At 51.7% G+C, this 71,179-nt stretch overlaps 1 protein-coding gene across 4 annotated transcripts; it reads right to left on the bottom strand.

The window, feature by feature from the left end:
• Positions 1–24,992: 24,992 nt before the first annotated feature.
• On the bottom strand, positions 24,993–52,922 carry LOC114816923 (CMT1A duplicated region transcript 4 protein homolog). Of its 4 annotated transcripts, none has more exons than XM_029079653.2 (4): positions 52,733–52,922; positions 50,427–50,524; positions 30,802–31,065; positions 24,993–25,333 (listed from the first exon to the last, which is right to left on the bottom strand). In XM_029079653.2, exons 1-4 carry the CDS (start codon positions 52,747–52,749, stop codon positions 25,197–25,199), a joined length of 516 nt encoding a protein of 171 aa, XP_028935486.1. In that variant the 5' UTR covers positions 52,750–52,922; the 3' UTR covers positions 24,993–25,196. The 4 variants fall into 4 exon arrangements, 2 of the variants coding, with proteins under 2 accessions (XP_028935486.1, XP_028935485.1); XR_003764732.2 differs by lacking the exon at positions 24,993–25,333 and adding an exon at positions 42,996–43,170 and having other exon boundaries at positions 30,591–31,065; XR_003764733.2 differs by lacking the exons at positions 24,993–25,333; positions 30,802–31,065 and adding exons at positions 40,124–40,541; positions 42,996–43,170.
• Between the last annotated feature and the right edge of the window lie 18,257 nt (positions 52,923–71,179).

The raw sequence follows: 71,179 nt of genomic DNA, 5'->3' as shown, positions 1-71,179 counted from the left end.
AACTTACATTCTAATGGAAGAGACCGACATAAAAGTATTTACAGTCACCAGAATCAATAATTGACTGCACAAATGAGGGTACACTATACTCTCCCAAATGCCCTACACAAGGTAAGCTCTCAATAAATGATTGTCTGTCTCCCCCAGTTAGACCGTAAGCCCGTCAAAGGGCAGGGACTGTATCTGTTACCGATTTGTACATTCCAAGCGCTTAGTACAGTGCTCTGCACATAGTAAGTGCTCAGTAACTACTATTGAAATAAATAAATACTATTGAATGATCGATTACATATATCCCCAAAGGCTGAGGATGCAAACAACAACAATAATAATGGTATCCGTTAAGCACTTATTATGTGCCAAGCACTGTTTCAAGCACTGGCACAGAGTCCCTGTCACACACGGGGCTCACCGTCTTAATCCTCATTTTACAGATGAGATCACTGTGGCACAGAGAAGTGAAGTGACCCACCCAGGTTCACACAGCAGACAAGTGGCGGAGCCGGGATTAGAAGCCAGGTCCTTCACGCTCCCGGGCCTGGGCTCTATCCACAACACCCCGCTGAGCGCTAGAGGTGGCCAGGGGAGTAGGGATTTAATCGGGGAAGATTTGTTGGAGGAAGTGGGATTTTAAGAGGGCTTCTAACGGGGGGAAAGCTGTGACTGAGAGACCCGGGTGGAGGAAAAGCTTGAGCAAAGGTGGGAGGCAGGAGAATAGAGAGCGAGGTGTAGTTAGAAGGAAAACTTGGGAGAAACAGGTGAGTGAGCTGGGTTATGGACTGGAATTGGAAAATAGTGTGATGGAGACAGGGTAAGGGGATAAAGGGGTGGGAAGGGAACGGTCCTCCCTGCGAGCGCTCAATAAATACTATGAATGAATGATTGGCTGTAACTTTCGGCGGGGTTTACATCTGGGCCCCCATCTGCGATCAGTCAGTGTCACAGCTCTGCGTCTTCAGTGGTGTCGTCATTCAAACCTGAAGGTACAGATCAATCAATACCTGATAATCGGCCAAAAAATAATGGCATTTATCAAGGCCTCCTGTGTGCGGAGCACTGTACTAAGCGCTGGGGAGACTACAATGCAACACAGCTGGCAGACATGTCCCCTAGCATTTATAAAGAGCTTACTGTGTGCAGAGTACTGAATTAAGCACTTGTGTCTAACGGAGTTAGAAGACACAGCCCCTTGATTGTTGCCTGAGAATGTCTCGAGGAGGAGGTAACTTTTTAGAGGCTTTGAAGTAGTAGTAAAGTAACAGTAACAGTAATAATCGCGGTATCTGTTAAATGCGAACTACGCGCTGAACACCGTCCTGAACTCTGGGGTAGATACAAGGTAATCGGGCCCTACGTAGGGTTCACATTCTAATTAGGAGGGAGAACACGTTGTGAATCCCCGTTCTGCAGATGAAGGAACTGAAGCACAGAAAAGTTAATAATAATAATGTTGGTATTTGTTAAGCGCCTACTAGGTGCAGAGCACTGTTCTAAGCGCTGGGGTTGATATAGGGTAATCAGGTGGTCCCACGTGAGGCTCACAGTTAATCCCCATTTTACAGACGGGGTCACCGAGGCACAGAGAAGTGACTCGCCCACAGTCACACAGCTGACAAGTGGCAGAGCCGGGAGTCGAACCCAGGTTCTCGAACCCCGAGGCTCACTGGCTTTCCGTTGGGCCGTACCGCTTCTCCTTTTCTATTCTTTCTCCTAGACCACATTGCTTCTCCTCTTCCACTCGTTCCGCTTCGCCACGACAGCATTTATTACACGGGGCGTGAGGTGGAGCGCGATTTAGCCGAACTAAGGGACCTAGTCTAAAAGTGCGACGCAGAGATGGATGCCCTATGGGGGCTGTTTAGGGAGAGCAAAGTCAACCAAGCCCCCCACCAAAAAACCCACCATTTCAGCCATCTTGGAAGGTGTCAAAGATGGAGGGTGTCTTTCTTTCCTTCTGAATATCGAGGTGGTTGGGCTGAGCTTAGAGGCTGGAGTTTCTCTTACTGCCTGGCTTAGCCTTGCCAGGCTCCTGCTGGATTGGAGTTCGCCTGATGACAAAGAGCTACTCTTCACTTTCCCTTTCTTTTAAGCAGCGCGGCTCAGTGGAAAGAGCATGGGCTTTGGGGTCAGAGGTCACGGGTTCGAATCCCCGCTCTGCCACACTTGTCAGCTGTGTGACTGTGGGCGGGTCACTTCACGTCTCTGTGCCTCAGCTCCTTCATCTGTAAAATGGGGATTAAGGCCGTGAGCCCCACGTGGGACAACCTGATTCCCCTGTGTCTACCCCAGCGCTTAGAACAGTGCTCGGCACATAGTAAGCGCTTAACAGATACCAACATTATTATTATTATTATTATTGTATCACCCTGATTCTATTTATTTGCTACTGTTTTAATGAGATGTTCTTCCCCTTGATTCTATTTACTGCCATCGTTCTTGTCTGTCCGTCTCCCCCGATTAGACTGTAAGCCCATCAAGGCCAGGGACCGTTCTCTATCTGTTACCGATTTGTACATTCCAAGCGCTCAGTACAGTGCTCTGCACATAGTAAGCGCTCAATAAATAGTATTGAATGAATTTTAGAGATGAGGTAACTGAGATACCGAGGAATGCCTTTACAAACCCGGTCCTCTCCCAGACTTCTCTATCACCGTGGATGGCACGACCATCCTTCCCGTCTCTCGGGCCCGCGATCTCGGTGTCATCCTCGACTCGTCTCTCTCGTTCACCCCACGCGTCCTATCCGTTACCGAGACCTGCCGGTTTCACCTCTACGATATCGCCGAGATCCGCCCTTTCCTCTCCACCCAGACGGCTACCTTACCGTTACGGGCTCTCGTCATATCCCGGCTATGACCTCCCTTCGTCCTCTCTCGCCCCGCTCTGGTCTATTCTTCACTCCGCTGCCCGGCTCATCTTCCCGCAGAAACCATCTGGGCACGTCACTCCCCTTCTTAAACGACTCCGGTGGTTGCCTATCGACCTCCGCTCCAAACAAAAACTCCTCACTCTAGGCTTCGAGGCTCTCCGTCACCTTGCCCCTCCCTGCCTCTCCTCCCTTCTCTCTTTCTACCTCCCACCCCGCACGCTCCGTTCCTCCGCCGCCCGCCTCCTCGCCGTCCCTCGGTCTCCCCTATCCCTCCGTCGACCCCCGGGTCGTGTCCTCCCGCGGTCCCGGAACGCCCTCCCTCCTCACCTCCGCCAAACCGATTCTCTTCCCCTCTTCAAAACCCTACTTAAAACTCACCTCCTCCGAGAGGCCTTCCCGGACTGAGCTCCTCTTCTCCCTCTACTCCCTCTGCCATCCCCCCTTTACCTCTCCGCAGCTTAACCCTCTTTTTCCCCTTTTCCCTCTGCTCCTCCACCTCCCCCTTCCCATCCCCACGGCACCGTACTCGTCCGCTCGACTGTATATATTTTCGTCACCCTACTTATTTTGTTAATGAATTGTACATCGCCTCGATTCTATTTAGTCGCCATTGTTTTTACGAGACGTTCTTCCCCTCGACTCCATTTACTGCCATGGTTCTCGTCTGTCCGTCTCCCCCGATCGGACCGTGAGCCCGTCGAACGGCGGGGACCGTCTCTATCTGTGGCCGACTTGTTCATCCCAAGCGCTTAGTACAGTGCTCTGCACATAGTAAGCGCTCAATAAATACTACTGAATGAAGATCAGCGTGGCTCAGTGGAAAGAGCCCGGGCTCGGGAGTCAGAGGTCATGGGTTCGAATCCCGGCTCTGCCGCTTGTCAGCAGTGTGACCGTGGGCGAGTCACTTCACTTCTCTGTGCCTCAGTTACCTCATCTGAAAAATGGGAATTAACTGTGAGCCCCACGTGGGACAACCTGATTACGCCGGATCTCCCCCGGCGCTTAGAACGGCGCTCTGCACATAGTAAGCGCTTAACAAATACCAGCATTATTATCCCGGAGTTGCATCTCAACAGGCGGATTGGCAGATGGTCCCAGCAGCCAGAGGCTGTCTGTGGCAACCAAGCAGAGGAAGCATCCAGGGGGGCCAGCTCACAAAGGCCACCGGTCAAGCCGTACAAATCATGGCCACGCTTGTCGCGTATCCCATTCGAAGGCCTTTAGTTCGGAACGTGATGAGCGGGATGACCTCTCCCTTTCGGGCTCGGGTGGTGAGCTGGTTTGCCGTTACCTTCCGTCTCGCCCCTCAGAGAACCTTCCATCCTCAGGCCGCCCTGCATTCGGGCCCGGTCTAATAAGGAGAGCGGGGTGTCAGCCCGGATCACGGAGGCCGGCGTCCCTCCTCTCCCCAGATGCACCCCCCAGGGGCCTCGCTCGGGGTCGGCTTACAGGCCCCGGAGACAGAATCACCCCAGGGACGCCGCGTACTCCGGGGCCGTGAATGAGCCGCTGTGGAAAAACATGCGGTGATCTCACGCCTCGCCCGGTCGGGGCCACGCCGCGGACCGCCTGCCCGGAATGCCTTTCCTCGCGGAACGGCTGACACTTGGAGAGGGTCCTCGTGCCCCCGGAGACCCGGCGACTCCCGGAGACCGGGAGAACCCTCCCTGACAGGGTGGACCGTGAGCCTCGAGGAGGACGGGGCCTGGATCCGACCTGATGATAATAATAACGTCGGTATTTGCTAAGCGCTTACTAGGTGCAGAGCACTGTTGGAAGCGCTGGGGTAGACAGGGTCGTCAGGTTGTCCCACATGAGGCTCACAGTTTTAATCCCCATTTTACAGATGCGGTGACTGAGGCACAGAGAAGCGAAGTGACTTGCCCACCGTCACACAGCTGCCAAGTGGCAGAGCGGGGATCAACTTGCGTCTCCCCCAGTGCTTAGTACGGTGCCTGGCACATAGTAAGAGCTTAACACAGAGCACGGTTCGTAATATTACTGGACGTACCGAGGTAATTTACTGACTCCTTCTGCCCATTGTCCTCACGGTAACACTGGATTGGAGGAGGGACGGGGAACGGACCGTGTCCGACCCGGTAAACCTGTATCTACCCCTGCGCTTAGTACAGTGCTTGGCACATAGTGAGCGCTTACCAAGTACCACAGTTATCATTAGCTCTGCGATACCTGCAGTCTTTCCCATCCGGCTTGCGTGTACCCACGGTTGAATTGCAGGCTGGCCTGGGTAATAGGTGTTTTGAGAAGCAGCGTGGCTCAGTGGCAAGAGCCCGGGCTTCGGACTCAGAGGCCAGGGGTTCGAATCCCGGCTCTGCCACTCGTCAGCTGGCTGTGGGCGAGTCACTTCACTTCTCTGTGCCTCAGTGACCTCATCTGTAAAATGGGGATTAAAACCCTGAGCCCCACGAGGGACAACCTGATCACCTTGTATCCCCCCCCCCAGCGCTTAGAACAGTGCTCTGCACATAGAAAGCGCTCAACAAATACCAACATTATTTTGGCCAGATGGGGTGGAAACAGAGGGCGTCTGGGGGGCAAAATGAGGGAAGTCAAGCCCCGGGACCCCCACTAGACCGGAAGCTCATTGCGGGCAGGGAATGTGTCTGTTAACTGTTCTGCTGTACTCTCCCAAGTGTTTAGTACAGTGCTCTGCACGCGCTTAGTGTTCAATAAATACAACCGACTGACTGGCTGACCAAATTACTCCCTACAGAACTTATCTGGCCGCTTACCGGCTGGGAAAACACTCAGCCCCCAGTGTAGACTGAGGCTGTGGGGCAGGAAATGAGGAGATTGATGGTTTCTTGGAACAGAGCAACTGGAGTTTAGGGAGACACAAGGCAATTAGACAGGCAGCAATTTAGCCCCAACGGCTAGATGAGCTCATATTCTGTTAGGGAAAGTGACGAAGTGGGAAGAATCTCACGAGTTACCTGAAAGATGAGAATGATTTTTAATAACAGGTCTAAAAACCCGCTGTCTTCCCTTGGGCTGACAGCCCGGAGCCAAATTTAGTTTGGGATTGGCTGCAGCGTTCTACTGGCAGCAACGCTCTCGCTCGCAAACAGGTCCAATACGAGGTTGGGATGGGGGAGAGAGCCCGGGCCTGGGAGTCAGAAGTTCAGGGTTCTAATCTCGGTTCTGCCACTTGGTCTGCTGTGTGACCCTGGGCAGGTTACTTCATCTCTGGTCCTCAGTTACCTCAGCTGGGGAAGCTTGGGTATTTCCCCCCTCGACCCTCTCGCTGGGTCCCCGTGAGGAGAGAGAGGCCAAGGGGAGAGTGTAATAATGAGAACTATTACTCATTATTAGAGAATTAGAGTACTCATTATTACTAGAGAAGCAGCGTGGCTCAGCGGCAAGAGCCCGGGCTTTGGAGTCAGAGGTCATGAGTTCTAATCCCGGCTCTGCCACTTGTCAGCTGTGTGACTGTGGGCAAGTCACTTCACTTCTCTGGGCCTCAGTTACCGCATCTGTAAAACGGGGATGAAGACTGTGAGCCCCACGTGGGACAAGCCGATTCCCCTGTGTCTACCCCAGGGCTTAGAACAGTGCTCTGCACATAGTAAGCGCTTAACAAATACCAACATTATTATTATTATTATTACTAGTGGTATCCGTGAAGTGCTTACTATAATAATAATTGCGACATTTGCTAAACACTTACTGTATGTCAAACACTGTACTAAGCGTTAGGGTAGATACAAGATAATCAGGTTCTACATGGGACTCACAGTCTAATAAAAATTGTGGTCTATGTTAGGTGCTTACTATGTGCCAGGAACTGTACTAAGCACTGGGGTGGATACAAGCAAATCGGGTTGGATGCAGTCCCTGTCTGGCATGAGGCTCAGAGTCTTAATCCCCATTTTACAGGTGGGATAACTGAGGCACAGAGAAATGATTTTGCAGATGAGGAGACTGAAGCACAAAGAAATGAAGTGAAGTGACTTTCCCATGGTCACCGAACAGACGAGCGGTGGAGCCAGCATTAGAACCTGCATCCTCCGGCTCCCTATCCTGGGTTCTTTCCACTAGACCACGTTGCTTCCCCGTGCTGAGCACTGTACTAAGTGTTGGGTTAGATACAAGATATTGAGATCGGACACGGTCGCAGTTCCACGTGGGACTTACCGTTTGAGTGGGAGAAAGAACTGGCATTTCATCCCCATTTGAGAGAGGAGGATTAAGGGGGTAAAGGATTAAAAATCTCCCGTTATACTAGGATACCATAGGCTTCAACTGAGCATGCCTCAGTCTTGATGAGGTGATCTAAAGGAGTAAGAGCGGAGGGTAGACAGCTCTAATTCTGGGACATCTGGATATTTTTCTCTCATCGCCTGGAACAACCTTCAGGGAGGGCCCAGCTAAACCAGGCTGTGCCAAGCCCAGCTGACCAGATATCAACTGCCACTTTAGAGCTGATCCGTAACCCACCAGAAAAATCTTTCACTCGGGGTCTTCTTGGCAGGGTTGCGACTGAAGACCTTTCCGGGATTCGAGGAATGAACCCGGCTGCCCCGCCCCCCAACTCTATGGCCAAAAAAAAATCAGCGGGAAACTAAGGGAAAGATCAATCGATCATCTTTTCCAATCCCTGGATGGGTCAGAGAGCATAAAGGGGAAGCTACAGATCATTATTGAAAGTTCAGTGGGCCCCAAAACAGGGAGATGGTGGGGTCCCAGTGAAGAATCTTGGTTCCTCAAAGCTGCAAGAATTTGGTTTGCACTGAAGGGAGAAGGCTCAGGAAAAGGGGAAGCTGAGAGAGAATAGAATGGAATAGACTGAGATGGAAAACAGAGGCAGGCTGAGGAATGAGAGAGGGAAAGAAAGGGGGGGGGGGAACGGAGAGGAGGAAGAGAGGAGGGTAAGGGTGAAGAAGAGAGAGAGGTAAAGAAAGAGGGAGGGAGAAGGAAGAGAAAAAGGGAGATGAAAAGAGTGAGAACGAGGGAGAGAGGAAGGGACAGAGAGGGCTTGCGAGAGCAATGGTGCCAACCTCAGGGCACGCTGAGGAGGAGGGATGGCACAGCAGCACCAGCAAGGGTGGAGGTGAGAGGATGAGGAGCCACGCCATGTGGGGTTTTAATACCTGTTCTCTCCCCTCCTTAATTGTGAGCCCCAAACCTACCTAGAGATCCTTCATCACATTTCAGAGCCAAAGTGAACCTAATAGAAAAGCAGCGTGGCGTGAGCACGGAAAAGAGCACGGGCCTGCAAGTCAGAGGACCCGGGTTTTAATCGCAGCTCTGCCACTTACCTGCTGGGTTACCTAGGGCAAGTCACTTTATTACCCCTGCTTCAGTTCCCTCATCTACAAAATGAGGATTTAATACCCCTTCTCTCTCCTACTTGGACTCTTTGCCCATTGTGGAGCAAGGACTGTGCCTGATCTTGCTTATCTTGTATCTACCTCAGCATTTAGTACAGTGCTTGGCACTGCTCTGGATTGTAAAATCACTAGACTGTCAACTCCTTCGAAGCAGGAATCGTGTCTACCAACTCTACTTTGCCGTACTCTCCGAAGCGCTTAATACAGTGGTCTACACGCAGGAAGTGCTCAGTTGACTGGTTGGACATAGTAAGGGCTTAGCAAAAACAAGAGGAAATGTGTTTATTGTTGTACTGTCCTCTCCCAAGTGCTTAGTACAGCGCTCTGCAGACAGTAAGCGCTCAATAAATACAATCGAATGAAGGAAATAGCACACAGCTCGTCGTGGGCGGGGAATGGTGCCCGCTGGTGGGCAGGGATCGTCTCCGTTGCCGAATTGTACATTCCAAACAGTACAGTGCTCTGTAATGATAATGTTGGTGTTTGTTAAGCGCTCGCTAGGTGCAGAGCACTGTCCTAAGCGCTGCGGAAGATCCAGGTGAATGAGGTTGTCCCGTGTGAGGCTCAGTCTTCACCCCTACTTTCCAGATGAGGGAACTGAGGCACAGAGAAGTGAAGTGACTTGCCCACAGTCACACAGCTGACAAGGGGCCGAGGTGGGATTCGAACCCATGACCTCTGACTCCCAAGCCCGGGCTCTCGCCACTGAGCCACGCTGCTTCTCTGCGCAGTAAGTGCTCAGTGAATACCACTGGATGAATGAATACCAACTCTGCCGTACTGTACTCTCCCGAGCACTTAGAATAGCGCTCTGCACGCAGTAAGCACTCCAGAAATGCTACAGTTTAATGATTCATTACTGTTGTTATTATCATTATCCTCTGGCAGCTATCAGACACCGCCCCTGAAGCTCACTAAGGAAATCCCCCAACCAACCAGTCTGCCGGCGAGTCCGGTGAGTTACGAGGAACGGGGACGGGATATTTCCATCTGAACGACCCTAAGCCCAGCTTTCTCAACCGTTTCTGGGTGGGGTCTGCCGTGCCTACACTAGCGACCCGAAGAACAGCGTGCCTGGTGTGAGGCCCGGTGGGGGAAGGAGCAAAGGCAGGACCCCCGAGCGTACACGGAAAGATCTGGGGAGGTGGGGGAAACTCCAGCCGAAGCTGCCAAAGAATCCACGCGAGAGCCACGTGGTCCCCGGGCGCATAAGGAGCTTTTGTTCCGGCGGCAATTAGCACATTCCATCGAAGCCAGCGGGCACAGTCCTGAACAGAAGGACCTCCACACGGGGACCTCCGTCCAAACACGCCTGTGGACAATTCAGGCCAGTGGGTGTCCCGACCCACCCAGCCCAGCGAGCGGCCTGGGCACGATGACCCTCTTCGCTGAGGGTCCAACTATGTTAGGAATGCCCGGGGCGCTTCAAGGAGCGGGAGGGCGGTGGCCATCTGGGAGAGACGGCCCCTGCCGTCAAAGACGGTCTCCCTGTTCCGGCGATGGCGTGGAGGCTAGGGTCCGGATAGGGGAAGGAGGCCGGAGTCGGCGTTTCAAGATCCCTCCCGACCTGCTCACGGACGAAGCCACTGTCCGACGGCTCTTCCTCTCCGTCGCGTGGAAAATAGCACCCGGGAGATTTTCAGAGGAGTCACCAGCCCGGTCCAGTTCTGCTCGACCCTAGAGCGATCGTATCAAGGCAGAGTGAGGGGGCTCTCTCAAAAACGTCTCCGCCCGCGGGGATTCCTTCACGGCTGGAGGATGGGCCGAGGGGACCGGGCTGGTGAGCGGGGGTGATCGTGTGTCTTTAGGGTGTCGCGTGCGGGGTGAAAATCTCCGTCCGTTTGTATTGACGACTGCACTTAGGGAATCCCCAACACTGCTTAAGCGCTCACTAGGTATCGAGGATGAACTAAGCAGTGGGATAGATAGGAGATGATCGGGTTAAACACAATTCCTACTGTTCCTGGTACCCCCAAACAATGGGGAGGGAGAAGGGGAATTGAATCCCCATTTGACATATGAGGAAAGCGAGGCCCAGAGGCTTGAAGTGACTTGTCCAAGGTCCCAGGGCAGGCAAGCGACAGTCAGAACTGGAACCAAAGCGGCAGAATTGAAAAGCAGCGTGGCCTAGTGGATGGAGCACGGGCCGGGGCGTTGAAGGACCGGGGTTCTAGTCTCGGCTCCGCCGCTTGCCGCCGTGTGACCCTGGGCTAGTCACTTAATATCTCTGTGCCTCGGCTTCTGTAAAATGGAGATTAAAGACTGTGAGCCTCATGTGCCGATCGACTTGTATCAGACCCAGCGGTTACTATGGCGCCCGGCACAGAGTAAGCACTTAACAAATACTTGAAAACAAAACAAAAAAAAAAGCCCTGTTTGCCAGGGCTGTGCTCTTTCCACCAGGCTTCTGGGACCCAGCCTTGAGCTCGGGGGGGAGGCCGTGGGATTGGAGCCTCCAGTCCCAGACGGCAGAATTCCCCGTCTGGCACTGAGCGTTGCCCCCAACGCAGAGGGAAGTGGGTGGGACCTCTCACCCCCAGCGGGCACCAGTCCAGAGAACGGCTGGCGGCATCTGCCGGGTCATCCTCTCCCGCAGCCAGGTGTCAACCGCGAAACTCAGGGAAGAGTCTCCTCCGCGGGCTCAGCCTCAACGCCCCACATTCCCCAGCCTAGCAAAGACCCCACCGTGTCCTCCGCAGCTGGCCCGGCAGCTAGGGGATGAAATCCTCCGGACAGGAACCGGGTCACTGAGTCGCCCTGGGGTCCCCCGGGCCTCGGGCCCAAAATGGGATTTGGCGAGAGAGAAAGTGAGGCGTGAGGAATTCCGCCGCGACTCTCTGCCGCTCTCTCCGGAGGACAGAGAAGGAACGGAGACTTAAACCCCGCTGGTTTTGAATACAGATTTCATTCTGCCAGCCCCGGAACACCGGTGAGGTCATTCATCCCCTCCCTCCCCGCTTCCCCAGCCCTCCGCCCCGTGAGGATGGTCTGAAGAGAGAAGGAAAAGACCGTCCCAGGCCTTCTGCCTCCTTCTTCCACCCCCTTCAGCCCATCCTCTCCCCTCATCCACTTCCTCTGGCTTCCTACACCCCAATCCCCACCCCTCATCTTCCATCTCCATCCCCTGCCCCCCATCTCCGCCTCCCATCTCTCCCCAACTCCTTTCTCCTTCCACTTCCCATTCCCCACCTCCCACCCAGCTCAGGCAGTAAAAGAGCAGGAACGAGCACCGTGCAGAGAGGTGTTGATTTCGGCCTCGCCGTGGGTGGATGGGAGGCTGGGAGGCCGAGAGGACGAGGGAGGCCGAGAGGCTGGGACAATAGGAGGATGAGAGACTGGGAGGCGGGAGGCTGAGAAGCTGGGAGAGTGGGAAGATGGGAAGCTGGAAAGTTGGGAAAATGGGAGGGGAGGATAGGAGCCTGGAAGACCGGAGGACAGGAGGCTGGGTCCGCAAGGACTCGGAATAATAATAATATTGGTATTTGTTAAGTGCTTACTACGTGCAGAGCGCCGTTCTAAGCGCTGGGGGAAATACAGGGGCATCAGGTCGTCCCCCGTGAGGCTCACAATTAATCCCTATTTTACGGAGGAGGTAACTGAGGCCCAGAGAAGTGAAGTGACCCGCCCGCAGTCACACAGCTGACAAGTGGCAGAGCTGGGAATCGAACCCATGACCTCTGACTCCCAAGTCCAGGCTCTTTCCACTGAGCCACGCTGCTTCCCTGCAGAGGCACTCCCGATTTCCTGTGGCCAGGGAACACGTCACGACGCTATTGTCTACTTCCCGAGCGTTTAGCATAGTGCACTGCACCTAGTAGATGCTCAGTAAATGTTACTACTTCCACGCCGCACCTCTATTATCATATATGTATTATTTTTAGCATTATTATTAGTAATAATAACAGTGGTATTTGTTAAGTGCTCACTATGTGCCAAGTAATAATAATAATAATAATAATGTTGGCATTTGTTAAGCGCTCGCTCTGTGCGGAGCACTGTTCTAAGCGCTGGGGGAGATACGGGGTAATCAGGTCGTCCCAAGTGAGGCTCACCGTCTTAATCCCCATTTTCCAGATGAGGGAACTGAGGCCCAGAGAAGTGAAGCGACTCGCCCACGGTCCCACAGCTGACAAGTGGCAGAGCCGGGATTCGAACCCATGACCTCTGACTCCCAAGCCCGGGCTCTTTCCACTGAGCCACGCTGCTTCTCTTAGTATTGTACTGAGTGCTGGGGTAGGTGCAATGCAAGCAGATTGGACACAGTCTCTGTTCCACATTCATTCGATCGTATTTACTGAGCGTGCGCTGTGTGCGGAGCACTGTGCTAAGCGTTCGGAAAATACAGTCCAGCAACAGAGACAATCCCACACCGGACTCACAGTCTAGAAGGGGGGAGACGGACCTCCGAACAAGTAAACGGGCAGATTACTTGGATTCAGAGTCCAAGTAGGAGGGAGAACAGGTAGTAAATCCCCGTTTTACAGGTGAGGAAATGGAGGCAGGCGGAAGTTAAGCGACTGGCCCGACATCACACAGCGGGCTTGCGGCAGATGCGGGCCCGTCGTCGGGCAGGGATCGTCTCTATCTGTTGCCTAGCTGTGCGTTCGAAGCGCTTGGTACAGCACTCCGCACATAGTAAGCGCTCAATAAATACGATCGAATGAATCCGGGATTAGAACCCAGGTCCTCGGATTCCCAAACCTGGACTCTTTCCACCAGGCCACGCGGTTTCTACTGGTATCCCTTCCAACAGTACCGTATCGCTGGAAGCAGCGCGGCTCAGTGGCAAGAGCCCGGGCTTGGGGGTCCGAAGTTGTGGGTTCTAATCCCTCCTTCGCCACCTGTCGGCGGTGCGACTTTGGGCAAGTCACTCGACTCCTCTGGGCCTCAGTCACCTCATCAGTCAAACGGGGATGAAGACCGTGAGCCCCTCGTGGGACGACCCGATTACCTTGGATCTCCCCCAGGGCTGAGAACAGCGCCTAGCACATAGTGAGCGATTAACATAGAGAGTTATCATCATCCCTTGTCTCGTTCTACCGCCCCCCCCCGCCCGCTCCGCTCCTCCGCCGCCCACCTCCTCGCCGTCCCCCGTTCTCGCCCGTCCCGCCGTCGGCCCCCGGGTCACGTCCTCCGGCGGTCCCGGAACGCCCTATCTGTTACCCATTTGTCCATTCCAAGCGCTTAGTCCAGTGCGTCCGCACATAGTAAGCGCTCAATAAATACTACTGAAGGAATCGCTGCTGTTATTCTCTCACCGCCGCCGCTATTACTAATAGTACCACCGATACCATTCTTCAACCACCATCACTGATGCCTGTCTTCTCGTTTCGTTGTCTGTCTCCCCCTTCTAGACTGTGAGTTCTGGAGAGGCCGGAGCAACTGCGTGTCCCGACGTGACTCTGGCTCGGAAAAAATTGGCTTTTCCTTCTCCTCCCCCTCCCTGCTCGTGGCTCCGGACTGTGTCGGTGGCCAGGCCCAGGTAGAGGTTGCTTCCCTGGCCCGGGTTCAAGGGGGAGATGGTTGTGACGGGAAGGGTCGATGAGAGACAGAGATTTCGCTTCCTCCCACCTGGGGAGTTCCCAGCTGTTGCAGGTTCCGGGCAACTGCTTTTACAACGTCGGGGAAAATTTTTCTCCGAACCAGGGATGATAGTTAGAAAAATAATTATGGCATCTGTTGATTTATCGCTATTGTTCTGCCCGTCTCCCCCGACTGGACCGCGAGCCCGTCAAGGGACCGTCTCCGTCTGCTACCGATTTGTCCATTCCAAGCGCTTAGTACAGTGCTCTGCGCATAGTAAGCGCTCAATAAATACTATCGAATGAATGAATGAATGAATATGTGCCAGGCACCGTACCAGTTGAGGCATTTGTTAAATAATGATGATGATGGTATTTGTTAAGCGCTTACTATGTGCCAAGCACTGTACTAAGCGCTGCGTGGCTCAGTGGAAAGAGCACGGGCTTGGGAGTCAGAAGTCATGGGTTCGAATCGCGGCTCCGCCACTCGTCAGCGGTGTGACTGGGGGCAGGTCGCTTGACTTCTCTGTGCCTCGGTTACCTCATCTGTAAAATGGGGATTAAGACTGTGAGCCTCCCGCGGGACCACCTGATGACCCTATATCTACCCCAGTGCTTAGAACAGTGCTCTGCACATAGTAAGCGCTTAACAGATACCAACGTTATCATTATTACAAACAGATCAAGTTGGACTCAGTCCCTGTCCCACGAGGGGCTCACGGTCTCAATCCCCATTTTAAGGGGACCGGGGCTCAAGAGAAGTGAAGTGACTTGCCCAAGGAAACACAGCAGACAAGTGGCGGAGCCGGGATTAGAACTCATGACTTTCTGACTTCCAGACCCATACTCTATCCGCCTCGTCATGCCGCTTCCCCCCAGTTAAATGTTCACTAGTCGCTAAACACTGTGCTAAACACCGGGGTTGATACAAGACAATTGTGTGCGACGCGGTCCCTGTCCCACAAGAGGCCCAGTACTTAGTACAGTATCGTATGGCCAGAATACAGTTAGTGTCGTGGTCTCTGTTAAGCTCTTACTACGTACCAGGCACTGTACTAAGCGCCGTGAGAGATACAAGGTAATCAGGTGGGACACTGTCCCCGTCTCACATAGGGCTCCCAGTCTCAAGCCCCATACGTGGAAACTGAGGCACCGGGAAGACAAGTGACCCGTCCGAGGTCACGCGACGGACCAACGGAGGAGCCGGGATTAGAACCTACATCCCTCTGACTCCCAGCCCGGTACTCTATCCGCTACGCCAGGCTGCCCTCCCGCGAGGCCGAACGCGCACCGTAAAAACAAATCCAGTATCTCGAGGGTCGGATGTGGAGCCGAGGATCCATCCAGAGCTGACTTTCGGAGCCGCCCGTTTGGTCTCCCCGCTGATATCCCCAGGAATCTCCGATTCTCGGGCCTCCGTTCCAGCCGTCTGGGATCGGCTGTCCGGGAAACCGGGCCCACCCACTCTGGCACGCGGCACCGTGACCCTCGGAGAACGCGCGCGGGCCAGTGGGCCGAAAGCACCCGGGACCCGTCCAGGGCAAAGAAAACATTCGCCTCTCCTCCCTAGGGTCGGCGGGTTCGAGAGAAGAGCTCTCCGCCCAGTTCTGAGCAGATTCGCCCGCTCCGGCCTCGGCGGCCCAAATGGAAGGGGAAAGGAGAAACTGAGAAACTGGCGGGAGGGGAAACCCGTCTCTCACTTGACTGGTTTTCATCCGCGTGAAGCTTCGAGCCCCCGGAGCCGGCTCCGGTTGCTGAAAGGATGTTCCGTCCTCTAGCCAGCAGCCCTAAAGACGGACGAGAGGAGAACACGCGAAGTCCGTGTCCGTCTCCCCCTCTAGACTGGAAGCTCGTTGCGGGCAGGGAATGTTCCCGTTCATCGTTTTACTGTACTCTCCCGACCACTCAGTACAGTGCCGCGCACACGGTAGGCACTCGATAAATACGACCGGATGAATAAATGAATGAATGAAGGCCTGACTTGCCCGGAACAGACCCGAGGTGGATGACTTTCAGGGGAAAGAGGCCGGGCTTGGGAGTCGGAGCTCACGAGTTCGAATCCCGACTCTGCCGCTTGTCAGCTGCGTGACCGTGGGCAAGTCACTTCACTTCTCTGGGCCTCATTTACCTCGTCTGTCAAATGGGGATGAAGACGGTGAGCCCCACGTGGGACGACCTGATCGCCCCGCATCTACCCAGCGCTTCGAACAGCGCTCTGCACATAGTAAGCGCTTAACAAATATCAACGTTATCCTTGAGTGGAGGGCAACGACTACAGCCTCCGGTGTCCCCCAGGAGCAGGGGAGAGGTCCGGAAGTGTGGAACCTGAGGGGAGATGACAAATTCTTCCCTCGGCGTTTCTGCTCCCGAGAGGGCCCGGGCCCCAGGAGCCTCCGAGCTGAATGATGATGATGGCATCTGTTGAGCGCTTCCCATGTGCAGAGCGCCGTTCTAAGCGCTGGGGGGATACAAGGTGATCGGGTTGTCCCACGTGGGGCTCACAGTTTTAATCCCCATTTTACAGATGAGGTAACTGAGGCCCAGAGAAGTGAAGTGACTTGCCCAAAGTCACACAGCTGACAGGCGGCAGAGCCGGGATTCGAACCCGTGATCTCTGACTCCCAAGCCCGGGCTCTTTCCACTGAGCCACGCTGCTTCTCTGCTGCTGAGGACATCCCCCGCCAACCCCCGCCCCCTCCCACGAAGGCCATCCCAGGCCCCCCCTCCCAACCTGCTCCCAAAGTGTCCTAAGGAAGAACACTTGGGGAAGCAGCGTGGCTCAGTGGGAAGAACCCGGGCTTGGGAGGCAGAGGTCATGGGTTCGAATCCCCCCTCTGCCATTTGTCAGCTGTGTGACTGTGGGCAAGTCACTTCACTTCTCTGGGCCTCAGTTCCCTCATCTGGAAAATGGGGACGAAGACTGTGAGCCTCACGTGGGACAACCTGATGACCCTGTATCTCCCCCAGCGCTTAGAACAGTGCTCTGCACATAGTAAGCGCTTAACAAATACCAACATTATTATTGAGAAGCAGCGTGGCTCAGTGGAAAGAGGCCGGGCTTAGGAGTCAGGGGTCATGGGTTCGAATCCCAGCTCTGCCACTTGTCAGCTGTGTGACCGTGGGGAAGTCACTTCACTTCTCGGTGCCTCAGTTACCTCATCTGGAAAATGGGGATGAAGACTGTGAGCCCCACGTGGGACCACCTGATTACCCCGTATCTCCCCCAGCGCTTAGAACAGTGCTCTGCACCTAGTAAGCGCTTAACAAATACCAACATTATTATTACTCGTAGCGGCCGGCTGAGGCCAGCCTCCACCAAATCAAGACCACTCGGGAGGCTGTGACAGCTGCAGGGACTGTCTCTGAGTGTTGATGAATTGTACTTTCCAAGCGCTTAGTACAGTGCTCTGCACACAGTAAGTGCTCAATAACTACGACTGAATGAATGAAAGTAGGGTTATCGTTGCTGTGATGGTGATCGTGAAATCCCGCTCCTCTAGCCACAGCATCCTATGGCTTTTTCTGCTTTAACTTTGCACTGATCTTTGTCCTTTTTAATTATGACGTTATTATTATAGTGGCATTTATTAAATGCATACTAGGTGCTAATCTCTGGGATAGATACAAGGTTACCAGTCCCTGTCCTTCACCATTTCTCTGACACCCATTTCACAGACAAGGAAACTGGGGACGAGAGAAGTTAAGCGATTTGTCCAAGGTCCCACAGCGGGAAGGCTGGGGCCGGAGACTCGAACCCGAATCTCCTGACTCCTGATCTTGCGCTTACTCCACCTTTGCACCTCTAATTGATGTGTCTGTTGCCATTCTCCTTTCCCCTCCTTCTCCTTAGATTCAGAGCCCCTTGGAGCCCAGGGACGCTGTCCGATTCTTACCGGCGTGGTTTTTCCCAGCGTGGGTGTGGCGATCTGCACCCAGAAGGCGCTTCATAAATAGTATTACAACTTCTACCAACTCTATTTTTCCTCCTCCTCCTCCTGCTACGGCTCTAACTATGACTGCTTCTTCGACTGTATCCACTATCACTACGGTGGCTAGATAATTTGGAGAACCAGAGATCTCCCGCAGAGGCACGGCAATAGCGTTTGGTATTGGTTCAGTGCTTTCTATATGCCAGGAATTCGGGACTACACAATACAATCGTATCAGACGCTTGGGGCTTGCGGTCTAAATGGGAGGGAGAAGAGATTTTTAATCCCCGTTTTACAGATGAGGTAACCAAGGCAAGGGGAAGAGAATGGCCGGTCCAAGGTCGCACAGCAGGCAAGCAGTAGAGCCAGAATTAGAAAGGAGGCCCTCCGGTTCCCATGTCCATCTGGACATGTCGCTTTGGATCGAGGGAGAAAAAGCTGCATCTCTTTAGGAGGGGTTTCTATCTCGGAGGCTAGATCGAAGGGTCTATTAGGGACAGGGGCGTGAAGACCTTCGAAAGTCTGGGGTGGCGTCTGCTGAAGAACCCCAGAGGGTGGGGCTGATGAATCTGCCGGGTGGCGACTGCCAGGGGCTCAACGGCCTCTCTTTCTGGCCCGTTCCGGGTCCCGGTCTCAGCTCCACTCTCGTCCCCACCCTCAGCACCAAGCCAGACTGGACCGCCCATCTCTCGCGGGCCCCCGCCCTAGTCCCAGCCCTGGCAAAAATTCCATCCCGATCACCACCAGCTCTACTCCTCCCCTGCCTTGGAAAGTTAAACTATTAGAAAGAGAGGCAGAGAGACAGAGGGAAAGAGAGAGAGAGAAAGGGGGAAGGGTGACCGTGTGAATAGAATGATTTCCTCTGGATAGAGTTGCTCCATACTCACTGGACTAAAGCTTCCAGAAGCCCGTGAGTCTTTCATGTCCAACAAAAGGCTTCCTGAAAGTGACCACTGAGTCACTTTTGCCGTTGCCTGTAATTCTGTCAGGACGGGGTCCATTCCTGACTATGATGGCCAGGAGGGCAACCATCTCAAAGTTCCTTCAAGAGTCCTGTTGCCCAGTTAGAGGCAAGGGGGAACCCCGGCTGTCACTATACTTGATCTTTCACGTTCTTATATTATCCTTCTAGAATCCCGCTTTTAGCTGAACAGAAGAGCTGAGGAAGAAAAGAAAGAGAAAAAACAACATACTAAGCTGTCAGGCAAGCTACAAAAAAACCAACCCTTATTCTCAATCTGGGGAAATGCTGTCGCCAGAAGCCGGACGGGAGTGTAAGTGTTGAGTTGTCTGAGTTTTGCTTCCTAGAAAATGGGTCTGAAGAGCCGGGGAAAATTGGGGGGAACTTTTGCCATGTTCCACTTGCTTCGGGGGGGCCTGGCGGTCAGGAGTCAGATAACCGTGGTATTAATTGCTTACCACGTGTCGAGCACTGTTGATCAGACATGGTTCCTGTCTCACGTGGGCCTCACAGACTAAGTAGGAGGAAGAAAAGGAAATGAATCCCCGTATTAAAGGAGAGGAAACTGAGGTCTGACAGAGTTAAATGAACCCAGGAATTCAGGCAGGAGTCGTTGAACTCTACGCACTATGGCTATCCCACGGCCGTGGCATCCGATTAGTCTGATCCCTCTGAACCCCTGAAAAACCAGAGTAAGAAAACTGATGACATCTCTTGCTGAGACCTCAGGTCCTGTCTGATAGACACCTATCTCCCCGCCTCGCAGCCCACCTTTCCTTTTTTAAAAAATATTTGTTAAGCGCTCACTATGTGCCAGGCACCGTACTAAGCGCTTGGGTAGATACAAGCTAATAAGGTTGAACGAAGTCCATGTCCCACTTGGGGCTCACAGTCTTAAATCCCCATTTTATAGATGAGGGAACTGAGGTACAGAGAATGGAAATGATTTGCCCCCAAATCATATAGTGGGCAAGGGGCTAAGTGCTGGGGTACATTCGAGTTAATCAGGCCAGACACAATCCCTGTCCCATACGGAGCTCACAATCTTAAAAGGAGGGGGAAAAGGTATTGAATACCCATTTTAGCACTGAGGTAACTGAGGCCCAGAGAATCCCAGCTCCGCCACTTGTCAGCTGTGTGACCGTGGGCGAGTCACTTAACTTCTCTGTGCCTCAGTCACCTCATCCGTAGAATGGGGCTTAAGACGGTGAGCCCCAAGTGGGACGACCTGATTACCCTGTATTTACCCCAGCGCTTAGAACAGTGCTCTGCACATAGTAAGCGCTTAACAAATGCCATCGTTATTATTATTATTAAAGTGACTGGCCCAAAGTCACACAGCAGACGAGTAGCGGAGCCGGGATTAGAACTCAGGTTCTCCCGACTCCCGGGTCCATGCTCTATCCACTAGGCCTCGCTGCTTCTCTCTGGGGCCAGGGAGGGCTTGGGGAGACCCAGGAGGGCAGCTTTTCAATCGTCCATACCACTCCACCTCCCACCAGGGCCCTTGGACACTTAGGTCCCTGGGCCTGGACACCTCCCAGCTGGAGTCAACGGTCTGGGAGCCAGGAAGGCGGGGCCGGCGGGAGGCTCTGACCGTTCCCCGAGCCCACCGTGAATCTCTGCCCGGGCCCACTAAAAGCAAGCCTTTAGCTGGAGCCCTTGCTCCGAGCTGTCGCTTCCATGAAATCAATGATGGTCTAAGGCTGCAGCTGCATTAAAGATCTCTACCGGGAAAGCTTGCGCAGAGACCGCTCTCCCCGCGGAGAAACACTGGGAGCCATCTCTGCTCTCCCCCCCGGTCTAGGGAGAAGAAAAACGGGAGGAAATCGAAGAGTCGGATAAGCAGCCGCCGGTGGTCTGGGCTCCCGGCCATCGGCGGCACCGCGGCCGAAGTTGGGCAGAGTGATACGGGCCCCGTTTCCAACAGAAGCCCCTCACCGCTGGCTCTGAAATGGTCAAACACCTTTCCTCCTACGTCACCTTGCTACTCTCCTACTACAACCCATCCCGCACACTTCACTCCTCTGATGCTAAGCTTCTCACTGTCCTTCGATCTCATCTATCTCACCGCCGTCCTCTAGCCCACATCCTGCCTCTGGCCTGAATGTCCTCCCTCCTCATATCTGATAGACAATTGCTCTCCCTGTTTTCAAAGCCTTATTGAAGGCACATCTCCTCCAAAAGGTCTTCCCTGACTAAGCCCGCCTTTCCTCTTCTCCCACTCCCTTCTGCCTCACCTAGACTTGCTCCCTTTATTCATCCCCCATCCCAGCCCCACACCACCTACGTATATATCTGTAATGTATTTATTTATATTAATGACTGTCTCCCCCTCTAGACAGTAAGCTCGCTGTGAGAAGGAAATGCCTGTCTATTGTTAAATTATACTCTCCTAAGTGCTCAGTGCTGTGCTCTGTACACAGTAAGTGTTCAATAAAATTCGATCGACTGACTGCCTGAATTCTATTTGAAAAGAACCTCTGCTTCCTGAACTGCAAACACCCGGGACAGATGAGAAATCCTACATTACATTCAATTCCCCCCACAGAAGTCTGCTGGGCATAGGGTGAGACTACAGCATGGCTCAGTGGAAAGAGCCCGGACTTGGGAGCCTGAGGTCGTGGGTTCTAATCCCGGCTCTGCCACTTGTCAGCTGGGTGACTGCGGGCAAGTCACTTCACTTCTCTGGGCCTCAGTTCCCTCATCTGTAAAATGGGGATGAAGACTGTGAGCCCCACGTGGGACAACCTCATTACCTTGGATCTCCCCCAGCGCTGAGAACAGTGCTTGGCACATAGTAAGCGCTTAACAAATACCACCGTTATTATGCAGGACACGGCTCCCTCTCCCCCCCTTCACCTCTCCGCAGCTAAACCCTCTTCTCCCCCATTTCCCTCTCCTCCTCCCCCCTCTCCCGTCCCACCCCCTCAGCACTGTACTCGTCTGCTCGACTGTATGTATCTTCATCACCCTATTTATTTTGTTTAATGAGATGTACATCACCCCGATTCTATTTGCCATTGTTTTTACGAGATGTTCTTCCCCTTGACTCTATTTATTGCCATTGTTCTTGTCTCCCCCGATTAGACCGTAAGCCCGTCAAAGGGCAGGGACTGTATCTGTTGCCGATTTGTCCCTTCCAAGCGCTTAGTACAGTGCTCTGCACATAGTAAGCACTCAATAAATACTATTGCATGAATGAATGAATGAATGATGTCTCATCTGTCGGTTGGGGGAAGTAAACTGAGTTTAGGCAACCCTAGAGCGGTTCTATGGAAAGACCCTGGTGTCCCTCTCGCTGCCTCCCCCACCCCCTCACTTACGCCAGACGTTGTACGGCCTGGGAGTCAGAGGCACCTGGGTTCTAATCCCGGATCCACCTCTTTCCTGCTCTGTGACCTCGGGCAAGTCACTTCGCTTCTCTGGGCCTCGGTTACCTGTGCTGAATGAGAGTGGATACGATCGACTGCGGGGGGAGGGGCTGCCTGAGCCCCTTGCCCTGTTCAATGCCCTCCCCCTTCCTCCTCGGCCCTTCCCACGCACCAAAAAAGCGATGACATTCACCAACCCGCTGAGTCCCATCCTACATAAATGAGGCCCACGGTGGGTTTTGGCCTGGCTTTCTCCCGTGCTCCGAAGGGGAGAGAGAAAATATCTCCATAATGAAAGTGTAGGCCGCAGCCTGTGCCAGACCAGACGTAGGACTTATTTATACCCCGAGCGGTTCTCCGGGCATTTTTAGCTGACAAATGCCGCTCTGTGGGAGGATGGTATGCGTGTGCCGCCCTGCCCCTGAGTTGGCAGGAGCCCGGACTACAGGGTTTAGGCCCCGGTGGGTGGGACGGAGCTGTCGGAATGGGGGACCGAGGGCCAGCCGTGCGGTCTCGCCGATCGCCGTGTGCCCAGGCCGAGCCTGGCTGCCATGAGGGGCTGTGGAGCCTGCAGCTCCTAGAGAAGCAGCCCGGCGTAATGGATAGAGCCCGGTCCTGGGAGACAGAAGGCCTTGGGTTCTGATCCTAACTCCGCTGCCTGTCTGTTGTGTGACCTGGGGCAAGTTGCTTAACATCTCTGTGCCTCAGTTACTTCATCAGGAAAATGGGGATCGAGACTGCGACCCCCACGTGGGACAGAGACTGTGTCTAAACCCATTACCTTGTAACCACCCCAGAGCTTAGTACGGTGTCTGGCACGCAGTGGGTGCTTAAAAAATACCATGACTATTATTAGAGCCGGGCCCAAGGGAAACGTGGCTTCAGCTGGAATTTTAGCATTATCCTCTTTGCGGGCTTCGCTACACTGTAAGCTGGACTGTAAGCTTGTCGCGGGCAGGGAATGTGTCTGTTTACTTTATACTCTCCCAAGTGCTTAATACAGAACTCTGCACTTGTTAAGTGCTCAATAAATACAATTGAGCAAAAGGAAGCTCCTCCAGGGCAGGGGATCGTGTCTCCTGATTCTATTCTACTGAACTCCAAGCACTGAGGACAGTGCTTGCTCAGAGGAAGTGCTGGGTAATTACCATCGCTTAATTGATTGGTGTCCTCTCCCTGGCCCCTATCTCCCCCAAACACACACGCGTAAGGTTGCTCCTTTTGATCCAGGCCCATCGACCCTCCTCGGCTAGATTTTCTATCAGTCCATCGATATTAATCGGTTTTTTAATGGTATTTGTTAAGGACTCTTGAAGATTCACCGTTCACCATATCTAGGGGTTCCCAGAAAGTTTTCTACCCCTGAGGGTTTGGGAGAAATCCCAACTAAGCAGGTCATGTTATTTAGTTCACGTCACTTAGTGCACACCTCAGTTTGAGAACATTTCCCCTTTCCTAACCCTACCCCAATTCTTTTTTTTTTTAAGGCCTTTGTTAAACACTGGCCATTTGCCAGGCACTGTACTGAGTGCTGAGGTAGTTACTAGCCCATCAGGTTGGACCCGGTCCCGTACTACATAATAATAACTATAGTAATAATAATAACCGGGGCATTCGTTAAGCACTTACTATATGCCAAGGACTGTACTAAGTGCTGGGGCGGATACGAGCAAATCGGGTCGTGATCAATCCCTTTTGCTCATGGGGCTCACAGTCTCAATCCCCATTTTACAGATGAGGTAACTGAGGCACGGAGAAATTAAGTGGCTTGCCCAAAGTCACACAGCAGACAAGTGGCAGAGCCCGGATTAGAATCCAGGTCGTCCGATTCCCAAGCACGTGCACTTTCGACTAGGCCAAGCTGCTTCTCCAAAGTGAGCAAGAGCAGCAGAGGATGAGTAAAGGGTGGGTTGACCAACTGGGCTGGGACCGTTCCAATTCCAGGACACTGGGATATTTTACTCACGTTGCCCGGTTCAGCCTACAGAAATCCAGGATTGCTCGAGCCAAAGCGAGATGTATGGACATCCTATCTGGCACTGGAATACTTGTGACCTTCTCTGTTACTGTTCTGGAAGCCTGAAGGCCCCTTATTGTTTAGGAAAAAGAGAAAACGTGTTTGTCTTTTTTTTTCTTCTTTCTGGCTCCGAAAACCATAAAAATATTTGGGAAGTGATGCATAAACCTCTAAAGGCTCGCTTAAGAGAGCTCCTTAAAGTTTGGGTGTTTCCCTGCACTTTCTCCAGATTTACTGCACATCTTGTATCGGCAAAACTGAGCTGGGTGTTTCACAAGAACAGGATTTCCCTGGAGGTTTCTACACGGTTTCTGGGCTTGCCCTCCAGCAGAAATCTGCAGCTCAAATATCCTTTTGGATTAATTAAACAGTCAGCCATAAGTGCACATTCTGAGTTCTTGCTGTGTGAGGGACTCTGAATTTTGGAGGGTGAAGGAGGAGGCATTCAGAGATTTCAAGTCAAAAGGAAATAAAATCTAGCAGTAGAGAGGCTCTAAAATCATAATAATAATTAATAATAATGATGATGGCATTTGTTAAGCGCTTACTGGGGGCCAGGCACTGAACTAAGCACTGGGGTGGATGCAGCAAATTGGGCTGGACACAGTCTCCGTCCCATGTGAGGCTCACGGTCCTCATCCCCATTTTACAGAGGAGGTAACTGAGGCACCCAGAAGTGACTGATCAAGGTCAAACAGCAGACAGATGGCAGAGTCAGGATTAGAACTCATGACCACCTGACTCCCAGAACAGTACTCAATCCACTACTCCATGCCGCTTCTAATAATAATAGCAATCGATCGATGGTATCTTTTGAGTGAAAAATGTGCAGAGCACCATACTAAGCGCTTGGGAAAGTAAAATGCAACAGAGTCGGTAGACTTGTCCCCTGCCCACAATGACCTTACAGTCCAGAACAATCTCCTCCTCAAGACGCCGAGAAATGACCTAGAATCCAGTGGGGAGTGCAAAGGGATTTGATCGACAATCTCTATCTCCTGAGGAATTCCTGCCACCCGGCAGTTTCCCTAGAGCAGTTCCCAAACTCCCCGCCTTTGGGCCGGATCCCTTGACCGGATCCCTTTGAACCAAATCAGCTGTTAGAAAGGAAGCTAAAAACGTCTCCGAGGAGCAAACTCTCAGGCCGAACTGCCGTCACCACCTAACTGCCCCTCACAGGAAAACCGCTGCCAGAAGGATTCCGGAGTTGTTTCCGTATCTGATTTTGGCCGGACTGTCTTTTGGGGCAACTCTCAGGCTGATCACTTCCTGGGCCGGGCGGAGGGAGAAGGTGACAGAAGGGAAGAGTTCTGGGAAGGAGGGAGAAGAGGCACGACTGTCAGCATACTCTTTCTGCATTTAAAGTTTTCTTTTGGAATTTTTCCTCATGAAACCGCCCCTCTGAGGGGAAAACCCCGGAGTAAGATTTCCCAGAAAATCAACTTTGAACTCAAACAATCTCTCCACCCTCCGAGTCTGCCCCACCCAGGAACCCGCTGTGAGGATGGGGTGGCCGTTTGTCGGGTTGGATTTGGGCCGGTCCGCTTTCCAGCTGGCCCGTTCCCTGTCCGGTACTGACACACCACCAGGGCGCCTTTCTGTCCCAGGATTTTATTTTAAGTGTCCAGCCTGCCTCCATCGAGGCTTTTGCTGCCAAGTTGCTCAGCTCAGGAGCGGAAACCGTTCGTGGGGGACATGGGAGCGGAGTGAGACAGCTCTAGAGAGATCCTCGCTCCAGTCCATTCTTCACTGTCGCTGGCCGGCTCATCTTCCTTCAGAAAGGCTCTGGGCCTGTCACTCCCCTTCTGAAAAACCTCCAGTGGTTGCCTAACGACCTCCGCACGAAACAAAAACTTCTCACTCTAGGCTTCGAGGCTCTCCAATCACCTTGCCCCCTCCTACTTCTCCTCCCTTCTCTCTTTCCACCGCCCACCTCTTCACCGTCCCCCGTTCTCGCCTATCCCGCCGTCGACCCCCGGCCCACGTCCTTCTGCGGTCCCGGAACGCCCTCCCTCCTCACCTCCGCCAAACTCATCCTCATCCCCTCTTCAAAACTCTACTTAAAGCTCACCTCCTCCGAGAGGCCTTCCCAGACTGAGCTCCCCTTTTCCCTCTGCTCCCCCCACCCCCCCCCTTCAGCTCTCCTCAGTTAAGCCCCCTTCTCCCCCCCTTTCCCTCTGCTCCTTTTCATCTCCCGTCCCCTCCCCTCAGCACCGTACTCTCCGCTCATTTGTATATATTTTCCTTACCCTATTTATTTTGTTAATGAGACGTACATCACCTTGATTCTATTTATTTGCTATTATTTTAATGAGATGTTCATCCCCTCCATTCTATTTATTGCTACTGTTTTTGTCTGTCCGTCTCCCCCCATTAGACCGTAAGCCCGACAAAGGGCAGGGACCGTCTCTATCTGTTACCGATTTGTCCATTCCAAGCGCTTAGTACAGTGCTCTGCACATAGTAAGCGCTCAATAAATACTATTGAATGAAAGGGAAAGAGGAGGTCACAGGGCTCCCCAGACCCCCACTGGACCTCGGAGGCTTCCTACACTGGACCCTGATGGAAGTCATATTACCAATAGTAACTGTGAGATTCGTTAAGCGCTTTCTCTGTGGTCGGTACCATCCTGAGCGCTTGGTTGGATACAAGTCAGTCGGGTTGGGCCTGACTCCCAGGCCCGGGCTCTATCCATTAGGCCACGCTGCTTCTCACAAAGATGTCATAATACCAATAATTGTGGTATTTTTTAAGTGCTTACTCTACTCCAAGCCTTGTGCTAAGCTCCAGGGTAGATGAATATTTAGCTGCTCTTTGCATTTGAAGAAGACAGACTGGCAGGAGCAGCTTTGCCTAGAGAATGAAGCCCGGACCTAGAAATCAGAGGTCCTGGGTTCTAATCCCTGTTCTGCCACTCATCCGCTGTGTGACCTTGGGCAAGTCACTTCCCTTCTCTGTGCCTCAGTTACCTCATCTGTAAAATGAGGATGAGGACTGTGAGCCTCATGTGGGACAGGGATTGTGTCCAACCTGATTAGTTTGTATCTATCCCAGCATTTAGTACAGTTTCTAGCACAGAGTAAACACCTAACGGATACCATAAAAAAAACAAAAAACACTGGCGGTGAAATCCAGCTCTGAGTGCGTGTGGGGAAAAGGCCAATGTGGAGCAAACAGTCCTGACCACATCGTGTACCGCAAAAGACAGTGTTCCCAGCATCTGGCGCTGTATTCTCTTTTTCCTCCTTGCTCCTTTGTCCTGAGGAAGCATTTGCTCAGAGAAAGTCTCTCCTTTCTTGAAAGCGGCCCGACACGATGGTCCTACCACCAGCAATCGATTCCCAGTATCCAGCTGGGATGCAGTATTAAAGTGCTTCCTTTGCCCTCCTTGCTTTTGGTTCCCCAATCAAAAATAGAGGATGAGCTCATCGAAATCGACGGAATACATAAAGCACTCAGCTTTATAACCCCAAGGCTTTTAGATGAACAAGCCCAAAGAAAATGGATCCACGAAGGGGAAAGCCTTCTGGAGGAGACGGTGCTTTTAAGATGGGGAGAGCCAGGATCTTGCAGTCCCTGTCCCACATGGGGCCAAACTCCCAATCTCCATTTTACAGATGAGGCACCCGAGGCCCAGAGAAGCCAAGTGGGCCCCCCGAGGTCACACGACAGACACGTGGCGGAGCCGGGATTAGAACCCAGGCCCTCCTGACTCCCGGGCCCGTGCTCTATCGGCTAGGCCACGCCGTTTTTCTGAGCCCCACCGCTTCTCACTTGCTACGTGCAGAGCACAGTACTAAGCAGCTGAGAGAGTATAATAGAAGAGAGTCGACAGATGTGTTCCCTGCCCGCAATGAGCTCAGGAGGGTGGGGGCCCGCTTCTGTTTCTGTGGGGGGCAGCCGTAGCCGAGCGATCCTGCCAACGGGAGGCCCGAGGGTCCCCGGCTTGGGAGCTCTGCCAGCAGGACACGAGGAGCCTCCGCCAGCCCGTCCTCATCCGGGCGTTGGGGCCCACGGTAACCGGAGCCTTGGACGGCCTCCCCGGACGTCGGGCCATCTCTTTATTTGGCCGCGAGGGAGACGGGCCAGCTACCCGCAGCTGCTCCCTTCGGGAGACGCATCTGTCGCTCGCGAGCGATAGCCACGGCTCCTCTTTCCGCCCTCCCAGCGGCTCGAGTGTTCCGACTGTAGTAAACAGGTCCCGGCTCCAGGAGCTTCTCGGCTCACGGAGGGGAGAGGGAGACGAACCGCACCCACCCTAACAAGGAAACCTCTCTCCCTGACCTCCCCAGGCCATCTTGGCCACAATCCCGGGAACGTTTCTGAGCTGGGAGAAACCGATCCTGCTTTGTGAAACTGCCTTTAAGCTTGTTGTGGGCAGGGAATGTGGCTGTTTCACTGTTATATTGTACTCTCCCCGGCGCTCAGTACGGTTAAGCTCTGACTGACCATCAAATTCCTGGTGGAAGCTGTGAGCTCCCTGTGAGCAGGAGACACAATAATAATAATAATAATACTGTATTGAAGTGCTTACTATGTGCCAAGCACTGTTCTAAGAACTGGGGTAGATACAAGGTAATCAGATCGTCCCACTTGGGGCTCACAGTCTTAATCCCAATTTTACAGATGAGGGAACTGAAGCACAGAGAAGTGAAGTGAAGTGACTTGCCCCAAGTCACACAGTGGCGGAGTCGGGATACAATACAACAATAAACAGCCATATTTCCTTCCCACACCCGAGACCCGCACTCGGTGGCCTGGTACCTGATAATTTGGGTATTTGTTAAGCGTTCACTGTATGCCAAGCACCGTATTAAGCGCTGGGGTCTCCAAGGAACTCGAGTCCTGCGGCTGCCCTAGGACCAGTGGCGATTCGTCTCTCTGGGGGAGTGGGCTGGGTCAACGGGGCCGCCTGGTAAGGTCAAGGCCAAACGGGCCGCGATACTCGTGCCAGTGGGTCACAAAGAGAGTCTGTGTCCTTGCCCGGAACTATAAATACTCTGTTACAAATAAGCAGGGATGGAAAAATGTCTAAATATCTATTTTTGCTTCCTACGTCTCACCCACTCGAAACATTGACATCATACCAAGCTTCTATTGTGTCCACGCCATTCCTTAGGGTCTCGGGGGTTCTGTCAGCCCCGAGGAGGTCCAATTTGGGGAGCAGGGGGAAAGAGAGCTTCCCCAGGCGGAGGGGTGACTTTTCACCTCCACGCTGTAGGATCTTGGGAAATACAGAGTTTAGTCCCCTCGAGAGAAAGGCCTTCTCTTCTCCAACCAAGGGTGAGTAGAGATAAGGGTGAGTCGAGATATCTTTCAAATTCTCCCAGAGTAATTGACGAGGGAATTAGTGCCAAAGGAATTGATGCGTGGATAAGCGTGTGGGGTTTTGGGTTTCTGGCCTGTTTCTCATTTAGTGTTGAACGATAACAGAAACAACATGGCCTAGAGGAAAGGGAATGGGAGTGAGGGGACCTGAGTTTTAATCCCGGCTCTGCCACTTGTCTGCTGTGTGTGGGTCACCTTGGGCAGGTGGCTTCACTTCTCTGGATCTCAGTTACCTCATCTGTAAAGTGGGGATGAAAAACTGCGCGCCCCTCAACGAACTCGGACCGTGTCCAGTCTTTCTGGTATCTACCTCGGGTCTTAGGACAGTCCCTGAATAAGCTCGTTGTGGGGAGGGAATGTCTGTTTATTGTTATATTGTACTCTGCCAAGTGCTCAGTACAGTGCTCTGCACACAGTAATAAATACAACTGACATAGATAAATACAACTGACATAGTAAGTGCTAATAAAATAAATAAAAATAAACTCTTCAGGGCTTACAGCGGCATAGCAGCAGGGAAAAGTTGGAGAATCCAAATCATAGCCACTTTTCCCTTCTCCTTTGACTGTGAGTCCCGTGTAAGACATGGACGGTGTTTAGCCTGATTATCATCTACCCCAGTGCTTAGTAGAGGGCTTGGCTTATAGTAAGTGCTTAACGAGTGCCCAGTTATTATCATCATTATTGGAAGAGTAAGCAGAGGAAATGAGCAACTCACCAGATGGGGGAATTTCCTCTGAGCCTCTCTAACCTCCGGCTGGATTCGCCTACTGCTGGACAGACTTCAAGTGTCAAACGAATGTCTAGAAAAGGAGCCTAGAGAAGCGGTGTGGCCTAGTGGAAAGATTACGGGCCTGGAAGTCAGAGGACCTGGGTTCTAATCCCAACTCCACCACCTGTCTGCTTTGTGACCTGGGGAAAGTCACCTCACTTCTCTGTGCCTCAGTTTTCTCAGCTGTAAAACAGGGATTCGATATCTTTTCTCCCTCCTATTAAGATCGTGAGCCCCATGTGGGACTGGGACTGTGTCTGACCCGATTAACCTGCATGTATCCCAGCACTAGGAAAAGTGTTTGACATGTAACAAGACTTCACATAAAGTGATAATAATAATAGCAATATTAACAACAAACTGCCGACGCAGAACTGACTCTTTCTGACGTGCTATACAATCCCCACGGCTTTGAACCTTTCCCGCTATGACTCTGACCCAAAATGAGTCTGGGATGTCCGGGAGAGCCTTTTAAAGACATGTTAAAAGAAATTTCACAGGGGAACAGCTTTGGTGACCCAGACGGAGGGAAAGTCATTCTTCAAGCATCAACTGCGGACAATCCCTTACCTCTCCCTCCTCGCGCCCGGTTTGGGAGCCAAAGGGAAGTACCCGGAGCGGGGGTTTCCGCGGGAAAATGACCTTATATCCCGACCCTGAGGGGCCCTGGGCCGAACCTGGGTCAGGCTCCAGGCCCCGGGGGACGGCCGCTGAATTCTGAGGGCTGAGCGCTGACTGGGGCGGCCCCTCACTCTCTGCTTCCTGCCTTTCTTGGGCCATTTCAGGCGGGCCGCCCGTCTTGGGGAGTTCCGGTTCCGGAGGGGAGCGTTGGAGAAATCTCCTGACCATCGGAGAAACGTAGGTGGTATAGGCTGGCTGGGACTTGTGGCGATGGATCAGGTGGGCGGGCAACCCCAGGTTTACGGAGAGGGAATTCGGGTCTGTGGAAACACGGAAGGATAGTGGGCATTGTTAAAGGACAAGGCGGGTAAGAGGCTCAACGGTGGGCAAGCACCCAGCTCCGTGCTACATCTGGGGTATTCTCCGCATACCCGGGGGACACGCCCTGTGAGACAAGCACTGGTAAAAAATACACAGATGAGAATTAAACTAGATCTCCGGCACCCACAAGGCCTCACAGACAAAGAATAAGGGTGAGGGACAGAAAGAGGAGATAAGCAATGGACACATAAAAGAACATGAAATGATGAAAATACAAATATGTAAAAGAAATGGACAATGATAAAGTCAATAAGAGTCATAAAGTACTGTGGTTAAAAGAATGGAGTTACAGATCCTGTGAGGCCCAGAGGCCGTCAGAACGGTTGCAACCACAACCTCGGCCCAACAGCTCCAGTGACCCACCAGGGATTCCCGCAGGGATGGAGAAGGGGCAGAAGCTGAGAGGAGAGGTCCCGCTGCAGGAAAGATGCCGCTCTAGTGAGCAGAGGAAGCCATAAAGTCGCCACCGGGAAGGGAAGCGTTTAACGCTGACCTGGAAGATAAGCTGTCTTCGAACCCCTTCACCTGAAAGGATCGGGGTAGGGCCGAATCGGTACATACTACAGACTTGGTAGACACACTCCCTGCCCACAACGAGTTTACCGTCTAAAGAGGGAGACGGACATTAATATAAAGAATAAAGAAATAGTGGATACATACATAAATGCTGTGGGCTGGCTGAATGCAAAATCCCCAGAAAGGTACAGATCCAAGCTTAGAGTGGATTCAGAAAGAAGAGGGAGTCGGGGAAAGAAGACTTAACCAGATTAATTGAAGTAGAATTTCCCCTTCTCAGAGTAAAGGGTCACTCTAGATTTTACAAAAGATCAATTCCCATTTTTCTAGATCAACATCTCTGAGTCCAGGGTAATTACTGACAGCCACAACTTGGTCACACCCTCAGTAAATTCACCGAGGAGCTAACTTCTGACCTCTCTCGGAAGAACAGATCCAAGGGAACAGCTCATAGCTAATAGCTGAAAGGCGCTTGCCAGATAGTTATGGTTGCCATACCAGCTTTATTCCAAGCCCTTTGTTGACCAATGTATGCTGTCCCTCAGTGAAGCAGTAACTAATTTAATCAACAACAAGTTCAGAGCAATTGATACATTATATTTCCCCCTCCCATAGCATTTACCTGCAAATCCACAGTTTAATTATTTATATTATTGTCTGTCTTCCCCTCTAGACTATAAGCTAGTTGTGGGCAGGGAACGTGTCTACCAACTCTGTAGTACTGAGCTCTCCCAGGAGCGCAGCGCTGTGCTTTGCACGCAGAGAGCGCGCGGTAAATCCCATGGATTGACAGGTAGCATTCAGCCGCTTGTCTTCTGCTTATAGAGAGAGAATTCTACTGTGTGCCTTTCTGGATCACAGCATTTCCAACTGGCCCCCGAGAATGTTTGGAATCTGGAGTGGGTTAGAGTTGTATTTTTAAGCCCCAAAGGCAGCGCGGTTGAGTCGGCCGACGAAAGGACAGGAACCAAAGAGATCCCACGTCTGGATTTCAGGAACAGCGAAGCCACTGACTTGTAGTGGGAGGGGGAAATGTTCCTTTTCTTGATCCTAGAGAGGCAGAGAATTCTGGGGGCAGAGGGCATTATGGGATTCAGTTTGGGCCTGAATGTGAATGCGGACAGCATAACTTCTCTGCTGCTCTAAGTTTCTTGGTCTTAGAGGTATTTAATAATGTTGGTATTTGTTAAGCGCTTACTATGTGCAGAGCACTGTCCTAAGCGCTAGGGTAGATACAGGGTAATCAGGTTGTCCCACATGAGGCTCACGGTCTTAATCCCCATTTTACAGATGAGGTAATTGAGGCACAGAGAAGTGAAGTGACTTGCCCACAGTCACACAGCTGACAAGCAGCAGAGCCGGGAGTCGAACCCATGACCTCTGCCTCCGAAGCCCCGGCTCTTTCTACTTAGCTTGGCCACAGGAAGACAAAGCAAGGAAGAACAGACTGAGCCTAACAGGAGCACCTGTAAAATCCCGGTTTTCATATTTTTTAATTCAGTTTCTGCCGGAGCGTAGGCCAGAGAGATCCAATTTCCCTGTTGAGCAGTAACTCTTGAGGCAATCAAATCAACTCTGATTATGTCTCCCCTCAGCCTTTCTGTTTTCCACCTGTCAATCAATCAGTCGTATCTATCAAACGCCTGCTCTGTGCAGAACATTGAGAATATGAATAATGGACAGCAATAGAGTTGGTAGGTACGATCCCTGCCTTCAAGGATCTTACAATCTAGGGGGAGTGTCAAGTGCTAGGGGTAGGATAGGATGCAATCATTAAATGGAGATGATCATAATGATCATATAATGGTATTAAAAATAACTACAGTTTTTGCCAAGTGCTCTATCCATTAGACTATCCTCCCCAGATCTACCCAAACACTAGACCCAGATTCGCTATCTTAGCTGAATCAGGGACTCGATACGGAAAAAGCACCTGAATAGAGCATCTTGGTGGAAGCAATGTGGCCTAGTGGATAGACCACGGGCCTGGTATTCAGAAGGATCTGGGTTCTGATTCTGCCCCCACCACTTGTCTGCTGTGTGACCTTCGGCAAGTCATTTCACTTCTCTGGGCCTCAGTTACCTCATCTGTAAAATGAGGATTAAGACTGAGTCCCACGTGAGACAAGGTGTGTGTCCAAATCAATTAAGTTGTAACCACCCCAGTGCTTAATAGAACACCCGTCGCACAGGAAGTGCTTAACAAATACCACAACTGTTATTAAGTATTATTATCATTATCTGGACCGACCCTTTTAGACCCACCTCCGGCTCCCCACCGTTCCGCGACCACAGGATCGGCTACAGATCTGGTGGAGAAACAGACCCAACCCTGGCTGGATCCCTTCCCAGACTGCCGGGATCGGTATTTCAGGAAACTTCGAGCTAGCGATTCCCCCGAAACGGATGACTCAGGAAATGAGGCTAATCGTGACAAAGCCGATGCTCAGAGCCAATCTGCAAGACGGATCTTGCCGGGACCGTAGAACGCGGCCCTGAAGCCTCCTGTCTCCCCTCGCCTGGGCTCCTTAGTGGTCGGGAGGCGGAAAGGACGGGTCACCGGGAGCAAGTCTGAGTGTGTGATGTCACTCTCTTTCGGAAAATCAAGGTCAGAGCCTTCTGAAAGTCCACCAGAAAACTCAGGTTCAAAGGGCACCTGTATTCTGGCCCCTTCTGCAATAATGAAGGCAGAACTTGAATTCCTGTCATTCTCTCCTCCACGGATCCAAACTTCGTAGTCTTGCGGATGTAATGAAACCAATCAACACACTGCATTTAATGATCACTTTTTGCATGCAGAACAGTGTATTAAGCACTTGGGGAGATACAAGAGAGTAAATATAGACATGATCCCTGCCCACTAGAAGCTTTCAGTCTAGTGGAGGAGATGGGCAATATTTCCGGAAGCAGGTTTGCTCTCCACCAGGCTCCCCCACCTGTCCTGGCCCCTGTGTTAGCCCTGGACCCAGAACAAACCTGAAAATGGAAGAAGGGACAGGACTCAATTGGTCTCTTGTCCCTGACTGAGAAGCATGGCATGGTGGATAGAGCACGGGCCTGGGATTCAGAAGGTAAACGTAATAATGATGATGGCATTTATTAAGCACTTAACTACATGCAAAGCATTTTACAAGCACTGGGGAGGACACGAGTTGATCAGGTTGTCCCACGTGGGGCTCACAGTCTTAATCCCCGTTTTACAGATGAGGTAACTGAGACACAGAGAAGCGAGCTGACAAACGGTGGAGCTGGGATTTGAACCCATGACCTCTGACTCCCAAGCTCGAGCTCTTGCCGCTGAGCCACGCTGCTTCTGGATTGGGAGAAGAAAGTTGGAATGGCTTTTGTTGCTCTCTTCCTGTGGAAATTTCATGGTTGGCCAGTGGGGATGGGACTTGGGGTGAGCACACTGGCCTGGAAAAGAGCCTCTGGGGCCCTCCCCCAAACATTACCTTCGCAATCTACCTGGATCTCATCTATCTCTCACCCACGTCCTGTCTCTGGCATGGAAAGTCCTCCTCGTAGCACCAGAAAGTACTCTCCTCTCCTTCAAAGCCTTATTAAAGGCACATCTTCTCCAAGGGACCCTCCCCGACTAAGCCCCTCTTTCCTCTTCTCCCACTCCCTTCTGCACTACCTTGACTTGCTCCCTTTATTCATCCCCCTCCTCCCAACCCCACAGCACTTATGTACATCTCCGACATTTATTTATTTATATTAATGTCTGTGACCCCCTCTAGACTGTAAGCTTGTTATGGGCAGAGATTGTGCCTGTTATATTGTTAGCCTGTACTCTCCCAAGCGCTCAGTAAAGTGCTCTGCACATAGTAAGCACTCAGTAAATATGATTGAGTCACTGATTGACTGACCGCTGTTCCCGGCTCATACTGAGTGCCCATCCAGCCCAGAGTCGTCTCCAATAGAGGAACCAAAATGCTTGCAGAAGCCATAAAATGGCTGCCCTTCTGGAAACCCATCCTCACAGCTCAGTACGGACCACTGGACTTTCCTAACTTTTCCCCTCTGCATCTCTAAGCTTCCCCCCCCCAGATATGTAAGCTCCTCAAGGGCAGGGATCAAGCCTACCAACTTAACTGTGCTCTCCCAAGTGCTTAGTACGGAACTCTTCACACAGTAAGTATGCAATAAATACCACTGATTAATTCATTCCCTCTAGTGACCCATTTCAGACCATTCGCCTGGGAATTTATCCAAACCCTCTTGAACTTGCCGATATTTTCAGCTGCACAGCTTCCTGTGGTAATGAGTTCCACATGCTGACCCCCATCTGGGGAAAGAAGTGTTTGCTTTTGTTTGTTTGGAATCAGCCACTTTTACGCCCCAGCGGATACCCTCTCCTCCGGGTAGCATGGGGATGTAGAGAACAATTTTGTATAGGAGAGAGCCAAAGCCCGGGAGTCGCAAGACCTAGGTTCTACTCCCGGCTCCACCGTTTGCCTGCTCTGTGATCTCAGACAGGTCACTTGACTTCTTTTGTCCTCAGATCCCTCATCTGAAAATGGGGATTCAATTCCTGTTCTCGCTCCTACTTAGACTGTGAGCCCCTTGAGAGACAGGGACTGTGTCCGACCTGATTATCTTGTATTTACCCCGGCACATAGTACAGTGCTTGGAACAAAGTAAAGGTTCTTACAGTTATTATTATTATTATTAACAACATTGTATTCTCCCTCCATTTCCTTTAGGATTCTGTCCACTTCAATCATGTCTCCTCTGTCTTTCCCTCTCCAGACAGCATAGCACCAACCCTCCCTCACTGTCCTCTCATTTATCAATCGATCCCAATCTCTCATGGGTCAATCAATCAGTGGCATGTATTGAGCATTTACTGTGTGCAGACCCTGTACTAAGCTCTTGGGAGAGTACAATATCACAAAATTGGACGACCTGTTCCCCTCCCTCAAGGATCTTACGGTCTAGGTGGGGAGATAGGCATTAAAATAAATCACGACTACGTACATAAGTGCTGTGTGGGGTTGAGGGAGGGGTGAATATCACACGGTGAAAGGGGTGTCCGATTATCTTGTATCTACCCCCGTCGTTTAGTACAGTGCTTGGCACATAGTAAGCACTTAAAATATATTCTTATTCCCGCTATCATTATGCTCCCAGCTGTTTCCTGGGCTTTGAGGATGCCAGTGTACTTCTCTACCAGTACCCAGTGTACTTCTCTACCAGTACGCTGAGAGAAGCAGCGTGGCTCAGTGGAAAGAGCGCGGGCTTGGGAGTCAGAGGTCATGGGTTCTAATCCCGGCTCCGCCGCCAGTCAGCTGTGTGACCTTGGGCAAGTCACTTTACTTCTCTGTGCCTCAGTTACCTCATCTGTCAAATGGGAATTAAAAATAAAAACTGTGAGCCCCACGTGGGACAACCTGATCACCTTGTATCCCCCAGCGCTTAGAGCAGTGCTTTGCACGTAGTAAGCGCTTAACAAATACCACAATTATTATTACCCATGGGGCTGGCTATACGATCACTTTATCCCACAGCTTTCTCAGCCCTGAGGCCCAAATTGGAGAAGAGGGAAGGCGCTGGAGAGCCTGGACACCTCGGTTCTGATCCAACCTCTCTCACAAGTACTAGGTCTACTCTGGGCCTCTCTGCCTCAGTTTCTTCATATGGAAAAACGGGTATCGTGTTTCTCCCAAACATTGGCCGTCAGTTTTGTCCGGCAGCCTGAAGTTCTCCAAGTACTAAAGAAACAGCAAACACAGTCTGTGGGATGTGTCCTTAAAGCCCGATTCATTGGGGAAAAATAGCACGATAGTATTAACTCGCTCTCCAACACCGTGGACAAGAGTACAACCATTTCTTCCAACATGGCGGTGGGCTCCACCCCAGATTATCCCTAACGCCTTAGCATTCTATCCAAAACGTCAGACGGGGCATTTGGGCCGAAGGGATAAAATTGCTGTTGCCCGTGGTGCCCCCTTCTGGGCCTTCTAGGGTCCGAGGAGAGCAGCCCCCACCTCCCAGACTGCCCAGCAAACACGGGCGGGGCTTGTTTGTCTGAAAATCGGAGGAGACGAATAGTTGACATTAAGGCCGAAGACAGACTCTGTGTGGGATGGTTAGAATTTCCTTCAGACCCAGCACAAAGGCCCCGTTTTACTTCCCCTGTAAATGCAATGCAAAATGGCAGTCCTCACACAGACATGGTATTGATGGCGAGGGTAGGGGATGTGGAATTTAGGTGGACTTTTTTTGCCCCCCTCCCCCCCGGGACACACAATGGCCCACGTTCCAACTGGACAGACTGCTACTTGTGATTCCATGTTGATTCCTTCATCCTCCTTCCTTCGCCATCTCTCGCCCCCTAATATTTCGGATCTTATTAAATCTGGCCTCCCTGGGCCGACTAAATCTAGAAACAGGTCACGGCCGAAGTAGAACCATTCAGCTTAAACGTGGAACCGTGTGGCCTGTCGTTGTCGGATCAGACTGGCGGCCCATACGCCGTTGACTGTAGCACCAGATCAGCTTCCAGAACCATGTCACGTTACCCTCTGCCCACTTGTTGAAATTAGGAAGTCAGATGATTTGCTGGCCATTTCTTCATAACAGTGATATTTCCTTCAAATATAGTAATAGTAATGTCTAGTATATATATATTTATACATATATATACTATAGTAATGATATTTTTAAAGAGCTTATTATGCGCCAAACACCGCATTAAATGCTTGGGTAGACACAAGATAATCAAGGCAGACACAAGCCTTGTCCTACATGGGACTCGCAATCTACGAGGAAGAGAGAACGGATGTTTTAATCTCCATTTTACATAGGGGCACAGAGAAGTGAAGTGACCTGTCCAAGGTCACACTGCAGAAAAGTGGCAGATCAGATCTGGGATTAGAACCCAGGTCTCTCTCTCCCAGGCCTGAGCTCTTTCCACGGGCCGTGCTGCTTCTAGATTTATCCTCTACTGTATTCTTCCCCAGTGCTTAGTACAGTGCTTTCCTCGGAGTTGGAGCTTAGTAGATAACACTGAATAAATGGATTGAATAGACAGAGAAGCAGCACGACATAGTTGATAGAGTACGGCCCTGGGAGTCAGAAGAGCCTGAGTTCTAATCCCGGCTCCTCCACTTGTCTTCTATGTGACCTTGGGCAAGTCACTTCACTTCTTTGGGCCTCAGTTACCTTATCTGTAAACAGGGATTGAGACTGGGAGCCCGATGTGGGACAGGGACATCTTGGATCGACCCCAGCGTTTAGTACAGTTCCTGGCACACAGTAAGCTCTTAACAAAGACCACAGTTATTATTCTTGGTTGAGCGAGTCGGTGCCTAAACCACCTTTCCTAGCTTGCCGCGTCTAGCTCTTTCCCTGCCCCAAATCAAAACGGAGGGAGGAGAGAGATGAGGGGAGGAGAGAGTTGGGGGTGAGGGGTGACAGCAACTGCACAGAGCTGGCCAGTGGGGTTCCAAACCCTCAGGAGCTGTTGGGTAAGTCCTGCCCCACAGGGCCACCTTCCCCAGGGCGACCACCCCTCAATTTAGCACTCCATCTAACTTCCATCCTTCCCTCCTTGTTCCCATTCTCCCGCCAGGGAACTGTTAGGTCTGAAGCTTTCCTCCATCCCATCCATATTGTCCCCTACGGGAACTTGGCCCGGAGGCCCTCTTCACCCCTATTTATCTTCCTCTGCTCTCTGTTTCCCGTCTGTTTCCACCTCTGCCCTCAGACCACTCCTCGTGTATTTTTGGCCCAAGAGGAAACAGCACAGAGAGTCGGCAGAGGCTCTCGAGTTCTTATCTTGAGGGGGGCACAGACAGCGAAACAGGGGCCGCTTCACAGGCCGCTCTTTGTCTCCAATCGAGACTTCCAAAGCTCCCTTCCGAAGGGCCGGCAAGGAGGCCATCACAGTTCTACTCCAGGCCAGGAAGATTCTACCTTCTGGCTTTTTCTGCCAAGTCACTCTTCTGAAACCATGCAATGCCGTTTGGGAGAAAATGCGGTATGGAGAGGACAAGCTTATCTCCCTGGGCAGCATATTCCCGTGTCCTGCCCCAGCAAGGGAGAAGGGAGGAGAGGAAAAAGGATTGGGCTGTCGGAAAGTGGCGTAGGAACAGCTCTACCCTGGCGTCCTTCCCCCTCGATGCCAGGGGAGGAGGCCAGCTTCTCCCCACTCCCCAGTGGGAGTCCATTGCCTGCAAGTCTGGTGTGATTCTAGCCCACGGACCTGGAGATGAGAAGCTGGCAAAACCTGGCCTCAAGTGGAACAGGGCCACCGGAACTCTCTTGGGAAGCAAGAGTTGCAGCAGCGATGACCTCCCTGACCTGTTTTCCACTCCCCAGATAGTAATAACAACAATAACAATAATTGGGGGATTCATTAAGTCCATAATAGGTGCCAAGGACTCACCCTAAGTAATGGGATAGAAACAACACGATCGGATAAGACACAGTCCCCGTCCCACACCGGCCTCACAGTCTAAGGGGGAAAGAGAACAGTTATGAAATCCCAATTTAATCCCCAAAGCAGAGGGACGGAATAGAGATCGTCTCCAGATCCCCCAGAATCTCCTCAGGATGAGAACGGTGAAGACGAGTGACCCCGTATAGGCTCCCCAAGTTGACGGACACACCCAGGAACCGCGTCCGTCCAAGAAAGACGCAATCCGTTTTGGTCTCTTCCAACTCCAACTCAGACAACCCCGCCCTCCTGCGAGCTGAGGCCAGGGACAGATTCTGAACGAGGAACCAGAGGCCGACGCCAGGAGATGAGGTCAGCAGACCTCGGGCTCAACTTCCTGACCCGTAGAAAGGATTCTTTCCAGGAGACAAGTGTGCAACCCAGGGAAGACTTGCTCGCTTTCTCTCCCTTGGTAGGGTCCAAGAGAAGATTCCTGCAACACAGCACCACTGAGTCCTGTCGGGAAGAGAGGGCGAAGGGAACCAGCGGATGAGAGGCAGCCCCAATGGAAGGCGACAAAGGGGAAATAAAAGATCTCTGCAAACCAGGGGCTATCAGTTATTATCAATCAATTGTATTTGTTGAGCATTTACTATGTGCAGAGCACTGATCTAAGCATCTAGGATAGTATCACACAACAGAGTTATTGAATCGTACTTCCCAAGCACTTAGTACAGTGCTCTGCACATAGTAAGCGCTCAATAAATGCAATAGAATGAATGAACAGAGTTGGGAGTCGTGTTCAATAGGGGATGACAGACACATAAAACCTTGAGAAACTATCAACCAATCAATCCATTGATTGATTAAATGGAAAGCTCGGCTCGGGCAGTGTGGCTCGCCCCAGAATCGGGGGGAGGCATCAGAGCTATTATTCCGCCCCCAGCCTGGCCCGAAGCAGGCAACCTTTGCTCTGCAGCGGCGAAACGGGCTGAAGTAGGAGGGTTCTGAGGGTTGAGATGCTGACCCAAGGGCTTCTGTCTGGAGCAGAACCCGTCCATCCGACAGGGATGTCCGACCGATTTTTTTTAGTGGTATTTGTTAAGTGCCGACTACAGGCAGTCACCAAACTAAATGCTGGGGTGGACACAAGCCTGGGTTAGACACAGTTCCTGACCCATGGAGGGCTGACGGTCTCAATCCCCATTTTACCGATGAGGTAACTGAGGCACAGAGAAGTGAAGTGACTTCCCCAAGATCACACAGCAGGCAAGTGGTAGAGCCAAGATTAGAACCCAAGTCCTCTGACTACCAGGCTCTTTCCAGTAGACCACACTGCTCCTCTCGATTTGGGTCAGGCTCCGCGTGGGCTGAAGAGGGGAGAAACGGGTTCTTCCCGGGAGAGTGTGAGCAGGATGCCAGGATCCAGTGGGAAATCTTCCCTGAGCCTGGCCAGGAATGTCCAAAGGGTGTCTACGAGGTTCGGTCCAAACTCTGGGAGGGGCTCAGCGGTTCTAAGCCAGAGCTAGGCCGGGGATTTGGGATCCTCAAAGCTTCCCGTCCTGGCTGATTTGACTCGAATAGATCCTGCTTGCGTGGACTCATATTTGAAGCCACTGCTGAGCCAGGACTGATGCTGGCAGCTCCTCGCTTTGCTGATCGGAACATCTCCGTTTTCGCCCTATTTCACCTGCTTTGTCTCTGCTGAGCTGTTATCCTACAACAGGCCAATCCTTACGCTTCTCTCCTCTAACGCCAACCTACCCTCTGTACCTCGATCGAGTCTGTCTCATTACCGACTCCTGCCCCACATCCTCCCTCTGCCCTGGAATTCCCTCCCGCGCCGTATCCGACAGACGATAATAAAAGTAATAATAATAGTGAGTAAGCGTTTACTTTGTGCCAGGCTAAGCTCTAGGTGGGAATGGGAGCAAATCAGTTTAGACACAGTGCCTGTCCCACGTGGGGCTCGCGGTCTTAATCCCCATTTTACAGATGAGGTAACCGAAGTACAGAGAAGCGAAGTGACTTGCCCATGGTCACACAGCAAACGAGTGCCGGAACAGGGATTAGAATTTGTGATGTTGTGACTCCCAGGCCTGTGCCCTATCCACTAGGCCACGCTACTTTTCCCATCTTCAAAGCCCTCCTAAAATCACATCTCCTCCGAGAGGCCTTCCCTGACTAACCCCCTTCATCCTCAACATCACCTACGCACTTTGATATGCACCCCTTAAGCACTTGATATTCACCCCACCCTCAGCTCCTCAGCCCTTCTGGACATAGTCATACACTTAGCCACTTATCTGTAGAGTATTTCAGTATCTACCTCCCTTTCTAGTCTGAAAGCTTCTTGAGGGCAGGGAATGTTTCCACCAACTCTGTTGTATCGTACTCTCCCAAGCGCCTAGTACGGTCCTTTGCACACAGCAAGCGCTCGGTACGTATCACTGATAGATTGGCTGATGGAGTCGTTACCCCGGGAGAAGCACCGGCGTCTGCCTCTGGCCTGGAACGCCCTCCTTCCTCGTATCTGACAATGACTCTCCCCCGCTTCAGAGCCTTATTGAAGGCACATCTCCTCCAAGAGGCCTTCTCTGATCGAGCCTCCTTTCCTCTTCTCCCACCCTCTTCTGGGTCACCCTGACTTGCTCCCTTTATTCACCCTCTTCCCAGCACTTCTGCCCGTATCTGTAATTTATTTATTTATACGAATGACCGTCTCCCCCTCTCGAGTGCAAGCTCACTGCGGGCTGAGAATGTGTTTTTTTACTGTTGCATTGTACTCTCCCAAGTATTCGGTCCAGTGCTCCTCACACAGTAAGCGCTCAATAAATATGATTGAATGGAAGAAAAGCACTTAACACATACCATATTATTATCATCACTACCAGTAATAATAAAATAGCAAGCTGTTCCAGCCTCCCGATCATGAACCACTGGATCCAGCCCAGGCAGGACCTGGCCTACCTGCTGCCTTCCTCTTCCACTTTAGAATGGTTCCAAAGCAGTGACGCAGAGAAAACCAACGTCAATCTTCGGGCAAGGCCGCTTCTCTCTGACCAGCCTTGCCTAGAAGAGTTCGGCCTCTTTCCCTACCAGAAGTCCGGAGCTGCACAGGCTGTATTAGAGGCTCCAGGAAACCCTGCCAAGAGCAATGAAAATACTTGCACTCAACTTGTGCAGCCCACAAGAATGTTCCAAAGCATTTTTACAACTTGGTTCACAGGGCACATGCGTGAGTCACGTATCTTGCCAGCTCTGTACCCTCTCCGGTCCTGTTTCTCTGCAGGCTCAGGGACGTAAATCGGCCTCCTCCTCAATCAATCAATCAAGAGTATTTATTGAGCGCTTACCGTGAGCCGGGCACCGTGCTAAATGCTCGAGAGAGTACATTAGAGTCGGCCGGTCAGTCAACCGTATTTATTGAGCGCTTACTGTGCAGAGCATTCCTTCATTCAGTCGAATTCATTGAGCGCTTACTGTGTGCAGAACACTGGGAGAGCACAATATAACAATATAACAGACACATTTCTGGCCCACAGTGAGCTCACGGCCTTCAGGGGAAGACAGAAATTAATATAAATAAGTAAAATTAAAGATATTAGAGTTAATAGACATACTCCTTGCTCTCAAGAAGCTTTCAGTTTAGCCAGGGAGGCAGACATTAAAGTAAATCACAGGTCGGGTAAATAGCCATGTACAAAGATATGCAGATAAGTGTCACGGAGAGGAGAGGGTGAGGTCAATCAATCAATCACATTTATTGAGTGCTTACTATGTGCGGAGCATTATGCCAAGCACTTGGGAGAGTGTGTTATAACGGAGTAAGTAGACACGTTCCCGGACCACAATGAGCTTAGAGTCTAGAGGGGGCAAAATCTAAGGGCTTTCCAGGACAAGGATTCAGTGCAGAGGCAGAAAGTAGGGTGGGGGAGATGATAATAAAAGTAATAATAAATCAGGGAAGACTTCCTGGAGATGTGATTTCAGTAGGGCTTTGAAGAAGGGGAGGGCTAGGAAATGAAGGAAGGCTTTTAGTTTGCTAATGAGTTGTTGCTAGTTTGTTAGTACAGTGCTCTGTACATAGTAAGCACTCAGTAAATACTATTGAATGAATGAACTCTACTGTACTCTTCCAAGTCCAGTAAGAGCTCAGTAAGAGCTCAGTAAATCCCACTGATTTATTCAAGGGAGAGGAAAGTGAGGCACCCGGGAATTAGAAAGTCTTTCAATAATGATCATTTTGGTATTTATTAAGTGCCTACTACGCGCCAGGCACGGTTCTAAGTACTGGGGCGGATACAAGCAAATCGGCTCACCGTCCCTGTCCCACATGGGGTTCACAGTCTTAATCCCCATTTTACAGATGAGGTAACTGAGGGACAGAGGAGTGAAGCGGCAGACAATTGGAAGGGCTAGAATTCGAACCCAGGTCCTTCAGACTCTCAGGCCCATACACTATCCGCTAGGCAGTGCTGCTTCTCTAGGGCTAGGTAGGTCTTACGTCCATGTAAGGGCACAGCTTGGGCATATCCGTGACTCCAGACGGAACCGTGCCAAACGTGAATAAATTGCAAGTGGAACAGAGATGGCCAGGCCCCAGCTGTGATGTAGGCTTTCACGGTCGGTAATAGATTCGGTGTCTTCAGATTCTGGCGTGGGCCCCCTGGGCTTGGCTTTGTCACTGGAATGTTTCACCGAGCAGGGTTCGGAGAGAGTTAAACGGAGCCACCCCTTCCCACAGGAAGTCGTGCAGCTACAGCGGGGCTAAGGGAGATCTGGATAAATTCAAGAGGTGTCCCTCGGGGGTGATTATGAGGAAAGTTGCATTTGGAGAGGGAAAGTGAAGGGCATGAGGAGGTTTGAGAAAGTTTAAATAGATCCACTGAGATATGTCGTGTATCTACCTCAGTGCTTAGTGCAGTGCTTGGCAAATACAAAGTGATTAAGAAAAAACACAGTTATTACTACGATTTGTGTACCTAGCAGTAAACTATTGAGTTATATTTATATCTGTCTCACCCTCCAGACTGTATTGATTCATTCGATCATTTATTGAGTCTTTACTTTGTACCGAGCACCGTACTAAGCGCTTGAGAGAGTATAACAATAAACAGACACATTCCCTGTCCACGGCGAGCTTACGGTCTAGAAGGGGAGACAGGCATTAATATAAATAAATTACAGATATCCACATAAGTGCTGTGGGGCTGAGAACAGGGATAAATAAAGGGGGAGGAGGTAAACTCACTGTAGGCAGGGAACTTGTCTACCACTGTTGCATTGTTCTTTCCCAATCAACAGATCATAGTTATTGAGCACTTACTTCGGGCAGGGCACTGTACTGAGTGCTTGGGAGAGTAAAACACAACAATACAACAGACACATCCCCTGCCCACAACAAGCTTAGCGTCTAGAGCATTTAGTGCTCTGCGTACAGTAAGCACTCAATAAATACCACTGATTGATGAACAAAACCCACAATTATTACCATTATAATTATTAGGAAAAAGTGACTTCAAGAAAAAATGTCATCTGGGATGTTCCAGGCTTAACCATGCGGGTGTAGATAGGCCAGAGAACTATCGCCATCTGACTCTGCCTCCATCTGGAACCACTGTGAGACAGAATTCTGGGCTTAATCTTTTCTGCTTATGCAACTTCCTGGGGTAACGAATTCCATGAACTGACCACTCCCTGCAGAAAAAAGCTGTTCCTTCTGTTTGTTTTGAAGCTTCAAGTTTACTGGGTTCCCTCATCCTGATACTGTGGGATTTGGTGCGCAAAAATTCCATGTCCTCCTTGCCTATTCTTTTCGCCCGTCACACATTCAGCCAAATGATTTATTTATAGAGCCCTGACCCAGTGCAGATCACTGCACTAAACCCTCAGAAGAGTACAACCTAACAGAGCTGGTAGACGTATTCCCTGCCCGTGATGAGCTTGCAGTCTAGAGGGGGAGGTAGATGGTGATAGAAATGAATAAATGATCACGATGGAAATAAGCGCTATGGGGCTGAGGAGGGGTGAATAAAGGGGGCAAATTCAAGGGCAAGGGCAATCAGAAGGAAGTGGGAGAAGAGGAAATAAGAGCTCCTTCAGAGAAGAGTCATTCAAACACTCGATTAATCAAGGGCATTTATTGAGCACTGTGTCCAGAGATCCTGACCATTTAGGGTCAGGTTCCAGCTCAGAGTCACCCCTCCACAGGAAATATTTGGGGGAAATGCCCCAGATGTCACTGTGGCTTTAGACCTTGTTGTGGGCAGCTTGTCGTTGGGTATTTGTATTCTCCCAGATGCTCAGTAGAGTGCTCTGCAAACAGGGAGGGTTCGATAAATGTCACCGATGGATTGATTTATAGAAAAACACAGTGAGTCGCAGCTCTGCCCTTGAGCTGGCTCCCTCTTCTCCACCAGCCACTGCTGTGGCTAGAAGGACTCCCCTGGAGCCCCAAGGGTGGTCAGTTTATAGGCCGGCAACTCCCGAAGCCAAGGCCCAAATCGAGTCCTTCCCCCTGCACAATGCAGAGAACGCACCCAAATGACAATCCCCCAAGGTCAGAGAGAAGAGAAAGATATTGCCTGTGGGCAGGGCAGTTGGGGAGGGGGAGGCAGTTAATAATAACTGGTATTAAGTGCTTACTATAAGCCAAGTATTGTTTTAAGCACTGGGCCAGATACAAGGTAATCAAATGGGACACATTCCCTGTCCCACATGAGGCTCACATTCTTAATCCCTATTTTACAGATGAGGAAACTGAGGCACAGAGAATTTAAGCGACTTGCCCAAGGTCACACAGCAGACAAGTGGTGGATCCGGGTTTAGAACCCATGACCTCCGACTCCCAAGCCTGTGCTCTTGCCAGTAGACCACTGATGCTCTGTCTCCTCTCCATTGCTCCCCCAGACAGACCCTGGGCAAAAGCCGGCCCCCAGACCCCACGCCAGAACAGGCGAGGGTGCCGGCTCTTCTTGGGGAGCAAGAGGGGACCCCTCCTCCAAACTCCAATCCTTGAGCTGAACCCTTTCCTGAGCTGAAATCCAGGGATGGGAGGCCCCAAGAATGAAAGCTTTTCTCTTCCTCTGCTAGAGAGGCAGCAGCTGATTCAGAAATCTGGAAGGGTTTAACACCACATGGACTCAGGCACAGGAAACAAGGCTGAGAATAAACACCAGGGCTTCTCCCTCGTCACTCGTCAGAAAAGCTGAGAAAACCAGGTCTGAGCTCAGCAACTTTGGTTCTGGAGAGCAGTTTTCACTCTCTGTCTCCCCCCCCCCCGTCTCCTGTTCTCTCTTTCTCTCTTCCCCCCCACTCTCTGCACCTCCATTTCTCTCCCCTTTTCTAGTTGGTCTCTCTCATCTCCATCTGTCTCCTCTCTCTCTCTTTCTCCCTCATATCTTTCTACCCTTCTTTTAGTTCTCTCTCTCTCTCCCATTCTCCCCTCTCTGTCTCTCTTTTCCTCTCCCATCTCTTTCCCTCTCCTTCAGTCTCTCCCTCTCCTCTTCTCAGTCTCTTTCCTTCTTCTGCCTCCCTGCTTCCCGATCTTTCTCTATTTCTCTGTCTAGCTCTCTACCCCTTTCTGTTGGTCTTTGTCTCTCCCTTCAGTCTCTCAGTCTCTATCAGTCTCTCTCTCACACACGCACACACACATCCACAAAGACTCAAAGCTCCGCCCTCTTGGCCAGGCCTGTGGAAACCCTTTCCCCCATGTGTCGCCCAGTTAAGGAAAGCAGATGGAATGTGGTCCAATTCTCAGAGCTTTCCATTCCCCCAGGAGCCCGATGGATCGGCTGGTCCCCCTCTGCTTCCCAGATGAAAAGGTTGTAGGGGACAGGGGAGAGCGATTTGGCCCAGTCAGGGACAGCGCCCCGGGGTATCGAGGAGCCCAGGTTGAAATCCGCCCTCTGAAAACAGCTCCCCAGAGATTGGCATTGCTCTGCCAACACTCTGCGATCCCTCGGGGCAGACTGCCAGGAGAGAGAGCCCTGGAAGTGTAGTCGGGAATGTCTTTGAGGGAACAGCTTTTCTAGTGATTAATTCTCAGCTCTCTCTCTCTCTCCATCCTACTTCTTCACTCTCTTCTCCCACTACATGCAACTTGCAATCCTCCTTCCTCTCAAGATAATCTACTTACTGTTCCCGTTCCCATCCTTTTGCTCCCATCCCCCTCTTGTCCAAGAACTCCCTTCCCTTTCACATCCGGCTGGTCGCTACTCTCTCCGTCTACAAAACCCTCCTGAGATCACGTCTCCTCCAGGAAACCTTCCCTGAGGAAGCTCTCCTCTCCCCACTTTATAATCATCGTCATAATAATTGTGATAATTGTGGTATCAGTTAAGCTCTCACTATGTGCCAAGCACTGGGGTAGACACAAGTTAATCAAGCTGAACATAGAAACTGTCCCACCTGGGGCTCACAGTCTAAGTAGGAAGGAGAACAGGAATTGAATCTCCCATTTTACTGACGAAGAAACAGGCATAGGGAAGTGAAATCCAGCTGCTTTCCTTAACTGGCTGACACATGGAAGAAAGGATTTCCACAGGCCGGGCCAAGAAGGTGGAGCGTTGAGTCTGACTCTGTGTATGTGTGTGTGTGTGTCTGTGTGAGAGACTGACAGAGACCAACAGAGAGGGTGAGTCGAGAGAGAGACTGAGGGGAGAGACAAAGACCAGAACAGGTACTTGGCAGGGCCAAAAATAGAACCCAAGCTCGTGCTCTTTCCACTAGGCTATGCTACTTATATCCATCCTCCCAACGGCAAAAAAGCAATTATACACATAGCTTATATATTCTATTTCTCTCCTCCATAGGATGTATTTTAACATTTCTCCCCCCCCCCGCCTTAGGCTGCAAACTACTTGATAGAATAAATCGCATATTCTGACTCTTTCGTACTCTCCCAAGTGTCTATAACAATAATCTGCCCAAAGTAAGCACTCAATAGATAATATCTATTGACTGATTTCTACGTAATTGCTCCAAAAATGCTATGGCTTAATTGATGGATCGATTGACAGCCTGGGAGTTCTGAGTCTTCTAACTGTTCTGCCACAGCCACCTCCCTTCCTGACGACTCTCTACTTTCTTAGTCTAACAAGGAGCAGCGTACACTGATTAATATAGCCTAGCGAGGAGAGACTTGGTCTAGAAAATAGACAAAGATGAGTAAATGAACTGAGAAGACTGGGAAGAAGTGGGTGTCAGTCCGGGAAGGCCTCTTGGAGGAGGCGACCTTTTAGAAGGGCTTTGGAGGTGGGGAGGGAAAGGTAAAGCTGAGCGGGGGGGTGTACTAGAATCAATAACGGGTTAGGGGTGGGGGAATCTAAACAGAAGGAGAGTTAGGAGGTTTTCTCTGAAGGACCAAAGGACATATGGTGGAGCTGAGATGAAGAGAATGACTTGGAAAGAGGGAGCCAATGGTGGAATAGCCAGTGGTCAGGAGTTCTGATTTCATGTAGGGATAATTTTGGGATTTGTTTAGCTCTTACTATGGTCCAAGCACTGGGGTAGAAATAATCACATCAGACACAGTCCCCGTCCCACAAGGGCTCGCGATCTCACTGTCTTCTCTCCCATGGTAAGAAGACTTACAGGTTCCCTGTTTCCTGGAATGGAGAAAACTGGAATCTGAAGCTCACCCAGCCCCAGAGATCTGGGTTTGAAAGAAAGAACACAGTTTTCAATAGGGTTGGCACTGCAGTAGGAGAGGAAGGGACAGAGAAATAATGATAACCATAATAATAATTATGTCTCTTGTTAAGCGCCTGCTATGTAATAATAATGTTGGTATTTGTTAAGCGCTTACTATATGCAGAGCACTGTTCTAAGCGCTGGGGTAGACACAGGGGAATCAGGTTGTCCCACGTGGGGCTCACAGTCTTAATCCCCATTTTACAGATGAGGGAACTGAGGCACAGAGAAGTTAAGTGACTTGCCCACAGTCACAGAGCTGACAAGTGGAAGAGCTGGGATTCGAACTCATGAGCCCTGACTCCAAAGCCCGTGCTCTTTCCACTGAGCCACGCTGCTTCCCCACAGCTTCCCTATGTGCCCAGGCACCGTTTTAAGGGCCGAGGTGGATACAGGCAAATCTGGTTGGACACGGTCCCTGTCCCATGTGGGGCTCACTGTCTTAATCCCCATTTTACAGCTGAGAGAACAGAGAAGTGAAGCGATTTGCCCAAGTCAAAACAGCAGATAGTGCTTAGTACAGTGCTCTGCGCTCCGGAAGCGCTCAATAAATAGGACCGAATGAAGTGGCAGAGCCAGGATTAGAAGTCAGGCCGGTGCTCACTTCACCGGGCCACGCTGCTTCTCTAAGGAGGAAGGGCGGGAGGGACAAGTAGAGAGGGAAAGGAAGCAGTCTTGGCCCTTTGGCCTTGGGCCATTACTTACCCCAGCTGCTACCAGTCACTTGGTCACTAAGCAAGGATTGGCGTCCTGGACCATTCCATCGAGAGTAGAGCAACAAACTCTGGTTGCCGCCGCTGCAGCTGGGGGTGAATGGGGAAAGATGCTCGATTAACCCCTCAAGACTTCCCAAGCAGAGAGAGAAATATCCAAGTTGACGGTTGTGGTTCGATCGGTAGCATTTATTGTGCAGAGCATTGTAATAATAATAATGTTGGCATTTGTTAAGCGCTTACTATGTGCAGAGCACTGTTCTAAGTGCTGGAGTAGATACAGGGTAATCAGGTTGTCCCATGTGGTGCTCACAGTCTTAATCCCCATTTGACAGATGAGGTAACTGAGGAACAGAGAAGTTAAGTGACTTGCCCACAGTCACACAGCTGACAAGTGGAGGAGCCGGGATTAGAACTCACGGCCTCTGACTCCCAAGCCCGCGCTCTTTCCACCGGGCCACTACTAAGTGCTTGGGAGAGTACAGTATAACGGAGTCGGCAGACATGCTCGTCATCATCATCATCACCATCAGCAATGGTATTTATGGAGCACTTGCTGTGTGCAGAGGGATGGGAGATAAGAGTTTCCCCTCTGTGGGACAGAGGATAACCTATCTCAGTGGAAAAGAGCCTGGGCTTCGGAGTCGGGGGTCATGGGTTCGACTCCCGCCTCTGCCACTTGTCAGCTGTGTGACTGTGGGCGAGTCACTTCACTTCTCTGTGCCTCAGTTCCCTCATCTGTAAAATAGGGATTAACTGTGAGCCTCACGTGGGACAACCTGATGACCCTGTATCTCCCCGGCGCTTAGAACAGTGCTGTGCACATAGTAAGCGCTTAACAAATACCAACATTATTCTTATTATCCCCCAGCCCCTCCATCGAGGAGGCCTCAGCGGGCCCCTCGGCTGCAAGCTGCACCGTGCCTCGGATTTGATCGGCAAAATGGCCTCCGGGGGTGGGCAGGGAGCCAGCGAGCTTAGGTATTCCGCCGCCTGAAAGCGAGTGATGTCACGGAGGCTGGCAGCAGGAACAGACTGCCATTCAGATGATCACAATGCTAACAGCATGTGTTTTCTCCATCTCCCCTGGCCCGGCGCCAGGCCGATACAAGAAATTACCCAGCCCAAGTTCTCGCTCTCGGCCTCCCACGGGGCTCGCCTGGCCTTTACTTGCTGGCACGGCTTCCAGGCGGTGGGCTTTTGCCCCACTCCGGTTCCCACTGCAGTGGGCAGAAAATTCCACACTAGGCAGAAATATCAGCTGGAGCTTTCACAACCACTGGAAAGGGAGTTTCTCTGGAACGATGGGGAAGAGGAGAGCTTTGAGGACCCCTAATAATAATAATAATGTTGGTATTTGCCCTAAATAGTAAGAGCTCCCTACCTGCCCCCTCTAAGGGCCACAGGGATGGGAGATGAGCACCCTTTCTTCGGGGCAGAAGAATGGAAGATAGTGTCCCCTCTGTGGCTTAGTGGAAAGAGCCTGGGCTTCAGAGTCAGAAGTCGTGGGGGTTTGATGCCAGGACCCCAGAAAAGGGAACGTCTTATCAGTGACGGGGTCTTGACAGGAATTCCGCTCACTGAGGTCAGGGTGGGATGGAGTTCCCCTCCCGAGGGACAAGCGGAATAAAGGAAACCTCCAATCCCCCTCATTCTTCGATCCCTGTACCAGTCCGATCCGTGTGGCTCCCCAGATTCTGGCATTAGGTGGGGGCAACCTGGGGGGCTTCTCCCCACGCAGCCCCCGGACCACCACCTCTGCCATTACTGCACTGGACAGGCCGGAATGTCAGAGCTGATCAGTCTCCTTTCCCAACTGCAACACCCTCACGAAACAGTCATTCAATCAGTAGATGCAATTTATTGAGCATTTACTCTGTATTAAGCATATGGGAGAGTCCAATAAAATAGAGTTGGTCATGATAATGATAAATATGGTGTTTGTTAAGCGCTTACTATGTGCCAGGTACTGTACTAAGCCCTGGGGTAAAAGGCAAGGTAATTGGGCTGGATGTAGTCCCCGTCCCACATGGGGCTCACAGTCTTAATTCCCATTTTCCAGATGAGATAACTGAGGCCCAGAAAAGCGAAGGTCACCCAGCAGACAAGCGGCAGAGCCGGGATGAGAACTCAGGTCCTTCCGCCTCCCAGGCCCGTGCTCCATCCGCTAAACCAGAGACTAGGAGCTGCCTAAGGTGACCGCAGAAGGGGCCTTAAGCTGCCTCAGCGGGGGCAATTTCAGTACTGGCCTCGACACTGTCCATTCCCCCCCACCCCCAACGCCAGCTCTGCACTCACCGAACCATCCTGGTCATCCCCCTGCAGCTTCAGAGATCTCCGGTTCGCCCCAAGGAGGGGTCAGCCCTCAGTTGCCCCTGGCCCGCCACCCGGCTCGAGCGGGCATGGCCGGGGGCACTTTGGATCCCCTACCTGCTTCCCCCTTGCCTCGGGTTGGATCCCTGAGCCTGTTTTCTCCCTTGCACCAAGTTTCCTTGACCCCAGGGAGGCGGGGAATTGTGACATCACTTGCTGAGGACAGAGGGAATCGGTCCCGGGGTCAAGGGAGCCAGACTGCGGCCAGTTATTGCCAGGATGAGCAGGGACAGCCCCTGGTGCCACAGGGGAAGTGAAAACCTGGAAAACTTAGCCAAGAGAAGCAGCAGGACCTAGTGGCTGGAGCCCGGACCTGGGAGTCAGAAGGATTGGGTTCTAATCCCGGCTTTCCCACTTCTCTGCTGCGTGACCTTGGGTCAGTCGCTTCACTTCTCTGGGCCTTAGTTACCTCACCGGTAAATGGGGATTAAGACTGTGAGCCCTCTGTGGGACAGGGACTGTGTCTAACCTCATTGACATGTATCTATCCCATCGCCTCGTCCATATAATAATGTTGGTATTGGTTAAGCGCTTACCATGTGCCGAGCACTGTTCTAAGCGCTGGGGTAGACACAGGGGAATCAGGTTGTCCCACGTGAGGCTCACAGTCTTAATCCCCATTTTACAGATGAGGTAACTGAGCCACAGAGAAGTGAAGTGACTGGCCCACAGTCACACAGCTGGCAAGTGGCAGAGCCGGGATTCGAACCCATGACCTCTGACTCCAAAGCCCGTGCTCTTTCCCCTGAGCCACGCTGCTTAGCAAGCGCTTAACAGATACCTTGAAAAATAGAAGGGGAAGCGGGGTGGCAACCAAACAATCGGATTTATCGAGCATTTACTATGTGCAGAGCACTGTACTAAGTGCTTGGGAGAGTTCAACACAACAATATAGGCTACATATTTCCTGATCACAACAGACAGCGTCTTCAAAAGCGGGGAGCACTTCCTTTTGCTCGTTCGATCCCATTCATTCATTCACTCATTCGATCTTATTTATTGAGCGCTTACTGTGTGCAGAGCACTGTACTCAGCCCTTGGGAGAGTACAATATCACAATAAACAGACAGATTCCCGGCCCACAATGAGCTAACCGTCTGGAGGGAGAGACAGACATCAATAAAAATCATTTATTATAGCTGCAATCTATTTATTACACCTGTAATTCATTTATTTATATCGAGGTCCGTCTTCCCTTCCGGACTATAAGTTCACTGTGGGCAGGGAACGTGTCTGTTGCACTGTACTCTCCCCAGCGCTTAGTACAGCGCTCTGCGCATGATGCTATTTATTTGCTATTGTTTTAATGAGATGTTCATCCCCTTGATTCTATTTATCGCTATTGTTCTTGTCTGTCCGTCTCCCCCGATTAGACTGGGAGCCCGTCATAGGGCAGGGACTGTATCTGTTACCGATTTGTACGTTCCAAGAGCTTAGTACAGTGCTCTGCCCATAGTAAGCGCTCAATAAATACTATTGATTGAATGAAGAGATGCTTAATATATCCAACTGACTGATTCACCACGGCAGTGGCCATACCCACCCTCGTTCCTCTCACATCTGAGCAGGCGGCTCTGTGGGAATTAGCATCCCGTTATGCAAATCGGGGCCCTGGGATTTACGGAGAGGGAAAAACATCTCGGATCCTTATCCTGAGGGCCGATGCTAATCTTCCCCCTGGTTTGGGATGTCATCATTCTGGCTAATTCACATTTAACAGGAATTCCCACAACAGGAAGGGCATGTAAGAGCAGGGTTGTGGGTTGTGCTCTGACCAGGTCAAAATTCCAGGGTCTTGGAATTCTGCCCCGCCTGATACGAGTGTAGGATATGAGCGGCGGTGGCTTATTGGAGGCGGGAGATTTGGGTTCCAATCCCAGCTCCACCATTTGCCTGCTGTGTGACCTCGGGCGAGTCATTCAACTTCTCTGGGCCTCAGTTTCCGCTTCTAATAATAATAATAATTACGATATTCGTTAAGAGCTATGTGCCAAGCACTATTCTAAGCGCTGGGGTAGATATAAGGTAATCAGGGCGTCCCACGTGGGGCTCACGTTTTTAATCCCCATTTTAAAGATGAGGTAACTGAGACACAGAGAAGGTAAGTGGCTTGCCCAAGGTCACGCTCTCCTGTAAAAGGGGGATTCAATACCTGTTCTCCTTCCTATCGAGGCTGTGAGTCCTCTGTCGGGAGGGAACCGTGTGATTCATTCATTTATTCAATCGTATTTATTAAGGGCTTACCTTGTGCAGAGTACTGTTCGTGGCTCGGTGGAAAGAGCGCGGGCTTTGGAGTCAGAGGTCGTGGGTTCGAATCCCTGCTCGTCCACTTGTCAGCTGTGTGACTTTGGGCAAGTCACTTAACTTCTCGGTGCCTCGGTTCCCTCATCTGTAAAATGGGGATGAGGACTGTGAGCCCCACGTGGGACAACCTGATTCCCCTGTGTCTACCCCAGCGCTTAGAACAGTGCTCTGCACATAGTAAGCGCTTAACAAATACCAACATTATTACTGTTCTAAGCGCCTGGAAAAGTACAACAGACCGTGTCCGATAAGACTGTATTGTACCTACCCTAGTGCCTGGCATAGAGTAATAAAAATAATAATAATAATATGAAAATGATTGCAGTATCTAAGTGCTTATTCTGTGCTGAGTCCTGCACTATGCACCAGGGTGAATACAAGAAAATCAGGTGAGACACAGTCCCTGTCCCACATGGGACTCACAATCTAAGGTGGAGGGAGGAGGTATTAGATCATCATTTTACAGACGAGGAAACTGAGGCAGAGAGAAGTTAAGTGACCTGCCCAAGGACACCCAGCAGGCGGGTGGTGGAGTCGGGTTTTAAATCCAGGTTATCTGACTCTCAAGCCAGCACTCTGCTATGATTAGTAGTAGTACTATTACTATTATTCCATTATCCCACCTCAGCCACTTGTCAGCTGTGTGACTTTAGGCAAGTCACTTAACTTCTCTGTGTCTCAGTGACCTCATCTGTAAAATGGGAATTTAGACCTTGAGTCTCCCGTGGGACAACCTGATTACCCTGTATCTCCCGCAGCGCTTAGAACAGTGCTCTGCAAATAGTAAGCGCTTAACAAATACCAACATCATCATCATCATCATTAAGGAGGCTCAGCAATTTCTCTCAGCAGACCCTGCCCCTTTCTACTACTACTAATAATAATAATTGGAGTAGTTTTTAAGCACTTACCATTTGCCATGTACTGCACCAAGCACTGGGGTAGATACAAGCTAATTACTGCCTCTGCCAGCTAAAAATAACCTTGGCAATCAGAGAAGGAAATAGGTAACGAGAATCAGGCTGTGCATCTGCTCTCAGCGTGGCCCAATGGAAAGAGCACAGGCCCAAAAGCCCGAGGACCTGGGTTCTTATCCTGCCTCGGCCGCTTGCCTGCTGTGTGTCCTGAAGCCAGTAACTTCACTTCTCTGGGCCTTAGTTTCCTTATGTGCAAAACGGGGATTCAATACTTGCTCTCCCGCTTCTCTAGGCAGTGAGCCCTGTGTGGGATAGGAACTGATTATCTAGTGACTCCCTCAGTGCTTGGCACGGAGAAAGCGCTTCAAGATTATTATATTATTAGGGTGATCTCCGATCTAGAGTATGCAAGTGAATCATTCCCAACTGCTATCTGATGGCCGGAGGGGTGGGGTGAGGGGGAGTGGGTTTCTCCCAAAACGCTCAAAGAAGCGGTGTGGCCTAGTGGGTGGAGCATGGGCCCACCATCCTCTCTTGGCCCCACGAGAGCCTCCGAGATGGATGGATGGATCGTTCCCCTCTATCCAGAGGGCCAGAGGGTTGGAAGGCACGGTCAATTGACCGAGCTCTCCCGCAGCTGGCAGCCTCTCAGCCCGTTTACCGGAGTGCCCGCCGTTTCCATTCCAGAGAGGAGAATCGATAGAGACGCGGGGTGGGGCAGGCCCGGAGACACTCGGGTTGCAAAATGAGGTCTCTCCAGAGGAAGCAGCCGCAGCGAATCCCGCTGCAGTTTTGATGCCCTCGGTTTGCGGAGCTGCTTGGATTCACTTGTTTCCCACCCCGGCCCCCACCCCCCTGGAAGGCCCCTGCTGGGTGGGCATAGTCCAGACTCCTGAGGCCAGCCTGCTCCAAGGCAGAGAGGAGGGACTATTCTCTCAGGAGGCAGAGGACGGGGAACGGGTCAATCAACCAATCAATCATATTTACGGAGCACTTACTGTGTGCAGAGCTCTATCCTAAGCACTTGAGAGAGGATAATAGAAGAGAAGTGGTAGACATGTTCCCCGTCCACAGTGAGCTGACAGTCTAGAGGGGGAGACGGACATTAATGTAAATAAATTACGGACATGTCCGTAAGTACTGGGGGGCTGAAGGAGGGGTGAATAAAGGAAGAAAATCCAAGTGAAAGGAATGCAGAAGGGAGTGGGAGAAGAGGAAAGGAGGGCTTAGTCATTGTGACTTGAATAAGGCTTCGAAGAAGGGGAGAGTCATTGTCAGATGTGAAGAGCGAGGGGCGGCCTAGGCCAGAGACGGGACGTGGGCGAGAGGTCGGCCCCGAGATCGACGAGATCGAGGTAGAGTGAGAAGGTTAATATTAGAGGAGTGAAGCGTGTGGGTTGGGTTGTAGTAGGAGAACAGCGAGGTGAGGGAGGAGGGGGCAAAGGGATTGAGTGTTTTAAAGCTGATAGTAAGGAGTTTCCGTTTGATGCAGAAGTGGAGGGGTAACTACTGGAGGTTCTTGAGGAGTGACAGTTGGTGAGCAATCTAGATTTGCCAACCCTGGTGGAGCAATCTGAGGCCTCAAGAAGCAGCAAGACCTAATGGACAGCACGGGCCTGGGAGTCGGAGGACCTGGGTTCCAATCCACTTGTCTGCTGGGTGACCTTGAGCAAGTCACTTCTCTTCTCTGGTCCTTACCTCGCTAGTAAAATGGAGGTTAAGAATGAGATTCCCCACCTGGGACCGGGACTGTGTCCAACCTGATCATCTTGTGTCTACATTAATGCTTAGAAGAGTGCCTAGCACATAGTAAGCACTTTACAAATGCCATAAAACTCACCCCCCCCCCCGGCCAACTCCCACCATCCTGGTGCTGAATTCCTACCAGAGCAGGAAGTGGGCAGAGGCTGGCACCCAGCCCAGCCCGAGAGAGAGTCAAGACCAGGGGAAAGGGGAGAACATGTGTGTTTATGGCTTTTTAAAGGGGAAAGAGAGAGCCTGTTGGTGGATGGTGAGGGAGGAGATTGAAAGAGAAGGAGGGGTGAAGAGGTCTGGTGTGTTTATCAAAATCCTGGAAAAATAAAAACGAAGAAAGATCTGGATCGCACTGAACAGTGTCCTAGTGGAAGGAGAAAGGGAGTCAGGAGACCAGCTGTATGAGCTTTGGCAAGTCACTACATTTCTCTATGTCTCAGTTATCTCATTTATGAAAAGGAGATTAAGACCGTGAGCCCCATGTGGGACAGGGAGTGCGTGCGACCTGGTTATCGTATATCTACCCTAGAGGGTAGTACAGTGCCTGGCATATAGTAAGTTCTTAATAGATTCCGTTGTTAATAAAAAAAATTAACAATAAAAAAATCACCATCTGGAAAACGGGCATCAGATTAACTGTCGGTCCCAGATGGGACAGGAACCTCTTCTGAACTATTAACCTTGTACCTATTCCAGCACTTAGCATTCGGAATGTGCCCAACCTGATTAACTTGTGTCTACCCCAGCTCTTAGAACAGTGCTTGGCACATAGTAAGCGCTTCCCGATACCTTACTAATAATAATAATGATGAACAGGAGACGGTCGGAGAGAAGTCGGTGACGGTGATGACGGTGGTGAACGAGCGAGTGACCCGCTTCCCGGGCGCGACCAGGCCCCGGCCGCACGCCTGACCACGCCGGCTTCCAGCGAAGCCAAACAACTGCCTGCCCGGGGAACCGGGGGCGATCCCATCCTGTCTGTGCCCGCGGGGCTGGGCATCCGCCCCTGGTGGGTTTCCTGGCACCCTGACAGGCCCAGCTCCAAGACAGCTGGAATGTTCAGGGGCTTCCTTCCTGTATCACGGTCAAGTTTCCTCAGGAAAAGCAGGCTGCTGAACTCACTCTGAGCTCAGGGTCGTCCAGCCCGGGGCATGGGCAGGACCCAGGGGTCAAGTGGAGCACCCCTCCCTCCCCACCCCCACCGGCTTCAGCAGCGACCACATCCCGGTCGATCCAGACCGATGTCACTCCGTCCCGGGGTGACTGACCCCCCGAGTAGCCTTTTCCCAACTTCCCTCGGTAATCCAGTTCGTGTTCCTCCCCTGGCCCTGAGGCTCTGCGGTTGGAGTTAACTTTTTTAAACCGAGAAGATGGCCTTCCTGTCGGGCAGTCGGTCAATCTTATTTATTGAGCGCTTACTGTGTGCAGAGCACGCTACTAAGCGCCGGGGAGAGTACAATATAACAATCTAACAGACACATTCCCTGCCCACAGTGAGTTTACAGTCTAGAGGTGGAGACAGACATGAATATAAATAAATTACACAAATGGACATAAGCGCTGTAGGATTGGGACTGGGGACGAATAAAGGGAGCAAGTCGGGGCGATGCAGACGGGAGTGGGAGAAGAGGAAAGGAGGGCTTGGTCGGGGAAGGCCTCTTGGAGGAGATATGTCTTCGATAAGGCTTCGAAGTCGGGAGAGAGTCATTGTCTGTCGGATATGAGGAGGGGGGTCGTTCCAGGTCAGAGGCAGACGTGGGGGAGAGATCGGCGGCAAGATAGACGGGATTGAGGTATAGCGAAAGGTTGGCATTAGAGGAACAAAGTGAGCGGACTGGGTTGTATCAGGAGAGTAGCGAGTCGAGGTAGGACGGGGCAAGGTGACTGACTGCTTGAGTTGCTGAATAGAGACCCTCGGGGTCTGGTTCCCAAACAATTTTCATCCCGCACAACTTCCTGGGGCAACAAATTCCATATGCTGACCTCAATCTGGGAGAAGAAGTTCCTCCTTTCTTCTGAAAATCGAAGACTCCAAAACTCTCCCTTTTCCAAGGTTCTCTAGCTCTGCTAAGTAGGAAAGTTCTGCCTTGCGTCCACCTGAAATCTCCCCTGCTTTAATGAAAGCTGTCTCCCCTATGGACACGGAGTATCTGTTTCTCCTCAGTAGAAACCTTTCAAGGCCTGGCAAAACATTGTTCAAGTTCTTCTCAGTCTTTTCTTCCCTAGGCTAAAGAATTTCAAATTTAGCATCTGTTTTGGGACGAGTGCTGACCATATGGCCCCGTTTAGGTGGGACAGGCCTAGATTTTTGCAAGCTGGGATCCGGGCCAGGTGAGGAAAGAGCCCGGGCCTGGGAGTCAAGAGATCCGAGTTCTAATCCCTGCTCCATCACATACCTGCTGTCTGACCCTAGGCGAGTCATTTCACTTCTCTGTGCCCCAGTTTCCTCATCTGCAAAATGGGGATTCAACGTGTGTTCTTCCTCCTACTTACTCTGTGAGCTCCATATGGGGCCTGATTATCTTCTATCTAAGCCAGTGCTAATAATTAATAATAATTCTGGTATTTGTTAAGTACTAACTATGTGCCAAGCACCGTACTAAGTGCTGGGGTGGATACAAGCAAATCGGGTTGGACACAGTTCTGTCCTACGTACGTCTTAATCCCCACTTTCCGGATGAGGTAACAGAGGCTCAGAGAAGTGAAGTGAGTTGCCCGAGGTCACACGGCAGACAAGTGGGGGAGCCAGGATTAGAAACCGGGTCCTTCTGACTCCCAGGCCTGGTCTCTATCCTCTAGGCCATGCTGCTTCTCATTATTATAATTCTTATAATTACAAAGGTCCCAGAATTGGGACTGATCCTAGTAAACCACTCAATCTCTCTTACATCCACGGCCAAATGCCCTTAAATGGTTGCCCATCCGTGTCCAGGACAGAGCGTGCTCGGCACATCCTCGGTTTCAATCCCACGGCATCCCGGGAATGGTAGCCCCGTTGTCCCTGGCTCCTGGCGGGGGGAAACTCTATCACCGCACTCCTCCCACTCCCCCCCATCCTTCCCCCTCGGCTCATTACCAAAAGGAAAGGGGAGGAAATATAAGATCGATCGACTGGGTCGAGGCCCGGGTGTCCCGGCTTCTGACCCAAAGGCCGCCGACCGCCCCGGCGTCGCCCGTGACACCGCACGCCTTGGGCCGGGCCCCCAGCGTGACAGGATGATGCGACACGGACTGTTTCGCGGACAGAAGCCCGGAGCCACGGGCTGTGCCCCTGCCCTGCCCCGACCCCTGCAAAGGCAGGAGGATCGGACGGGAGGAGGCCGTGAGCTTCTGCAGGAAAGGCGACACCCCTCACGTCTGTTTTCCCGAGCTTGCCGGAGCAGAGGACCCCGGGAAATACTTCGTGGCAGGCGAGACCTCTCTACAGCTGCGACCCGTTAAATCTCCCCCAAGACTCGCTGACAGGCCGGGCCCCCAGACAAGATCTTCCTCCGCTCGTGAATTCGGCACGATCCTTCCTGACCGCAGTCATGCACGTCCGACCTGCTTCGGGCAAGGATACGGAGAGGGGCGGGCCTGCCTCCGTGTGCGTGTGTGTTTGTGTATGTGTGGGTGGATGGGTGGGTGGGTGTGTGCACACGTGTCTGACGATGTGTGTGCAGCATGTGTGTACGTGTGTGAGAACCATATGTGCATTTGTAACTTTCCAATCGTATTTTTTCAATCGTATTTATCGAGTGCAAAGCGCTGCGCTAGGCGCTTAAATACCACCATCATTATTATGATTACTATTATTATTATTTTACAGTCTACAGGGAGAGGCAGACATTCAGATAGATTAGGGAGAGGGGAAACAGCAGCGAAGTGGCGAGAATCCCTGCTTTCCTCCAGTCTGAAAGGAGCAGGTGTAAGGCTTAGTGTGCAACCACTTAGTACAGTGCTTGGTACACAGTAAGCGCTCAATAAATATGACTGAATGACAGAATGAAAGGCAGCACGGGGCCTTCCTCAAGGAGTTCCCGGGAAGCCAGGGGTGTCCTCCTGAAGCGAGGGGCTTGAGTTTGACAGACCCCGGCTCAACGCACGAACTTGGGGGGGTCCTGGCTTCTCCCTCCCTGCCGACATCAAGCCCGTTCCCTCCGACCCGCTTGCTCCTCCCTCCCCTTCCTTCCCCACCTCATTTCCCCTCATCTCCCGGTCTGGATCTAATTTGACTCTCCTCTCATGTCAGGCGATCACGAGGCCGTGAGGTCACTTTATGGAGGGAAGGAATTTCCCCCATTTGAACAGCTCCGCGGTGGAAGACGTGAGCGAGGAGGGAACAGAAGAAAGAGAGGTTTGACATTCGTATGGGCTGGGCCTTCCCTGAGGAACCAAACTTTCATAGCTAGTCCTCCCCGCCCCAGGGATAGGGGACGCCCCAAATATTCTCCGTATCCTCTAGGCGGGGACGCTCAGGCTCAGAATGGGAAGCAGCGTGGCCTAGTGGATGGACTGAGCCCGGGTCGGGGAGTCGGAAGGATCTGGGTTCTAATCCCTGTTCATGAGGGCTAAGGTGGGGGACATGTTGGCTCTGGGGAGGCGGAGGGGGGCCGGGGTCCCCCCCCGTCAACCCAGTCTAGGTTCCGCAGCGTTCCACGATAGGGTCCGTCGGGAGTCCTTAGGTTACGCCGTGTCACCTGCAAAACACACAAACCGCGATGTGCATCATTTCTTTCCTGACAGACAAAGCAGCATGGCCTCCCCGGGCCGGGGAGTCAACAGGACCTGGGTTCTAATCCCGGCTCTGCCACTTGTCAGCTGTGTGACTCTGGGCAAGCCACTTAACTTCTCTGTGCCTCAGTTACCTCATCTGTAAAATGGGGATTAAGACTGTGAGCCTCACGAGGGACAACCTGATTACCCTGTATCTACCCCAGCGCTTAGAACAGTACTCCGCGCATAGTAAGCGCTTAACAAACACCAACGTTATTATTATTATTATCTCGGGCAAGTCACTTCTCTGGGCCTCAGTTCCCTCAACTGTACAATGGAGATGAAGACTGTGAGTCCTACGGGGGTCAGGGAATGTGTCCAACAGATCATCCGGTACCTACCCCAGTGCTTAGCATAGTGCCTGGCACATAGTAAGCCCTTAACAAATAACCCCGATTATCACTATTATTATAAATACGATTGATCGATTAACCAAATCCAGATGTCCATCTCCCACCTTGTTCCGGGACGAGGATGGGCAGTCAGATGTCCTTCTAGATGGCCGGGGGCTTGGACTGGATCCCGGAAGCCTTCGGACATCTGGGTCTTCCGGAATGAGAAAGGGGCTGAGCCCCCTCTCTAGGCCGGACCTTTAAAGGCAGTCAGTCCAGCTCCAAAGATTCGGAGAGGTCTGGCTGACTGGTTGGCTCGCGGGGGGTGGTTATGGGAAGAAGTGGGGAAGGTGGGCTGGATCTCCAGCCCCGGTTCCAAAGTGGGACAGACCAAGAGGGCCTCTGAGCCCCTACCCCACGCTCCTGCCTCGCGTTCGCCACTTCCGTGATCCTGTCCTGATCGTTTTCCTGGGAAATTTGGACGGACAACGGACCCCCGCTTGGGCAAAGCTAGCATCGAGGCCGATGCCGGGTGGTCCAAGAAGCAACAGACGGACAGGCGGGTGGCAGGTCGGGGGCTTCCACTGCTTGGCCGAGGCCCCTCAACCACTACCAAAGGGGAAGGGAGCGGGATACCGAGGAGGCTAATCCTAAGGTCCATACAGTTTGGCCCTAGCAGGGCACGTGGAAGTTCAGAGCTTTCAGAACTTCAGTCCCTCAAGTAGACCCTCAGGCACAACACGCACTCCACAGAGCTTTAATCATCACTGCGGTGTTTGTCAAGCAGTCACTGTGTGCCAGACACTGTACTAAGTGCTGGGGTGGATACAAGTAAATCATGTTGGACACGGTCCCTGTCCCACGTGGGGCTCGCAGTCTTAATCCCCATTTGACTGATGAGGGAACTGAGGCCCAGAGAAGTGAAGTGACTGCCCAAGATCACACAGGCAGGCACGTGGCCCAGCCGGGATCAGGACCCAGGTCCTCTGACTCCCGGACACTAGACGCTTTTCAGCCCTTCTGTGCTGCCTTATGGCTAGAAAGACTAGTGTCCCCTCCAGCCACTGTTAGCCGGCTGAAGTTTGGAGCGTGAAATGTCTCTTCTCCCCTGTCCTGTTTGGAGTGGGCGATCTGCTCAGCTTCCTGCCGTCGGCCATGTTGAACAGCTGAGGTATTTGGACTGGGGCTGGAGCCTCTTCGCGGACTCCAAGGAGGTGGGCGGGGTGGGATGGCTATCCACTGTGGGATCCCGTCCTCTCAGTTTGGGCCGGGGGGAGGAGGGGAAACGGGACCCCTCCCACTCCCCACACCCCCCCGGGACGGCCTGGCCCGGGACCCGGCGCTCCTCGGGACCCAGATTGTCCTGGGCCGGGCCGGCCCCCGGCTGCTTCCAGAGGGAGCGTTCCAGCCCGAGAATTCCTCCCGGCGGCCGCCCCTTCCTGCCCGGGCCTCAGCTCGCATTCCTCAGATGTCTGCGGCCTCAAATCTTCTGGCTGCGAGTTCTTCCGTGCGTTCGGAGGCCGCCAGCGTGCGGGACGCAGAAACCATTCCTTGGATCGGCCGGCCGGCCGCCTCCGCTCCCTTCCACCCCACCCGGATGAGCCGCTCCCTCTCCACCTTCAGTAGCAACATGGCCTTGTGGATAGGCCACGGGCCTGGGAGTCAGAAGGTCATGGGTTCTGATCCCGGCTCCGCCACTTGTCCGCTGGGTGACCCTGGGCAAGTCACTTCGCTTCTTTGGACCTCGGTGACCTCGTCTGTAAAATGGGGATTGAGACTGTGAGCCCCACATGGGACGGGATCGTGTCTGACCCAATTTGCTCGTCTCCACCTCGGCGCCTGGAACACAGTCGGCACTCAACAGATACCATTATTATTATTATTATGATCCTCCGATCGGGCTCCTCGTCCCCTCTCAGACCGGCTGCCTGGAGTCCGGGGGCGGGGGTGGAACGGGACCCTGCTAGGGCCTGAAAGACATCGAAGCCACGAAGGCCCAGCTGCTGCTCACTGAGAGTTTACAATCTGAAGCTGTAGACCAAACAAACAAGATTAAAGATGTGGCCCTCGCAAACCCACAGCCGTTTATTTGGAAAGAAAACTCTGAAATAAAAAAGTACCTCGGGGGCGTTTCAGATGTCGGCTTAGGTTCGGGAAGGAGTGGGTGGGCGGTTGAGGAGTCGGAGACGGGGCAGGGAGGTGAAAGACACAAATAGAGAAAGGGCAGGGGACCGGATGAAGACTTAGGATGTAGGGGAGAAGGGGGTGATCCTTTGCACTGGTGAAATGATGGTTTTGCTGTGTGACCCCCGCCAAGACATTTAACCTCTCTGGTTTGACCGGAATTATAAACCAGAATGTGAATTCCCAAGTCCCTTGTTTGCTTGGACAATAGCCTGCTAACACTTATTCGGTGCCCATTCTGCTTTGGGGGGAATGACAAGCAATTCCCCCCATTTGCAATTAGAGAAGCAGCGTGGCTCAGAGGAAAGAGCCGGGCTTGGGAGTCAGGGGTCATGAGTTCGAATCCCGGCTCTGCCACTTGTCAGCTGTGTGACTGTGGGCAAGTCACTTCACTTCTCTGTGCCTCAGTTCCCTCATCTGTAAAATGGGGATTAACTGTGAGCCTCATGTGGGACAACCCGATTACTCTGTATCTACCCCAGCGCTTAGAACAGTGCTCTGCACATAGTAAGCGCTTAACAAATACCAACATTATTATTATTATTATTAATTCCCGGCAGGAAGAGGGGGTTCACAAAGGCAAAGTGAACCGGGAGAGATGACAAAAGAAGTGGATAAGTTGAGGTACCCTTACCTTCTCCCTCAACCCTTTCTGAAACCAACTCTTTTGTATCGCACTCTTCCAAGTGCTCAGATAGTGCTCTGCGCATGGTAGATGCTCAGTAAATACCACTGATGATAATAAAAGTCGACGGCATTGCCGATATTCTCCCGCTTGTTGCAGTCACGAGTTTCTCCAATAATAAAAAATAATTGTGGTATCTGTTAAGTGCTTACTATGTGCCAGAGATTGGGGTCAATACGGGATCACCCGATCAGACCCAAGCCCTGTCCCTCACAGTCTAAAGGGAAGGGAGCATGGCTCTGTGGAAAGAGCTCGGGCTTGGGAGTCTAGAGGTCGCGGGTTCGAATTCCGCCTCTGCCACTTGTCAGCTGTGTGACTGTGGGCAAGTCACTTCACTTCTCTGTGCCTCAGTGGCCCCAAATGTCAAATGGGGATTAAGACTGTGAGCCTCACGTGGGACAACCTGATTATCCTGTATCTCCCCCAGCGCTTAGAACAGTGCTCGGCACACAGTAAAGCACTTAACAAATGCCAACATTATTATTATTATTATTACGATTATTATTATAAGGGAGAGCAGCCATCCTCTAGACTGCAAGCTTGCTGTGGGCAGGGAATGTGTCTATTTGCTGTTGCACTGTGCTCTCCCAATAGCTTAGTACAGTGCTCTGCACACAGTAAACGCTCAAAAAATACGATTGAATGAGTGAATCCTCATTTTACGGATGAGGGAAATGGGGCTTGGAGAAGTCAAGTGATTTGCCCGAGGTCAACCAGGAGATGAGTGGCAGAGGATCAGAGATTAGAACCCAGGTCTCCTGACCACCAGACCCGTGCTCTTTCAACTAGGCTACGGTGCTCCTCGAGAGAGCCTGGCTACCTGACTCTGAGCTGTGGGGTATCGGGACGGGGTGGTGAATATCAATTGCTCCCACTGTGAATTCTCCTGGCCAGGTGGAAAATGAAGAAATTAGGAGGAAAAAGGGGGAAAGTTGCTCCTTAAGCATGAAATTCGTTGAAGCAGAATACAGGCCCAACTTCCCCATGAATCGGGGAGCACAACCACACACAAAAGCACACAGACACACACACACAGATCCAGTTAAGTTAGTCACAATGGATTCTGGTTTCAGAAAGACCAACTAGGACATCCTGTTCAGATGGAAAGAGGACGGGAAGAGGGGACACGCACACGCAAACACACACACACTCACAATCACAATGTGCCAAAAGAGAGGAGAACATAATAAAAGCTCCTCCAGGGCCTCAAAGACCGGAATCTCCGTAAGAGGCTGGACTGGAAAGGAAAATTTGAAATAGATCACGCGTCCCTCCGGTTCCCAAACAACGAGAGGTCAGACAGTTCAGGGGTTTCTAAGGAATCAGATTTCCAAAAGCCAAGCCGGAAAGCCGAGGTGACTCACCGTCTCTGGGTGACACACCGGCCGGTGAGGAATCGCCTCCTCCAGAGCCGACGTTTTAGAGCGAGAAGCTTCTCTCCCCGTGGCCGCGGGCTCCGCCGACTCAGCCGGGTTTTCAGGGCTCTGCCGGCCCAGGCCGTTGTTGATGGAGGAGAGGAGAGCGCACGGGCTTGGGAGTCAGAAGGTCCCGGGTTCTAATCCCGGCTCCGCCACCTGTCCGCTGTGTGACCTTGGGCAAGGCGCTTCACTTCTCTGGTGATTAAGCCAAGCTCCAAACGTGAGCTGAATTCTTCTCTATTTTGAAAGGTGCATAAGAACAGTGCTGGAGGCTGCCCGGGATAGAGAGATGTGACCCGGAAATGTGTCTGTTTATTGCTTATATTGTACTCTCCCAAGTGCTTAGAGCAGTGCTCCGCACACCGTAAGCGCTCAATAAGTACCACCGATTGATCGACTGAGCGAGGTGAAGCAGCGAGAGCAACTGAGATGGAGAACCTGGAATGAACTGGGTCGGTGAAACCGAAGCCGGAGGACGTGGTCAGGAGAAGGGAGCGGGCCGAAGGGAGCGGGCCAGAAATCAAGAAGGATTTGGATAGGACACATTCCACTAGAGTTGGAAGGGAGAAGGTTGTGATGACCTTGGAGAGAACAGTCTCGGGAGAGCGAAGAGGGCGGAAACCAGATTGCAGTGGGTCAAGAAGGGAATTGGAGGAGAAGAAACCAAGGCGAGGGTGGATATGAGCCATTCGAGGCGTTTGGACTGGAAAAGGAGTAGGGAGATTGGGCGAGAGCTGGAGGGTCATTCATTCAGTCTTATTTACTGAGCACTTACTGTGTGCAAAGCACTGTACTAAATGCTTGAGGGAGTACGATACCTCAACAAACAGACATATTCCCAGCCCTCGACGAGCTCCAGTGGATCTAGAGAATTTTGTATTCCAAAGAGGTCACACTCTGATCCTCGAGTCGTCCGGAGTTCACCCTGCCCCGCGTCTGCCTCTAATCATCTCCTCGCAAGGAAAGTGTCCAGATCAGCGTCCCACCCTGGGCTCTGGCAAGTGCCGCCAGGGGCTTCCGAGCCAGCCTCGGGCCAGGCCAGTTATCGGAACCTGAGGCAAAGATACAATTTGGAGATTCCATTTTATGCTGGATACCCATCACTTGGTGCTAATGCCAAAAAATGGCAACATCTGGCATCCCAAGTGCTCACTACAGTGCTCTGCAGGCGGTCGATCGTATTTATCGAGCGTTTACTGTGTGCAGAGCGCTGTATTAAGCTCAATAAATACGATCGACTGCCTGCAGAGCACTGTACTAAGCGTCGGGGAGAGTACAGTACAATAAACATCGCCTTAATTCTATTTATTTGCTACTGTTTAATGACTGTGGGCAAGTCACTTAACTTCTCGGTGCCTCAGTTACCTCATCTGTAAAAATGGGGATTAACTGTGAGCCTCATGTGGGACACCTGATTACCCTGTATCTACCCCAGCGCTTAGAACAGTGCTCTGCACATAGTAAGCGCTTAACAAATACCAACATTATTATTATTCTATTTATTGCTATTGTTCTTGTCTGTCCGTCTCCCCCGATTAGACCGTAAGCCCGCCAAAGGGCAGGGATCGTCTCTATCTGTTACCGATTCGTCCATTCCAAGCGCTTAGTACGGTGCTCTGCACATAGTAAGCGCTCAATAGATACTATTGTATGAATTAATGAATGAACGAACAGACACCTTCCCTGCTCATGACAAGTTTACAGTCTAGAGGGGGAGCCCGGTAAACTCCCAACAAAGACAAATGATTGATTGATTGACTGCTGACAAATAAAAGGACCCTAATGGGGCGGTCAGTGAGAAGCAGTGTTCCTTTATGGAAAGAACTCGGGCCTGGGAGTCAGAGAGGACAGATGAGGAAACTGAGGCCCCGAGGAGGTAAGTGATTTGCTTAAGGTCACCCGGCGGGGAAGTGGCAGAGTGGGGATAAGGAGCCGGGTCTCCCGACTCCCGGCCGGTGCTCTCTCCACTAGGCCAGGCCGCTTCCTCTTTTCTCTGTCATGACTTTTCCCTTTCTCCCCTCCACCAGGAACGCCGGGGGCTATGTCCCTGCTGCCACACCCTTAGCCCATCCCTGTTCAATGAGAGCTTCAGGAACACCGTGAGCTTCGCAGGAAATTGATGCAGGCTTCAAAGAATAGAGATCACACCCAAATGGAAAAAGAGGAGACAAGCCACATATTGTGGAGGGAAACCATAACAAGACATCGCCTCCCAGGGTCAGAGGGGGCTGGAAAGTTGTAAAGCGGCTAAAAATATCCCCGAGGATGATGACCCTGTTTAAGAGTAAGTTTTTAATAAACTTTCCCGACTCGGACAAAGCTATTCTGCATAGCTTCCCGAAAGAGAGCAGCAATTTCCTCTCCTTTCCATGCCGCCATTTCTGGAAGTGACCTAGATTATCGGAAACTCTAAGGACTTCTTCGACTGTAGTGTCAGAATCTGCAGCTCTTGACATTTCCAGAGTGGAAGGTGGAAAGTTCCTTCCCCTCCTCCAGGCTGGCTGATTTGGAATCGGTGATTTTTGTCGGTTTGTTTTTGTTTTATGGTATCTGAGAGGAGGTTATTGGGTGCCAGGCCCCGTTTCAAGGGCCGGGGTAGATACGAGTTCATCAGGTTGGACACGGCCCCCGACCCACATGGGGCTCACAGTCTCAATCCCCATTTTTCAGACGAGGTAACTGAGGCCCCTAGAAGTGAAGCGACTCGCCCAAAGTCACACAGCGGACAAGCGACGGAGCCGGGGTTAGAACCCGTGCGTGACCTTCCGACTCCCAAGTCCGTGCTCTTTCCATTAGGCCACCCTGCTTTTCAGCCTCTCAGTAGCTACTGCTGCAGGAAATTCACTTCTCATGTAGCCTAGGAAGTCGTCTGCTTTGAGATAAGGGCCAGTGATGAAACGTCCTGCTCGTAGAATAACAGTTTTAATAAGAGACAAAGAAACTACCATAGGTCCCAAGAATTAGACTGTAAAAACCTAATTCTCCTGAATTTCCACTCCCGCTCCATAATGAGCTGGGCTTCAGAGCAGGATCTGCTACACCAGCACGATTCTCTCTTCCCGGGGAAGGAATTCACGATAGACAACTTTTTCCAGGCTCCTCCAGGCTCACGGAGCCCTGAGATCCATCGGTACCTTTACCTCAACCATTCTGCCCTGAGCCATTTAAGAGCACGGGCCTGGGAGTCAGAAGACCTGGGTTCTAATCCTGACCACCACACACCTGCTGCGTGATCCTGAGCGAGTCACTTCACTTCTCCGTGCCTCAGTTCCTTCATCTGCACAAGGGGGCTTCAATACCTGTTTCCCTCCCGCTTAGACTGTGAATCCCATGTGTGACCTGATGGCCTTGCATCTACCCCAGGGCTTAGTACAGTGCTTGGCACATAGTAAGCTCCTGACAAATTCATTCAATAGTATTTATTGAGCGCTTACTATGTGCAGAGCACTGTACTAAGCGCTTGGAATCTGCAAATCGGTAACAGATAGAGACCATCCCTGCCCTCTGACGGGCTTACAGTCTAATCGATACCACATTATTCATTGTTTCTATCCTTGGCTCGCTTAGCTGTACTATTCCTCCTGAAACGTTCAGTCCAACCACGAATAGCACTTACTGAGCGCTTACTCCGTGCAGACAATTTAGAGGAGGACACCGGATTCGGTCGACACGGTTCCTACCCTCGAGATGGTCTCGTTTCTTTCTCTCTACATCGCTTTATGTTTGTGATAAACGAACGTACCCACCCCTAGAGAGATATGATCTCTATATCTGGCTGCCCCCATAATCAGAAGCGATGCTAACGATGGCAAGATTCAGCCTAAACCTGCGGCTGCGGTCAAAAAGACTTTCGTGCGACCGATAATCCGTTCCACACGACCCGCGCGTGATGTTTCGTCGCTCTTTGCAGACCTGTCTCCAGAGGTGTCCTGATTTTCCCAGAATCTTCTGCTCAAGGAAAGAGTGACCCCTCTCCCGAGTGCCATCTGCCAGGCTCCCCGCCGCGGAGCTTCCAAAATGCA

This window comes from Ornithorhynchus anatinus, chromosome 15 (assembly GCF_004115215.2).
Source record: "Ornithorhynchus anatinus isolate Pmale09 chromosome 15, mOrnAna1.pri.v4, whole genome shotgun sequence".
Taxonomy (NCBI): domain Eukaryota; kingdom Metazoa; phylum Chordata; class Mammalia; order Monotremata; family Ornithorhynchidae; genus Ornithorhynchus; species Ornithorhynchus anatinus.
Note: the sequence above shows the minus strand (reverse complement) of the source record. Positions and strands in the feature narration are given on the sequence as shown.

Bases quoted from the DNA above. Each gene is read 5' to 3' on its own strand.
- LOC114816923 (XM_029079652.2), bottom strand. The intron at 31,066-50,426 runs GTAAGTAATGGC...GTGTTTCCACAG, and splicing joins AGTGACTGGTAGCAGCTGGG to ACCCGAATTCCCTCTCCGTA.